The following is a 60,709-nucleotide window of genomic DNA, read 5'->3' on the forward strand; positions in this document are numbered from 1 at the left end:
CACTTGAACCTAGGAGGCAGAGTTTGCAGTGAGCTGAGATTGCGCCACTGCACTCCAGCCTGGGAGACAGAGCGAGACTCTGTCTCAAAAAAAAAAAAAAAAAAAAAGTTAATTGCCTATGACAGCCAGACATCAATGCCTCCTCACCTCCCCTCCACCTAGGTTGCAAACATCAGTATCATCATCAGAAAATTCTAGAGATGCTTCAGTTGCTTGACTGTAGTAATTATGTTAGTGACATGGTGAAATTCCCTTAAAGGCTCTCCTTTATCTTTAACCACTTGTCCCTAAGCACCCCCCTTCTCCTCATCTAAACGCCAGAGTGTTCAGAAAGCTGTAGTGATGGAAAGCTGTATGTAAATGTAACTACAATAATAGTGCCATGAATTGGAGCTCTCCACTACTCCCCAGCCCTTCTGGAAGAGAGAAGCTCTGTATGGATTCCCAGGAGACAAGGGGTTGTTTCTGGTTCTCCACTGTCCATTCCAGGACTTTGTTCCAGCACCCTCTATCTGCAAAATCTCTTCTGACATTCACGCATCCATTCATACTACCTTCTTCTCTCTCTCATCTCTGGCTAGGGAGTTCCACATAGAACATACTGCCACTCTCTGTCACAATTTCTGCAACTCCCTCACAGGTTTTTTGGTTTTATCCCTGTCGGGTCCCTATCATGCCCACAGCAACTGCTGTGGTGTAAATGTTTGTGTGCTCCCTGCCAAATTCATATGTTGAAACCTAATCCCCAGTATGGTGGTACTGGGAGGAGGGACCTTTGGGAGATGGTGGGTCATACGGGCTCCTAGAATTAGTGTCTTTATAAAGAGGACTGAGGGAGCTTGTTTGCTCCTTCCTCTGTGTGAGATGCAGTGAAAATGTTCCATCCTGAACCAGAGACTGAGCCCTCATTAGACACAAAGTCTGCTGGTGCCTTGGTCTCGCACTTCCAAGCCTCCAGAACTGTGATCAGTAAATTTCTATTGCTTATATGTTACCCCATTTAAGGTATTTTGTTATGGCATCCTGAATGGATGAAAACAACAACTTCAAAATGCATGCTAATTTCAACACCTTTCCTTCAATATCCTCAACTCCTAGATGTGTCATCATCTCCAAACCTTTGTTAGTAGGTCCACACTTTAGACCACATTTTTACGAAAAATTGGTCCACTCCTAAAATCTCAAAGCCTGAGTTCTCCTTCTCTGATTACAACCTTCTTAGTTTCTCCCTCTCCTGTCCCATCCAGACACCATCATCATGCCAGTCCTTCCCTATTCCTGGTTCATGAACCCTTCCTCACTTCGTGGACCTTCCTTCCCAGCCCGTATTCTAGAATCACCTAGCCCCTGACTCTCTCTACTTCTCAGGACAGCCTTCAATATCCAATAATCCACTGGGCACGGTGGCTCACACCTGTAATCTCAGCACTTTGGGAGGCCGAGGTGGGAGAATCACTTGAGGTCAGGAGTTGGAGACCAGCCTGACAACATGGAGAAACCCCGTCTCTACTAAAAATACAAACATTAGCCAGGTGTGGTGGCATGCGCCTGTAGTCCCAGCTACTCGGGAGGCTGAGGCAGGAGAATCGTTTGAACCCGGGAGGCAGAGGTTGCAGAGCCAAGATCAGGCCACTGCACTCCAGCCTGACAGAGCGAGACGCGTTTCAAAAAAAAAAAGCTAATACTCCCGACATGTTCCAGGTTCCTCTAACCTGCTCTGTTCATTCAGTGCTGATGGGGAGTCTTGGCTCCTTCATGTTCTCCAGCCCCAAATGGTTGCTGCTCTTATAAATTCTTATTGTATTCCTCATGCAACTGATATCAACTTCTCCCACACTCCCTAAACCCTGCTGGCTGCTCCAGCCTCTTTGTCTCAGCAGATGGTCTTCTTGGCTTATTTACTGACACTATCAAGTACAACGTCTGCACTTGAATTTTCACAGCTCTTCAACTTAACATGTCCAAAACTCATACAGTCATCCTGACTTCCTCCCTCAATCACCTCACACTCAGTCAGTCTCCAGAGCATGTTGATTCTACCTCCTGCAGCATGGATCTGAAATCCTAATGCACTCCTTCGGATTAATATTTCTTCCCATCCGTATCACTTACAATTATTCTAGTTCAGACCAACATCATCTCTTGCCTGCACCACTGCAAGAGCCTCCTAAAGGGTCTACTCTTGGCGAGGTTCAGTGGCTCATGCCTGTAATCCTAGCACTTTGAAAGGTCAAGGGAGGAGGATCGATTGAGGCCAGCAGTTCAAGACCAGCCTGGGCAATGTAACGAGACACTACCTTTACAAGATAAATATATGTGTATATTAATTAATCAGGCATGGTGCATGCCTGTAGGAAGCTGAGGCAGGAGGAACACTTGCGCTCAGGAGTTCAAGGTTACAGTAAGCCTTGATCCCACTACTACACTCCAGCCTGGGCAACACAGCCAGACCCTGGCTTTAAAAAATTAAAATAAGGCCAGGCACAGTGGCTCACTCCTGTAATCCCAGCACTTTGAGAGGCAAAGGCGGGCAGATTACCTGATGTCAGGAGTTCCAGATCAGCCTGGCCAACATGGTGAAACCCTGTCTCTACTAAAAATACAAAAGTTAGCCAGGTGTGGTGGTGAGCGCCTGTAATTCCAGCTACTCGGGAGGCTGAGGCAGGAGAATTGCTTGAACCCAAGAGGCAGAGGTTACAGTGAGCTGAGATCATGCCACTGTACTCCAGTCTAGGCAACAGAGAGAGACTCCATCTCAAAAGAAAAAAAAATTAAATTTAAAAAAAACTACCCCTGGCCGGGCACGGTGGCTCAAGCCTGTAATCCCAGCACTTTGGGAGGCCGAGACGGGCGGATCACAAGGTCAGGAGATCGAGACCATCCTGGCTAACACGGTGAAACTCCGTCTCTACTAAAAATATACAAAACTAGCCGGGCGAGGTGGCGGCGCCTGTAGTCCCAGCTACTTGGGAGGCTGAGGCAGGAGAATGGCGTGAACCCGGGAGGCGGAGCTTGCAGTGAGCTGAGATCCGGCCACTGCACTCCAGCCTGGGTGACAGAGCGAGACTCCGTCTCAAAAAAAAAAAAAAAAAAAAAAAAAAAAAAAAAAAACTACCCCTTCCATTTTGCCCACTCCAGTTTGATTATTCTACTCCACAATGGCCAAAATGATATTTTTAAAATACAAACCAGATCATCCCATTCCACTGCTTTAAACCCCTTAATGACTTCCCAATACTAAAAGGAAATTTTTCAAAATTCTTAACATAGCCTAGAAGACTTTATTAGCCAAGGTAACTGGCTCTCTCTGTAGAGTCATTTCTGGCCACTCTTTCTTTTATTCTCTACAATCTAGCTTTCCCTTTTTCCAATGCCAAACTACCATTTCATGGCCTTCTAATACGCTCTCCCTCCACATTTCCCACACCCTTTCACCCATCTCCTTTCCCATTTGGAAAATTCTATTTCCCATCTGGAAAATTCCTCTGCTCTCAGTTTTCAACCTAAATTACACTTCTTCAGGTGCTTTCCCCCTTCCCCACTCAGGGTAAATTAGATGTTATACGATCTTAGTGTAGCCTATGTTTTTTCCTCATACTGTGTGTCACAAATGCAATGACATCATAATTTGTGATTACCTGCTTAATGACCATGTTTTCCACTATTCTATAAGCTCATCAAGAGCAGGAGCCATGTCTCATTTGCTCAATACTGTGTGCCAAGACCTGGCACAGTGCCTGAGAGCAGAGTTGGGTTATAACCTCCAGAGAATGAGCCTACGGGTGGGCCCAGCAGCAAGGTGGGTGGAGGAAAGCAAGTCTGTGAAAGGGGGCACCCCTTTGATTTCATTCTTCACGAGTGTCTAAGTTCATTTTGTGCTGCTAAAATAGAATACCACAGGCCAGTTAATTTATAAACCAAGCTTATTTGGCTTATGGTTCTGGCGGCTGGGAAGTCCAAGAGTAAGGTGCTGTACCTGATGAGGGCCTTCGTGGCAGAAGGTGGAAGGGCAAGAGAACACATGCCCATGTGAGAAAGGGAAAGGGGGCCGAAGTCCTTTTATCCTTTTAGCAGGAACCCACTCTCACAATAACTAATCCACTCCTGCAGTAGTGGAATTAATCCTTTCACACAAAGGCAGGCCCCTCATGACCTAATCATCTCCTAAAGGTCCACCTCTCGACGCCTGAATTGGGAATTCAGTTTCCAGCACATGAATTTTGAGAAACACTTTCAAACCACAGCAGTGAGCTTTCCAGTCTTGCTCCCTTACTGCTTTTTCTACTGCCTTTTCGTTATCTATAACCATCATCATGTGAACACACCACCTTAAAGTTGTTGAAAATATGCCACTTTAGGAGAATGTGCTCAGAGGAGGCAACTGATCTCCATACCCATTCCTCACCCCTCACGCCCTGGTCAGCTACTTTCTGTATATTATGTGTTAAAAATGTTTGAATGAGACAAGGTCTTGCATTTCCCCAGATTCCTCGACCTCTCGTCAATATCTGTTTGGCCCCAAAGTATCCACTCACCACTCATTCCCTTAAGTCCTTCTCTCCTTCTCAAGGTTCATCAAGCGAAAGTGGTACCTTCCTTGATCCTCTAACTTCCCTCATCTAACCTCCTTAGATTCATCCTTCTTCCCCTCAACTTTCAAGTTGAAAGTTCTTGAAAGAATTGTCTCCATTTGTAGCATTCACTTCCTCCCCACCTACTCACTGTTATTTAGTGCTTTATTCACTCAATTCCTGAATAGCTAATACGTGTTCACAACATAGAATTCAAAACATTCCAGAAGGTTCACAGTTAAGCATCTTCTTTCTACTGGTCTCCCCAAGCTTCACATTTTCCTCAGCAGCAACCCCCACTACCAGCATCTTGTCTGTCTTTCCAGAAAGCATATACTTACATTTATTCTTGTTTGTGTTTCTTTATACAAACGGAAGCATTTCTATGCATTTTCTACCTTTTGCTTTTTTCACTTAAAGTATCTTAGAGAGTGTTCTATCTACATCACGATATCCAAAGCTGCCTCATTCTTTTAAAGGGCTGCCAAAGCCCCATGATGAGAATGGATCTTAAATTCTCTACTCTGGACATTGAGGATATTACTCGTGCTTTGTTCTAACAAACATGCTGCAGTGAGCATCGCTGCACATACAGGATTTTTCCACCCTTGTGAGTGCATCTGTAGGATAAATTCATAGAAACGAAACAGCACTTTGCATTTTGGAATCAAATTGCTCTCCACAGAAGCTGTACCAATTCACCCACTACAGTAGTCCATAAATTCACTGCCCCTCATATTTCTCAACAGATTGTTTTAACAAGCGTTTTTATGTTTATCCAGTCTCATAGGTGAACCAATCTACTTTTAATTTGCATTTCCTTGTATGAATGCAGTTGTCGCCGGGCGTGGTGGCTCATGCCTGTAATCCCAGAATTTTGGGAGGCCAAGGTGGGCGGATCACTTGATGTCAGGAGTTCAAGACCAGCCTGGCGAACATGGTGAAACCCCGTCTCTATTAAAAATAGAAAGATTAGGCATGATGGCTGGTGCCTGTAATACCAGCCACTTGGGAGGCTGAGGCAGGAGAACCACTTGAACCCGGGAGGTGGAGGTTGCAGTGAGCCAAGATCGCACCAGTGCACTCCAGCCTGGGTGACAGAGCAAGACTCTGTCTCAAAAAAAGAAAAGAAAAAATAGGCAAAACAATGCTGTTGTACATTCTTCTTACATTTAAGAGCCATTTGTACTTCTTGTTTCACCAACTCTCTGTTGCCATTCTTTGCCCATTTTTTCTACTACATTTTTGGTCGTTTGGTTTTCCTAGGAAAACACTATACAAGAAAACTAGTTCCTTGTCTGTGGTATAAGTTGCAAATATTTTTAATTACTCTGTAACCCTTTGCAATGTGTCTTCTGTGTCCAGGGAAGCAAATGGAACTATTGTCTCGCTGGTTCCCCATGGCATCCTGGTTGTGCCCTTCCAAGGCCTTTCTCTGTGCTCATTTTTTTTTTTTTTCAGCATTTGACAATGCTGACCTACCCTTTTTGAATGTGCCTTTAAAAATGACATGTACTACCTTATATTGCACCATGTCCCACCTCTCTGATGGTTACTTCTCTTATTCCTTCACCAAAATTCCTGTGAAGAATGCCCTTGTGAAGAGATCTTTGAACTCTGCCTCAGCAGTTCCTCAGGGATGAGCCCTGGCAGAAGATCTTGCTGGAGTTTTTCCAAGCACCTTAAGTCTAGTGTGATGCGCAGACAGCTATTTCCATAGCTGAGTCCAAGGCAGGCTCAGCATGTTTCCTTGGCTCTTTTACTTTTTATCCCCACATCAAGCTCAACATGTCTAAAACTGTTCCTTCCAACTTTTTCACTTCCCTGGGGTTCCTATCACTCTCCCAATCCTCTTAGGTCTGAATCCTCAGTTCCCACAGCCCAGGAGTTGCCAAGTCCTATCAATTCTTCTGTGACAGTCATCTCCTCCACTTCTGCCCTCCTTCCCAGCCCCAGGTCATCATGCTTGTCACCTCACTCTTTATCATGTGTCTTGGATGATTCTTCAACAGTCCTGCACATGCAATCTCCCGCTGCCCTTTGGGGAAGCCTCAATCCCTCCCATGCACCAGTGCTCCTCACTTACACCTCACCAGAGGGCTCTGCACAAAGCTAGAATCGAATGTGAATTAAGGAAGCCTGGATCCAAATGAAGTACCATGTATCCTGGAACCGGAAGATGGCATTTCCAAAAGTGAAAATTATATGTATATATACACACACACACACATATATACATATATATACACACACACATATATACATATATATACACACACACATACACATACACATATATATATATTTGTGTTATTTCTTTGGACACATCAGTTCTGTGTGTGTGTGCGTGTGTGTGCGCGCGCGCTTTGCCATTGTTGCTTTTGTTTGCACTTATTTAATTTATTCAACCAACCAGTGTGTGCTTTTATTCTGGTCTCCTCAACTCCTTCCCTCCAGCCCCGCTCTACTTAGCTCTCACTTTTGCTGCAGTTGTACCCACCCCCTAGAAAAATTGGTGGCAGGCCGGGCGCGGTGGCTCAAGCCTGTAATCCCAGCACTTTGGGAGGCCGAGACGGGCGGATCACGAGGTCAGGAGATCGAGACCATCCTGGCTATACGGCGAAACCCGTCTCTACTAAAAAATACAAAAAACTAGCCGGGCGACGAGGCGGGCGCCTGTAGTCCCAGCTACTCGGGAGGCTGAGGCAGGAGAATGGCGTGAACCCGGGAGGCGGAGCTTGCAGTGAGCTGAGAGCCGGCCACTGCACTCCAGCCTGGGCGGCAGAGCAAGACTCCGTCTCAAAAAAAAAAAAAAAAAAAAAAAAAAAAAAAAAAAAAGAAAAATTGGTGGCAAGGAGCCATCTCCAAGACCCTGCTCCGTTTTCCAGTCCCAGGGGCCATCCAGCAATGCCAGGCCAGTGAGAAGGTGGCCTAACCCTGACACTCTTAGGCCAGTGTCTCCTGTCCACCTGCGCCACTCTGCTGTCTTCTCCTTCACCTTCCATGAGCCATCTTTCCCCCACCCCCACCCCAACACACACATACAAAGACCCTGCAGGAAATGGCCTCCAGCCAGGTGTCACAGCAGAGTCCAATGACATTCTAAGACATCCTCGTTGCATGGCTACTGCCCTGGCACTTGAGTATTTCTTTGGGTCCCAGGATTCAGCATCCCGCTCTGAGGGATGCAACCACCCTCACACATTCAGAGTCACCGGGATGCTGTTTGGGGGTCAGTAGACAGGATAGAGTGAGGAGAAAAGGGGGCATCCGGGAGTGCAGGACTAGCTGCCCGCGGCAGAAGAGAGAAGGGAGGGGAGAGGTGAGGCGCTGGAAGGGGTGGGGACCGCTGGGCTGGCCCAGGCGGGACCGTGCACCTTGTGTGCGCGCGGCGTTGGAATGCCCTGCACGTCGGGGCAGCCGGACAGAGCTTAGGGCGCCCAGCGAGTCTGCGAGTGCCTCGCTCCTCCTGCCGCAACCATGACAGAGAACTCCGACAAAGTTCCTATTGCCCTGGTGGGGCCTGATGACGTGGAATTCTGCAGCCCCCCGGTGAGTACCGCCAGGGATTCCACACGCAGGGCCCGGGGTGAGTATCTGGTTCCACAGTTCGGACTCAGGGATGCATGCCACCGAATGAGTATGTTGGCGGGGGGATAAATTTGGGTTCCAAATGTGTGCGTGGGGTGTCGCCCCACGCGTATGAGTGTGCAGGGGGCACGGCATCCACAGGCGTATGAGTGTGCAGGGGGCACGGCATCCACAGGCGGGTACGGAAGGGTGTCCCGTGGCCAGTGGAGGGTGCAGGTCGTGGGGCGAAGGCCCCGCGCTGCGAGGTTTGCTCACCGCACTTCCTCGCCCGATTGCAAAGGACACTCGGGAGGGAGCGCGGCGAAAGGGGCACCCGTAGGAGCCCGGGCGAGCTGTTTCTCGCCCGACTCCCCACTCCCTGGCGGCCACCGCGTGGGCCCAGGTGCGCGCGGGGCCGCAGGTGCGGGCGGCACAAACGTGACGGTCCCTCTCCCGCCCCGGTCCGCAGGCGTACGCTACGGTGACGGTGAAGCCTTCTAGCCCAGCGCGGCTGCTCAAGGTGGGAGCCGTGGTCCTCATTTCAGGGGCGGTGCTGCTGCTCTTCGGGGCCATTGGGGCCTTCTACTTCTGGAAGGGGAGCGACAGTCACGTAAGTCCAGAGGGCGGGGCGCGGGGACACCCGTGTCGCCCACGCTGCCCCTAGGGGGGGCCCGAGCGCGGGCCGGCGAGGGACGCGCGGCTGCCGCAGGACCCCTCGGGCCCAGCGTGAGCTCCCCTCTCCAGTCCCACTCTGGCACGCAACTTTCCGCCTTAGGTCAGCTTTGTAGAAAAGCAAGTGAAGGTTTCACGGGAGAAGATTGAAGCGTAGAGTAGGGGAAAATGCAGTGGACGGTCCGAGAAAGGCCGTTTTCGGCCATCTCCCGCTAAGCAGTGGCGCGACAGTGGCGAAGGCACGTCACCTTTCGGCCTCAGTATACTCCTCCTTAAGGGAAAAAATGGAACTGGATGATCTCTAAGGCCTCTCTCCCTACTGAGAAAGGCTATGGATGTAAAATCCAGGACAAAGACAGTGGAGGAATATTCAGACCCATATTCAGACTCATTGGGAAGGAATTTTTGCCTTTCAGAAGGTTTTTTTGTGACCCAGCCATGAACATTCCCTTCTCTCTCTGGAAAACAAAAACAACAAACAAACAAACAAACAAAAAGTCTAACTTCCTTAAAGGTGGAAAATCTCTTTTAACAATTAATTCTGGCCTAGTCATCACATGTGATTTAATAGTAGGTGTTTTACTGACTGCTGCCCTACTTTCTTTGTATGCAACTATTTATTTTAAAGCTCCATGGCTCTCCAGGAGTATAAAGACTGCCTCTAAGTTGACTGGGCAGAGCTCCAGTGTGTTCTCTAAATACTCTGAATGTGTTCACCTATGTAAAAGGGGGCATTTTATCTTGATGACCACTGCCAGGTCTGGTATAAGCTTATTTCGACTAATGGAAAATAATTCCATCTCCAGGGCACACACAAAGGGTTCTTTCATAATCACTATCCTCGGAGGATTGGTGACTGCTGTTTTTTCCTCTCTCTCCTACCATGAAATGCAAAGCATGAACGAATTCCAGTACTTACAGAAAATGGTGCTGAAAGCAATTCAACCATTTTACACATCACATCTTCTGCAGTCACTGCATAATTTGTATTTTTAACTCAAATGTCTAATGTAGATAAGCATGCCATTTAGCACCGAGTCTGTTTTAGAGACTATATCAAATTTACAAGCATCGATTTGTAAGATCAGAATTGCACTGTATTTTGTGGGTATTTGAAAAGTGCCTTAATGTATCTGTATTTTAAATATAGAAGCTGGGCCAGATGCTCATGTTTGAAACAGCAAATGTGAATAAGAGAATGATTTCAGTATCTACATCTCCATTAATAGCGGGGTTTAGATTGTCATCTCTTCGGGAAATTCTGTAGTTTTAGAATGTAAACGATATCTTTTTTTTTTTTTTTTTTTATTCTTTTGAGACGGAGTCTTGCTCTATCGCCCAGGCTGGAGTGCAGTGGCGCCATCTCGGCTCACTACAAGCAAGCTCCGCCTCCCGGGTTCACTCCATTCTCCTGCCTCAGCCTCTCGAGTAGCTGGAACCACAGGCGCCCGCCATTGAGCCCGGCTAATTTTTTGTATTTTTAGTAGAGAAGGGGTTTCACCGTGTTAGCCAGGATGGTCTCGATCTCCTGACCTCGTGATCCGCCCACCTCGGCCTCCCAAAGTGCTGGGATTACAGGCGTGAGCCACAGCCTGTAGATAGCATTTAAAATGCTATCTTTTAAATAACAAAGCCTCAGTGGTATAGGTCAATGGGGGATAAAAATAGCTATGCTTTTTTTGGGTAAAGATTCTGGACATGATATATATTTTAAAATGAATACCACTTGGCATTTAATTATTCAAGGTAAACTTCACTAACTGACAAGCTTCTAAAAAGAGAGATTAAACAATCATACTGAATAAGCACAACTCCCTTTTTTCATATCTTTTACTTTACTGCAAGATGATTGGTTGTCTGGTTCAGGAGAGCAGTATTAAATTCTAAGAATTCAGAGGAACAGTGAATCACATTTTATTGCCAACAATCAAAGTTATTACTATATCCTACACAGACAGAATGAAGAAAACCACGATAGTTTTTTTCTCCCTGATCCATATGACTTAAGTATGAAAAACAAATCACAAAATACTAAATAGAGTAACTTTGGCACCATCTACACATAGCACACGCACAGGTCTCTGCCTGAATACAAATCTAGGTAGCTCAGACAAAATGTAATCAAAAGAGGTAAGTCTCTGTCAAACAGAAAGACTTGTCATACCAGATGGATTATCCACTCTTTGGGGATTATCTGTGTCTCGGCTCCTCTGTATTGGTTTATAGAGGAGAACCAGCTGTAATTCACCACCTATCCCTTTCATGTGGGTAAATCCCCTTAGGACAGGTTTACGGAAATTTAGTTGGAGGACTATGAAGCACCGGAGTACTAATAATCAGGGTACAACTGAACTGGGCTCCAATATTGAGGCCATTTTTCATCCACATTATTGTAAATGGAACAAGGCATTGAAATATGGGAAATTTCCACCAGTATGAGATAACTGACAACCCCACCCTGTGGGATGAGGGAAAGAGATCATTGCTTGGGGCCTTTCCTCTCAGACTAATTTTTCTAGACATTTTCCCAAACATGTAATTAATCTTATAGAACGTAGGCCTTGTTAAAAACTCATTAGCAAATATCCTTGGCTGTAAAAGGCACCATATTGAGCAGAATTTTGGGAAATAATAAATTTCATCTTATTTGGATAAAAATATCCTTGGGTGTCCACAGTTCCATGGACTTAGAGCAGATAAGGTAAATGCTGCTCCAACAGCCCAGCCTCGTCCCCAGCTCAGAGTCTAGTATGTTAGAAACTGGACTGCCTCCTCCCCCCCGCAACCTCCCCCAGTAGCTTCAGGAGGGCATGAGCTTTTCATTGCTGTCCCGATGCAGATGGCACGGTGCACATAAAAGGTGGGCAGCAGGCTGGGCATGGTGGCTCAGGTCTGTAATCCCAGCACTCTGGGAGGCCGAGGCAGGAGGATCACTTGAGGTCAGGAGTTCAAGACCAGCCTGGCCAGCATGGTGAAATCCCATCTCTACTAAAAATACAAAAAAATTAGCCAGGCGTGGTGGCGCATGCCTGTAGTCCCAGCTCCCTGGGAGGCTGAGGCAGGAGAATGGCTTAAACCTGGGAGGCAGAGGTTGCAGTGAGCCGAGATGGTGCTACTGCACCCCAGCTTGGGTGACAGAGTAAGACTCCATCTCAAAAAAAAAAAAAAAAGGTGGGCTGCAGCTGCACAACCAAGATGCCCTATGTCAAGCTTGTCCTGCATGCGGCCCAGGGCGGTTTTGAATGCAACCCAACACAAATTCGTACTTTCTTAAAACATTATGAGATTCTTTTTTTTAGATTTTTTTAAAAAACTCATCAGCTATCGTTAGTGTTAGTGTATTTTATGTGTGGTCCAAAACAATTCCTCTTCTTCAATTGTGGCCCAGGGGAGCCAAAAGATTGGACAGCCCTGCACTAGTTAGGGAGGCTTTGTTGGGGAGAAGACAGCCAGAGGTAGTGGTGGAGGAATGTGAAATTCAGACCACAGACCACTCTTCTAGTGTGACAACCTTGTCTCCTTAAGAACTGCTAAGAATTTAGAAATGGTTATGTTCTTAAATATTGCATTGTTTCACTAGTAAAAGCTTATGTGCAATGTTCTTAAAAAAAAAAAACAAAAAAAAAAACCGAACCTCTTGTCACATGAGTGGAAGACACTCACATGGGTGTTGCCTGCCAGGCTCCTTCTGACAGTTGTTGCTGACCCATATGAACACTGGCTGCTCAGAGAGCACCGGACAGAACAGAGCCTGCTTTCCAAATATCACCTGCAGGAGTCTCACAGCCAAAGAAAACAGGTTTCCAAAACCTGGCTGATCATAAGGGCCACCTGAGGGGCAAGGGGAAAAGAGACTGGTGGGCTGTGCTCTAGCTCCACTAATTCAGAACCCCTAGGAGTGGTTCTTGTGATCAGGGAAGCCTAGGAGACAGTAAATTGCAGACATCTAAGTTCCTCAGAAAGAGACAGGGAAAGAGGGGCGATGAGGGATGGTTGAGCTGAAACAGGACACTGGTATTTTCTGTGCTGCTGAATGAATGCTGTTCCTAAAAGGGTGCTGGATAGCAAAGCCATTTCTGTATCTCCGCTGATAATAAAGTAGTGCACCATGGGTCTTGTAATAATGAGTTTTCTGCAAGAAATAGATCCAACAGTAACAGATCCTTTCTCCAGTGTTTGTGCATGTAGCAGTCACTTTTCATAATGAGGAAGAAAAATCAGACTTGAATTGGATCTGAGCTATTTGCAGTTTTGACTGGCTGACCTGACATTAAGTAGCAACAGTTTTTCATCAGTTCTCACTCCTCCCCTTTAAAGATTTATATATATGTGTACGTATACATCTACAATTTATATATAAGATATGTAATATATCATATGTAAGATATATAGCTATACATCCATATGCATCTAAATCCAAAAGACAAACCCACCTCCTAGCCCTGACACACGGAAAGGTCTACCAGGACAGCGCACACTGAGCAGGAGCAGCATCTGAGTTATTTTGAAACCAGTGCAGTAATCAGGTGTCTGAGCCCTTGGGGTCGGCTAATTAGTGGCAAACTTAAAAAAAAAAAATGTTTTAAGTGTTGAAATTTGTCTTTCTAACAAAATGTTACTCAGAAATGCAACACATAAGACAGAAAAAGCAGAGCCACTCTGGTTAGACTGTGGATGGACAGGAGAGAACAGAGTGCTACAGTGCCATCCTCACCTCTAGGCCATGCCCATGAGATCCCAATAGTTCTAAGTACACTGATGAAAGCCACCTATGAGGTCCAACTTCATTCTACACTCATGGCAACTCACAAGATCCAGAGATGAGTGGTGTGGCCACCTGTTTTCCTGATTCCTGGACCGGAATCTCTTCTGCAGTGCCAGGTCCCTTCCCCTCTTCCACACACCCCACACATCTCATAACAAAATGCCCTACAGCACCATGGAGTCGTTCAGGGAGTACTACCGTTTTGAACGGAAACAAACGTGCACATTGACCTTCCTCTCCACACATGCTGCTCTGTATCAAGCGTACCCTGGTCCTGTCTGCAGTCCTTTTCATATACCTAATACCATATACCATATGCCTAAGGCACTCCATGCCTAATCTTGACCAAAGGATGAAAACAACTTGTGAAATTGAGGTGCCACTGCAGACATGTTCAGCTGGGAGCCCAATTAACCTTCTGCCTCCTCAATTTCGATTTATCCATCAATAGTTTTCAACCCAGATGCATAATAGTGTTGAGCTTTAGAATAAGAAAGACCTATGCCCACGCGTCCTCCCCACAGCTTCTGATTTGATTTGTCCAGGGTGAAACCCAGGCATGGTACCCAGAGAGTCTACCCAGATGCTTCTAAAGTACAGCCAGCGTTGCAAATTACTGAGCTATTGGAATAAGTGTCAGAGACAACCAAAGGTTTTACTCATAAGGTGTTTTTAAGGAAATCATTGCATTAACTAATTGCTGTATGAATGAAGTCTTCGTATATAAATGTATTAAGGACTATCCCAAGTATCTCTGAAACATATGGACGCTACCTCATAGACTGCCATTCTAAAGATAAGCCCTGAATTGCTCAAAAAAGAAAGCATCACTAACTCTTATGCTCACTTTCAGATTTACAATGTCCATTACACCATGAGTATCAATGGGAAATTACAAGATGGGTCAATGGAAATAGATGCTGGGAACAACATGGAGACCTTTAAAATGGGAAGTGGAGCTGAAGAAGCAATTGAAGTTAATGATTTCCAGAATGTAAGTATATTTCATGCATTTACAGAGTTTAACCAGGCAAGCCTGGGGGGCTTTTCCAATTCATGGAGAAGCAGCATTTCTCACACACATCCAAACGGTAACTGTTCTTTATAGCAGCTGTAGTGCCACTAATCCACATATGTCATATAGCATATTCTCTTTGAGAAAGGACCAAACTTTGTCCTTCATATTTGCAAAAGAAAAAAACAACACTTCAGTTGTAAAATACCAAAAACAAAAAGAACCACCTTCATTGAATTCATATACACAAGGATTTAGCTGTTTTGAAAAAATTTTTTTACTTCTAGGAAATTAAAGGTATTTCCTAGAAATCAAAATAAAACTTGATTTTTAAATGTGGGGAAAAAAAAAAAACCCCACAGTACCATAGCACTGAAAAGAGCAAGTTCTTCTTAGAATTATATAAAGTCTTGGCAGAAAGACTTGAAGGAGCTACTTCTTTTCAAGCGGATTTCTGTAACACGATGAATGAAATGCTCAAAACTATCCAAGAATGTTGTGAGATTTGAAATTTAAATTTCTGAAGTACAGGGAAATTTTAATGACCTAATAATCTCATCAGCAACAAGTGGGATCTACTTACATACTTTTCTCAATTCTGATTTCCTATGTAATCCGGAAAATTACCATGAGCAAATTCTATTATAGCATATGTTTTCTGACCATAGCATATTAGAGATAAAACATTCACATCTCCTTTGAAGAGGAGAGACTGTTTTGTTTTGATTTTTTAACAAAAATTTCATTTACAGGCAATTTGAGACATTAAGCTGTGCAGCAATGTTTCAGTGTACATCTGCAAACCAAAGTGTCACTCCAGGCCGAATTTCCTGTTGGTCAACATAAATTTTGTTTTTTGTTTTTTGTTTTTGAGATGGAGTCTCACTGTGTCGCCCAGGCTGGAGTGCAGTGGCGGAATCTCGGCTCACTGCAAGCTCTGCCTCCTGGGTTCACGGCATTCTCCTGCCTCAGCCTCCAGAGTAGCTGGGACTACAGGTGCCCCCACCACGCCCTGCTAATTTTTTTGTATATTTAGTAGAGATGGGGTTTCACCGTGTTAGCCAGAATGGTCTCGATCTCCTGACCTCGTGATCTGCCCACCTTGAACTCCCAAAGTGCTGGGATTACAGGCGTGAGCCACCGCCCCTGGCCTGGCCTGGCCAACATAAATATTTTATGCCCTTTCATGTTTCACGATGAGGAAGAGGCATCACTATTTGTGTTCTCCTGTTAAATCTGCAGATGGAGTAGGTGAAACTTCATAATGAAAAAAGGCTCTTGAAAATAATGTCTCTTCTGATAGTTTATTGGTCCACAAACACCTCATCGACCCATCTTCCTCTGATTGATGAGAAAAGCTAAAGATGCTTTTCATTTGAGTGAAAGCACTCCTCTTGTTGGTACCAAAATATACCTCATAAGTCCATTTGAATACCCAACAGATGCCAACATTAGAGCTGCTGTGATGTTGGATATTATTTGATCATGACAAGGACTGACTGACTATGTTCAGAATGATCTCTGCCCTGGGGACAGCCTCTGCAGCTCTGTATGTGCCCAGCTGCACTTTGTTTAGTCATAGCTTTGCAAATGATTCTGGTCAATGCACAAGTATAATTTCTCTACACTTATTAAAGGCTTTTACTGCAAGACCCAGGACAGGGTAAAATCATTTTTTCTTTGTACTACTCAATATAAACTAATAAAATGTGACTCCCCAACACACATTATTCAATCCAGAAATTGAATACCTGTGGTGTGCCACAATATTAAGATATGCAAAGGGAGCTACAGAGATGAATAAGAAAAGATTCATCTTTATTGAGATGTTCATATATCAAAAATATTCTTTTAACATATTTTAATCCCAAACCTGTATTTCTGTTTTATAATCCTTTGGTTCTTTTCTAATAGTGGTATCGATTGTGTTTTGTTCTCGTAGACCAACAGGGCCACAGATATTTTATAAACTGATCAATTCTCTTTGATAGCTTCCACATTTCTCTAAGTCAGAACTGGTGAGTAGAACTTTTTTTGATGGATAGAACCTGTTGTGGGTTTAAACAAGCCTGAACTTTTGAAAACACATGAATCAGTCACTATGGTGCCTACGCTATTACTTTCTCTTGTATTTTGAATCAACAGTCAAATTCAAGAAGCATTTATTGAGACATACTGTGTGCAAGGGATGGTGCTAAGCAGGAGGAATGCAAAAATGATTGACCCCTCCCTCAAGGACCCTTCAGTTCGGTCCAGGAGGCAGACACACTCACAGAAATAGCTTCAAGTTCGCCTGGAAAATGTGTTCCAATGAGCTATGAACAGAGAGGAAACATCCTTGCTGAACAGGGGATTGGAGCAGGTCTTAGAGGTGGTGATGACCAAATCAGGTCCTGAAGAATGATTAGGATTTCAACTGTCAGACAGGTAGGGGAAGGCTCTCCAGGCCCAGGGAAAAATAGCGAACACGAATGTGCAGGCTTGCTCCAGGGTTCTTATTCTAAGTAGCCCAGTTCAGCCCAACTTGGGGAAGGAAAGAAGATGGGGATACAGGTGGGGCTAGATCATAAAAGGTTTTGAATTGTAAATGAACAGTCTCCCCGGTTCATCCAGGACCCCACCAAGATTTTAGTAGAACCCAGTGGGAAAAAACAACCCCCAAGGAAGGACAGCACTGAAAAAAGTGCTCCAGGATCTCCACCCTGAGAGATAGAAAAACCAAGTTCATTCAAGCTGTGTGAGTTACATTCCAGTTATACTCTCACAAACACCAGCGCTGTGCTTTAAGCCAACCCCCTTAGACTGAATGCCCCATTTATATAACAAAAAGCCTTAGAAATTGAAACAATAAACTGATGGGTATATGGGTGTTCACTGTATAATCCTTTTAATTTTGTGAATATTTGAAATTTTTTATTTAAAAAGCTAGAGAAAGTAAAGACAGCATAACCTATCAATTCAGCCTCCAACTACAAGGTAAAGGAAAAAGAAAATGAAACTAATTTATATTAAAAATATGGACTTCGTGTGTAAATGTTCAGCCAGATGCACTAAAAGACATAAAGTTAAACACTTATAGTATAGTAGTAGTTGAATGACTGTCAATGCCACAGCCCAAAATGCAGACAGACACAAGTGTGTGTTGGCAATTGAAATGCTATGTAATTTTCTCAAACAGTGAAGAAAAGCACTGTTTTCTCTCCATTTCACAGTAATTGCATTCCTGGGAAATTTGTTGTACATTAAGACTATGCCAAAAATTACTTTGTGTTTACATATAAAACAACATTGAGTGCTAGGCACTGATATTTGCAAACAGGTTTTTTTCCTCCAACCCAGGACAATTAGTTCTTCAGGACTGTCCCAGGCTCTGCAGGACCTGACATCCCTGGGCCCTGTGCAATAAAGGTCAGGAGTGCCCCCAATCTTTGTGACAACAAAAAACTCCTCAAAGGATTTCTAAAGTGCTGTCTTGGGGACAGGAACTCCTACCATCCTTGGGAACCTCTGGTTTAAGCCATAGAAACAGATAGATGAGATACCTTAGAAAGAAAAAAATGTGCAGCCAAGGTAAGATGACCTCACTCTTTTGAAAAAAGAATGTTAGATTCTTGGACTCTTCACTCATCACCGTTGCTGGCAAATTTCTTCATTACCACTAGCTTCTAAAGCCTGTTTGTTTGCAAAAACAGGTTTGCTTGGCTTTCTTGTGCTTCTTTCAGTTCCCTCTATTTAATCTCTTAATATAGCTGGCTGCTTGATGTGGAGTTTTAGCTAGACATGGTGGTTAATATGTGTGAATTCTTTCCCACACTTCCCACCCCATGGGGGATTCAGTTCTCACTGCGGTGTGTCGACTGTCAGAACCAACTTAATACTAGATTCCCATTCAGGGCTGTGAATCCTTCAGTAGAATCAGCTCTCCCCTTCGGGGATATCGTGACGGTTGTATAGCGTTCCCTCCACACATCTCACATTCAGGGGATGTGTTTGAAGTTAAGAGAAAATGTCACATAAGGAGCATCATCTCCCTCCCTGCCTTCTGTTTTTCAAACTATGAGTCCTAAATTTACATGCCAAATAACAGCAGCGGCCCTACAGGAGGTAGCATAAGAGAAAGCAGTTATTCTCCACGTGTATTCCTCAGGCTGCCAGTGGAGCATCACTGGAAGGCTTGTTAGAAATGCAGATTTTAGGCCCCACCCCAGACCTACTGAATGGGAAACTGGGGGTGGGGTACAACACTGTTTAATTTAACAAGTCCTCCAAGTGATTTTTTTTTTTTTTGAGATGGAGTCTCGTTCTGTTGCCAGGCTGGAGTGCAGTGGTGCGATCTTGGCTTACTGCAACCTCCGCCTCCTGGGTTTAAGTGATTCTCCTGCCTCAGCCTCCCGAGTAGCTGGGACTACAGATGCACGCCACCATGCCCAACTAATTTTTGTATTTTTAGTAGTGACGGGGTTTCACCTTGTTGGCCAGGATGGTCTCCATCTCTTGACCTCACGATCCTCCCGCCTCGGCCTCCCAAAGTGCTGGGATTACAGGCATGAGCCACCGCACCCCGCCCAGGTGACTTTTTAATTTGCCTTTTTAAAATTGTTACATAATATTTTATATATTTATGGGTTATATGTGATATTTTGTTACATGAATAGAATGTGTAATGATAGGATATTTGGTTTTCATTTCTACGAGTTGGGAACTATAGTCATCCCACTCTGCTATTGAACATTAGAACTTACTTCTTCTATCTAACTGCATGTTTGTACCACCCATTAACCAACCTGTCTTCATTTCCCCAGCTCCACCCATATACCCTTCTCAGCCTCTGGTATCTATCATTTTCTGCTTCCATGGGATCAACTTTTTTAGCTCTCACATAGGAGTAAGAACATATGACATTTGTCTTTCTGTACCATTTGTTTTTCATTTAACATAGTGACCTCTGGTTCCATCCATGTTACTGCAAATGACATGATTTCATTGTTTTCTATGACCAAATAGTATTCCATTATGGATATATAGATATATATACCAGTGATCCTTCTCCCTTCCAAGTAGCTGGGACTACAGGCACACACCACCACACTTAGCTAATTTTTAAATTTGTTTTGTAGAAATGGGGTCTCACCATGTTGCTGAGGTTGGTCACAAACTCCTGGGCTCAAGCAATCCTCCTGCCTCAGCCTCCCAAAGTGTTGGGATTAGAGGCATAAGACACTATGATTGGCCCTTTTAAAATCTTTTTTCTTTATTTTTGTCTGACTGGGTTATTTCAAAAGACTTGTCTTCAAGTTCTGAGATGCTTGAAATAGTCTATTGTTGAATCTTTTTTTTTTTTTTGAGACAGAGTCTGGCTCTGTTGCCCAGGCTAAAGTGCAGTGGCGCCGTTTCAACTCACTGCAACCTCCACCTCCTGAGTTCAAGCAATTCTCCTGCCTCAGCTTCTCGAGTAACTGGGATAATAGGCGTGCACCACCATGGCCAGTTATTTTTTGTTTTTTGTGTTTTTTTTGTATTTTCAGTAGAGACAGGGTTTTGCCGTGTTGGCCAGGCTGGTCTTGAACTCCTGACCTCAGGTGATCCACCCACCTTGGCCTGCTGGGATTACAGGCGTGAGCCACTGTGCCTGGCCTCTATTGTTGAATCTTTTAAGTGTATATTGTATTTAATTCAATGAATTCTTTAGTTCCATAATTTCTATTTGGTTCTTTTTTATAATATACATCTCCTTATTAAATTTCTCATTCATATTCATATTAAATTTCTCAGTCCTAAATTTTCTGATTTGTCATGTTTTTCAGTATTCTCTGTATCTCATGGAGCTTCTTTAATATCAATATTTAAATTTTTTCTGGGGTTTAATAAATTTGTTTTTGATTGTGATCTGTTGCTGGAGAATTATTGTATTCCTCTGGAAGTGTCATATTTTATGGCTTTTCCATGCTTCCTGTGTCCTTGCGTTGATATCTGTGCATCTGATGTAATAGTTGCTTATTACAGTTTTTTAAATTTGCTTTCATGGGGTGGACTTTTGGTGTTGGGTAGGTAGGGCACTTAGGCTTTGATTCTGGGTGCATGCAGTAGTACAGTCTCTGTATGATTTTTTTTTTTTTTTTTTTTTTAGCTGTAAACAGCATCAGTGGTGTCTGTGATTTTCCTTGGTGGCTTAAGGTGTGGTTGTTAATGAAGACTTTTCTGAAGTTTTGCTGGGGACCCAGGGGATTTTTGATACAAGGGAAGGTTTGTGAACCACTGATAAAAAGAAACTTGGGTCCAAAGGTTATTACAATCATTTTAAAAGCTTTGTTACCTTGAACACCTTTCTCTTTCATATGGTAGTCTTCAACCCTGGCATCAACCCTTTAAATTATAAACACCTGGGGAGTTTTTAAGACTACCTGGGCCCCAAAGCAAACCAATCAAATGGGAATCTCTGGGAAGGGGCACAGACATCTGTGTTCTTAAACCCTCTCCAGTGAATTCAGGTGCAGTGAGAGCCAAGCCTCAGCAGTAAGCCTCAGAGTTCGTCCTCTTCTGTAAAGTGGGGATAATGCCCCTGTCTCTCTTTGAGTGAGCAGTAGTGCTGGGAGAAATAGGTGAAACGAGTTACATATGTATACATGATAAATTAAGCCACAAGAAAAATAATAAAGAGCTTGAGGAAGAATGAGCCTTTTCTTCTGTGTTCTGCAGTCCTTTACTCACCAGCTTCTGTAGGACTCCTGGCTCTGTGACTGCATAAGGTAGAGCTATCCATGAATCCCCTCCAGCATGACTTACATTTAATTTTCTTCTTCATTGTAAAGGGCTGAATCTTGAGCCAGGATCCCTAGATTTTAAGTGTTTTCTTCCCCCATTCCTTGTCACTGGCCCTGGTACCATTTCTATATCATCCCAACACTTGCCTCAACTCAACAGAGGACTGATAAGGTTCAGATTTGTGCTAGTATCTCCATTATTACATCATAAAAATTGTAGGCCTTTAATATTATTTTAGGTTCACTACTCCTGAAACTAACAGCAGCAGGGGAAGAGTAAACATTCTTGGGACAGAACATCCTGTTACCCATCATGTCCTCTGTGGGTAGAACCCGGGCTGTGCTGTCAGCCAAGACTGGAGCTTTGATGTTGATGTTTCCCTTGAGGCAGGTCTTAGGCAGACCAAGAGAAGATATTGTTTATATCTCTCAGGAGACAAAAAAAAAAAAAAAAAAAAAAAACCAAGTCCTTGGGTAAGGTATAGAAGGAAAGTTCAGGACCAGGTGCTGTAAAAAGTTTTACTGTTTACTCTGGGCTCAGTAACTTAGGAAAATTCTGAATTCATAGAATTAATTAATTTGACCAACATCTTTCGAGAACCTTTGTGGGGTCACCAAAAAAGAAAACAAAAAAGATTCAAATACTGATCTCAAGAAGCTTATAACTAAGTAGGCTATGTATAGTTGAGTAATTATCCCAGTTGAGGAATGAAGAGGGGAGGACTTATGGGAAAGCAGAGGAAAGATAGCTGCTTAGGCTGAGATGTTTGGAGAAGGCTGCATGGAGAAGGTGGCATTTCATCTGAGCTTGTGAATATAGATGGAATAACTAACATACTCTGTCCCAGCTCAAATATCATCCCCTCACTGAGTCACCTCCCCTGAATGTGCTGTCTAAATTACCACCTCATTATTCCTGTCTTATTTTTCTTCATAACAGTTATTACCTGACTTTATCTCTGTTTTTGTTTGTTTGTTTGTTTGTTTGTTTTTTGAGACAGAGACTTGTTCTGTCACCCAGGCTGGAGTGCAGTGGCTATCTTGGCTCTCTGCAATTTCTGCCTCCCAGGTTCAAGAGATTCTCCTGCCTCAGTCTCCCAAATAGCTGGGGTTACAGGAGCTCGCTACCACACCCGCCTAATTTTTGTATTTTTACAGGGTTTCACCATGGTGACCAGGCTGGTCTCAAACTCCTGACCTCAGGTGATCTGCCCGCCTCGGCCTCCCAAAGTTCTGGTGGCATGAGCCACCGTGCCCGGCTGTTTTTGTTTTTTTGTTTTTGTTTTGAGACGGAGTCTGGCTCTGTCGCCTAGGCTGGAGCACAGTGGCACGATCTTGGCTCACTGCAAGCTCTGCCTCCCAGGTTCATGCGCCATTCTCCTGCCTCAGCCTCCTGAGTAGCTGGGACTACAGGCACCCACCACCTCGCCCAGCTAATCTTTTTTTTTTTTTTTTTTTTGCATTTTTAGTAGAGACGGGGTTTCACCGTGTTAGCCAGGATGGTCTTGATCTCCTGACCTCGTGATCCACTCGCCTCGGCCTCCCAAAGTGCTGAGATTACAGGCGTGAGCCACCACGCCTGGCTGCTCGGCTGTTTTTATTATTGGTAAATAATGCTAAAAGGTAAGTTCCATCAGGGCAGTTCCATCTCTTTTGTTCATCCCTATCCCCAGCACCCAGAACAGCATCTGGAACACAGTAGACACTCAATAAATGGAATAAATGAACAAATGGATAGATGGATACACTTTTGTTTCATAGGGCATCACAGGAATTCGTTTTGCTGGAGGAGAGAAGTGCTACATTAAAGCGCAAGTGAAGGCTCGTATTCCTGAGGTGGGCGCCGTGACCAAACAGAGCATCTCCTCCGAACTGGTGGGTACCAACATGCCTGAGACAGTGAGACTGCTTGGCAAACATTGCTTGAAGGCACAACCCTTTCGGTTTTTATTTTTTGTTTTTATTTTTATTTTTATTGAGACAGAGTCTCACTCTGGAATGCAGTGGCGCTTTTGGCTCACTGCATCCGATTCTCCTGTCTCAGCTTTCCAAGTAGCTGGGACTACAGGCACGCCACCACATCCAACTAACTTGTATTTTTAGTAGATACGGGCTTTCACCATGTTGGCCAGGCTCTTCTTGAACTCCTGGCCTCAAGTGATCTGCCCGCCTCAGCCTCCCAAAGTGCTGGGATTACAGGAGTGAGCCACCACGCCCAGCCTAAAGGCACAACCCTTTTGGTTTCTAGTATCTGGATAGGTTCATGACTAGATTGTAAATTCTATTTCTTCTCTGCCAAAGGAATTTAAACTGTTTTGGTCCTACTGGGGTCAAGGGATTCTTCTCACGTGATATAGCATATTTAAACGTTTTGGGAAGCCACATTTTAAAGTGCATAAAGGGGCTGGGTGCTCATATGGCCTTATTTGCCTGCGGTTAGGGAACTATCTGGTCTGTGGTTAAGACTCCACAATAGAGGCAGGCATGGTGGCTTACACTGGTAATCCCAGCACTTTGGGAGGTCGAGGTGGGCAGTTCATCTGAGGCCAGGAATTCGAGACAAGCCTTGACAACACAGCAAAACCGTCTCTACTAAAAACACAAAAAATTAGCTGGCCATGGTGGTGCGTGCCTGTAGTCCCAGCTACTCAGGAGGCAGAGGTGGGAGGATCACTTGAGCCCAGGAGATTGAGGCTGCAGGGAGCTAAGATTGCACCACTGTACTCCTGGCTGGGTGTCAGAATGAGACCCTATCTCCCAAAAAAAACAACACAAAAACCAAAAAACAAAAAATAAACAAAAGAGACTCCACAATAAAGACAAAGGACTCCACAAGATAGAGCCTTCATTAAAGAGACCCACGATAGCAGATCACACAGCCTCCACTGGAAAGCAGCCACAGGGCACTCATCCCCCACCCCAACGCCAGCCAGCTTCACTGAGGGTCGTTCTAATTGTTTTGCCCTACATTAAGCTGAGATACCTCCTCCTACAACTTCTTCCCACTGGTTCAGTTTCAGCCCATTGTAGCTACACAACGTATATCCAATTCCTTTTCTATGTGTCAAACCTGTGAGTTTTTAAAACATGTTTCTTTCATTTATTATTAATAACTTGCCTTTGAGCTTGATTTTTTTAAAAATTTACTTTAGGAATTGCATACAGTGTTCTAAAGACACATTTAACAATAATACCTTACTTTTAATGGTGGTTTAGGGCTTACAAAGTGGTCTCATTGATTATTGTCTTTTATTTGAGTTGTGGCAGGAGAAGGTGGAGAGAAAATGGGCTTTGAAGTCAGAAAAACGTAGATTTACATCCCAGCTCGCATACCCCCTATGGATATTGTCATCTGCAAGCTGGGGTATGCATACAGTACCCATGGCCCTGAATCTACTTGATGGTTGACAGATGGCTGCTGCTTATTGTTAATTTTATTATGATCATCTTTGATCCTCCCAGTATCCCTGAGAGGGAGGTAAAGCAAGTATCAGCTCCCTCAAGGCAAAAGAGGAGAACTATGGGTAAGCAAAGGTGCCTGGAAACTGCCTGATTGTTTGCCCCCATAGGAGCAGCTGCAGGCGGTGTCTCAAAACAGAACAAAACAAAAGCTAAAAAACAAACCTGTGAGTTTGTAAAGCTGGCTACCATTCCTCTGTTTTCTCTTTTCTACTCTGTTTCCCATCCATCTTGTGAGATGTATTCCAGACCTTCCTTGCTCTGGTCATTCTCTCCTGATGGTGTTCCAGCTGGTTCCTTATGAGCTGCGCTGTTCAGAATCAAAGGCCATCTTCTCGGTGCAAATACGTTATACCAAGTATAAAAATGGGACCAAGACCTCCTTTGTTCTGACCCTTGAGCTTCTCTTATTGCATTACCATGTTTTATAGTCATATCCCTCAGTTTCTGTCATGAAGACTTCAGTGAACTATAATCCTTGCCATTTTCCCTATAAATGGACCCAGAACTTGTTCTCTCCTGCCTTCTACAAGGACCAATTCCCCAACAATGGCTGACCCAGATTTAATCATAAGTTTGCAGTATATTTTCTGGGTTTTTAAATATAGTTTTCCCTGATTTTTTAAAAATTTACTTTAGGAATTGCATACAGTGTTCTAAAGACACATTTAACAATAATACCTTACTTTTAATGGTGGTTTAGGGCTTACAAAGTGGTCTCATTGATTATTGTCTTTTATTTGAGTTGTGGCAGGAGAAGGTGGAGAGAAAATGGGCTTTGAAGTCAGAAAAACGTAGATTTACATCCCAGCTCGCATACCCCCTATGGATATTGTCATCTGCAAGCTGGGGTATGCATACAGTACCCATGGCCCTGAATCTACTTGATGGTTGACAGATGGCTGCTGCTTATTGTTAATTTTATTATGATCATCTTTGATCCTCCCAGTATCCCTGAGAGGGAGGTAAAGCAAGTATCAGCTCCCTCAAGGCAAAAGAGGAGAACTATGGGTAAGCAAAGGTGCCTGGAAACTGCCTGATTGTTTGCCCCCATAGGAGCAGCTGCAGGCGGTGTCTCAAAACAGAACAAAACAAAAGCTAAAAAACAAACCTGTGAGTTTGTAAAGCTGGCTACCATTCCTCTGTTTTCTCTTTTCTACTCTGTTTCCCATCCATCTTGTGAGATGTATTCCAGACCTTCCTTGCTCTGGTCATTCTCTCCTGATGGTGTTCCAGCTGGTTCCTTATGAGCTGCGCTGTTCAGAATCAAAGGCCATCTTCTCGGTGCAAATACGTTATACCAAGTATAAAAATGGGACCAAGACCTCCTTTGTTCTGACCCTTGAGCTTCTCTTATTGCATTACCATGTTTTATAGTCATATCCCTCAGTTTCTGTCATGAAGACTTCAGTGAACTATAATCCTTGCCATTTTCCCTATAAATGGACCCAGAACTTGTTCTCTCCTGCCTTCTACAAGGACCAATTCCCCAACAATGGCTGACCCAGATTTAATCATAAGTTTGCAGTATATTTTCTGGGTTTTTAAATATAGTTTTCCCTGATTTTTTAAAAAAATACTTTGTTACTGTAGGAAATTTGAGAGAGACATAAAAGTATATATAGAGATGGCCAAATAGGAACAGCTCCAGTCTGCAGCTTCTAGCATGATCAACACAGAAGGTGGGTGATTTCTGCATTTCCAACTGAGGTACCTGGCTCATCTCACTGGGAGTGGCTAGACAGTGGGTGCAGCCCACAGAGGGCAAGCCAAAGCAGGGCGGGGCATTACCTCACCCAGGAAGCTCAAGAGGTTGGGGAACTAACTCCCTCCCCTAGCCAAGGGAAGTTGTGAGGGACCATGCCATGAGGAACAGTGCCTTCCAGCCCAGATACTATGCTTTTCCCATGGTCTTTGCAACCTGCAGACCAGGAGATTCCCTTGGGTGCCTACACCACCAGGGCCCTGGGTTTCAACTGGGTGGCCATTTGGAAAGACACCGAGCTAGCTGCACGAGTTTTTCTTCATACCCCTGTGGGGCCAGGAACGCCAGCACGACAGAGCCATTCACTCCCCTGGAAAGGGGGCTGAAGCCAGGGAGCCAAGTGGTCTACCTCAGCAGATCCCACCCCCATGGAGCCCAGCAAGCTTAGATCCACTGGCTTGAAATTCTTGCTGCCAGCACAGCAGTCTGAAGTCGACCTGGGACACTTGAGCTTGGTGCGGGGAGGGGCATCCACCATTACTGAGGCTTGAGTAGACGGTTTTCCCCTCACAGTGTAAACAAAGTCGCCAGGAAGTTCAAACTGGGCGGAGCCCACAGCAGCTTTTCAAAGCCGCTGTAGCCAGACTGCCTCTCTAGATTCCTCCTCTCCCAGCGGTGCATCTCTGAAAGAAAGGCAGCAGGCCCAGTCAGGGGCTTATAGATAAAACTCGTATCTCCCTAGGACAAAGCACCTGGGGGAAGGGGCAGCTATGGGCACAGCTTCAGCAGACTTAAACGTTCCTGCCTGCTGGCTCTGAAGAGAGCAGTGGATCTCCGAGCACAGCACTCAAGCTTGGCTAAGGGACAGACTACCTCCTCAAGTGGGTCCCTGATCCCCCATGCCTCCTGACTGGGAGACACCTCCCGGCAGGGAATGACAGACACCTCATACAGGAGAGCTCTGGCTGGCATCTGGTGGGTGCCCCTCTGGGACAAAGCTTTCAGAGGAAGGAACAGGCAGGAATTTTTGCTGTTCTGCAGCTCTGCTGGTGATACCCAGGCATACAGTGTCTGGAGTGGACCTCAGCAAACTCCAGCAGACCTGCAGCAGAGGGGCTTGACTATTAGAAGGAAAACTAACAAACAGAAAGGAATAGCATCAACATCACCAAAAAGGTTATCAAAACAGAAATCCCATCCGAAGGTCACCAACATCAAGGAAAAACCAGTGCAAAAAGGCTGAAAATTCCAAAAACCAGAACGCCTCTTCTCCTCCAAAGGATCACAACTCCTTGCCAGCAAGGGAACAAATCTGGACAGAGAACGAGTTTGACGAATTGACAGAAGTAGACTTCAGAAGGTAGGTAATAACAAACTCCTCTAAGCTAAAGAAGCATGCTCTAACCCAATGCAAGGAAGCCAAGAACCTTGAAAAAAGGTTAGAGGAATTGCTAACTAGAATAACCAGTTTAGAGAAGAAATTAAATGATCTGATGGAGCTGAAAAACACAGCACAAGAACTTCGTGAACCATACACAAGTATCAATAGCCAAATCCATTAAGTGGAAGAAAGGATATCCAAGATTGAAGATCAACTTAATGAAATACAGCATGAAGATGAGATTAGAGAAAAAGAATGAAAAGGAATGAACAAAGCCTCCAAGAAATATGGGACTATGTGAAAAGACCAAACCTACGTTTCATTGGTGTACCTGAATGTGACAGGAAGAATGGAACCAAGTTGGAAAACACTCTTCAGGATATTATCCAGGAGAACTTCCCCAACCTAGCAAGACAGGCCAACATTCAAATTCAGGAAATACAGAGAACACCACAAAGATACTCCTTGAGAAAAGCAACCCCAAGACACATAATCGTCAGATTCACCAAGGTTGAAATGAAGGAAAAAATGTTAAGAGCAGTCAGAGAGAAAGGTCAAGTTACCCACAAAGGGAGGCCCATCAAATTAACAGTGGATCTATCGGCAGAAACCCTACAAGCCAGAAGAGAGTGGGGGTCAATATTCAACCTCTTAAAGAAAAGAATTTTCAACCCAGAATTTCATATCCAGCCAAACTAAGCCTCATAAGCAAAGGAGAAATAAAATCCTTTACAGACAAGCTAATGCTGAGAGATTTTGTCACCACCAGGCCTGCCCTACAAGAGCTCCTGGAAGAAGCACTAAATGTGGAAAAGAAAAACTGGTACCAGCCACTGCAAAAACATACCAAATTGTAAAGACCATCAACACTACGAAGAAACTGCATCAACTAATGGGCAAAATAACCAGCTAGCATCAGAATGATAGGATCAAATTCACACACAACAATATTAACTTTAAATGTAAATGTGCTAAATTCCACAATTAAAAGACACAGACAGGCAAATTGGATAGAGTCCAGACCCATCGGTGTGCTGTATTCAGGAGACCCATCTCACATGCAAAGACACACATAGGCTCAAAATAAAGGGATGGGCCGGGCGCGGTGGCTCAAGCCTGTAATCCCAGCACTTTGGGAGGCCGAGGCGGGTGGATCACGAGGTCAGGAGATCGAGACCATCCTGGCTAACACGGTGAAACCCCGTCTCTACTAAAAAATACAAAAAACTAGCCGGGCGAGGTGGCGGGCGCCTGTAGTCCCAGCTACTCGGAGGCTGAGGCAGGAGAATGGCGTGAACCCGGGAGGCGGAGCTTGCAGTGAGCTGAGATCCGGCCACTGCACTCCAGCCTGGGCGACAGAGCGAGACTCCGTCTCAAAAAAAAATAAATAAAAAAAAAATAAATAAAGGGATGGAGGAATATTTACCAAGCAAATGGAAAGCAAAAAAAAGCAGGGGTTGCAATCCTAGTCTCTGATAAAACAGACTTTAAACCAACAAAGATCAAAAAAGACAAAGAAGGGCATTACATAATGGTAAAAGGATCAGTGCAATGAGAAGAGCTAAATATCCTAAATATATATGCACCCAATATAGGAGCACCCAGATCCATAAAGCAAGTTTCTTAGAGACCTACAAAGAGACTTAGACTCCCACATAATAATAGTGGGAGACTTTAACACCCCACTTTCAATATTAGACAGATCAATGAGACAGAAAATTAACAAGGATATTCAGGACTTGAACTCAGCTCTGGACCAAGCAGACCTAATAGACATCCTACAGAACTCTCCACCCCAAATCAACAGAATATACATTCTTCTCAGCACCACATCGCAATTATTCTAAAATTGAACACATAATTGGAAGAAAAGTACTCCTCAGCAAATGCAAAAGAACAGAAATCATAACAGTCTCTCAGACCACAGTACAATCAAATTAGAACTCAGGATTAAGAAGCTCACTCAAAACTGCACAACTACATGGAAATTGAACAACCTGCTTTTGAATGACTACTGGGTAAATAACGAAATGAAGGCAGAAAGAAAGATGTTCTTTGAAATCAATGAGAACAAAAACACAAAAATTCTGGTACCAGAATCTCTGGGACACACCTCAAGCAGTGTTGAGAGGGAAATTTATAGCACTAAATGCCCACAGGAGAAAGTAGGAAAGACCTAAAATCAACACCCTAACATCACAATTAAAAAGAACTAGAGAAGCAAGAGCGAACAAATTCAAGAGCTAGCAGAAGACAAGAAATAACTAAGATCAGAGCAGAACTGAAGGAGATAGAGATATGAAAAACCCTTCCAAAAATCATTGAATCCAGGAGCTGGTTTTTTGAAAAGATTAACAAAATAGAGAGACCATTAGCCAGAATAATAAAGAATAAAAGAGAGAAGAATCAAATAGATACAATAAAAAATGATAAAAGGGATATCACCACTGATCCCACAGAAATACAAACTACCATACTATAAACACCTCTACACAAATAAACTAGAAAATTTAGAAGAAATGGGTAAATTCCTGGACACATACACCCTCCCAAGACTAAACCAGGAAGAAGTTGAATAACAAGGTCTGAAACTGAGGCAGTAATTAATAGCCTACCAACCAAAAAAAGTCCAGGACCAGACATATTCACAGCCAAATTCTACCAGAGGTACAAAGAGGAGCTGGTACCATTCCTTCTGAAACTATTCCAAATAGTAGAAAAAGAGGGAATCCTCCCTAACTCATTTTATGAGACCAGCATCATTCTGATACTAAAACCTGGCAGAGACACAACAAAAAAAGAAAATTTCAGGCCAATATCCCTGATGAACATCAATGCAAAAATCCTCAATAAAATACTGGCAAACTGAATCCAGCAGCATATCAAAAAGCTTATCCACAACGATCAAGTCGGCTTCCTCCCTGGAATGCAAGCCTGGTTCAACATACACAAATCAATCAACATAATCCATCACCTAAACAGTACCAATGACAAAAACCACATGATTATCTCAACAGATGCAGAAAAGGTCTTCAATAAAATTTAACACCGCTTCATGCTAAAAACCTTCAATAAACTAGGTATTGATGGTATCTCAAAATAATAAGAGCTATTTATGACAAACCCACAGCCAATATCATAGTGAATGGGCAAAAACTGGAAGCATTCACTTTGAAAACCGGCACAAGACAAGGATGCCCTCTCTCACCACTCCTATTCACCATAGTGTTGGAAGTTCTGGCCAGGGCAATCAGACAAGAGAAAGAAATAAAGGGTATTCTAGGAGGAGAGGAAGTCAAATTGTCTCGTTGTGCAGATTACATGATTGTATATTTAGAAAACTCCATCGCCTCAGCACAAAATCTCTTTAAGCTGATAAGCAACTTCAGCAAAGTCTCAGGATACAAAATCAATGTGCAAAAATCACAAGCATTCCTATACACCAATAATAGCCAAATCATGAGTGAACTCTCATTCACAGTTGCTACAAAGAGAATAAAATGCCTAGGAATACAACTCACAACAGATGTGAAGGACCTCTTCAAGGAGAACTACAAACCACTGCTCAAGGAAATAAGAGAGAACACAAACAAATGGAAAAACATTCCACGCTCATGGATAGGAAGAATCAATGTTGTGAAAATGGCCATATTGCCCAAAATAATTTATAGATTCAATGCTATCCCCATCAAGCTACTACTGACTTTCTTCACAGAATTAGAAAAAACTACTTTAAATTTCATATGGAACTGAAAAAGAGCCCGTATAGCCAAGACAATCATAAGCAAAAAGAACAAAGCTGGAGGCATCATGCTACCTGACTTCAAACTATACTACAAGGCTATAGTAACCAAAACAGCATGGTACTGGTACCAAAACAGATATATGGACCAATGGAACAGAGCAGAGGCCTCAGAAATACTGCCACACATCTACAACCATCAGATCTTTGACAAAACTGACAAAAACAAGCAATGGGGAAAGGATTCCCTATTTAATAAATGGTGTTGGGAAAACTGGCTAGCCATATGCAGAAAACTGAAACTGGACCCCTTCCTTACACCTTGTACAAAAATTAACTCAAGATGGATTAAAGACTTAAATGTAAGTCCTAAAATCATAAAAACCCTAGAAGAAAACCTAGGCAATACCATTCAGGACATAGGCATGGGCAAAGACTTCATGACTAAAATACCAAAAGCAATAGCAACAAAAGCCAAAATTGGCAAATGGGATCTAATTAAATTAAAGAACTTCTGCATAGCAAAAGAAACTATCATCAAAGTCAACAGCCAACCTACAGAATAGGAGAACAAATTTTTGCTATCTATCCATCTGACAAAGGGCTAATATCCAGAATCTACAAGGAACTTAAACAAATTCACAAGAAAGAAACAACCCCATCAAAAAGTGGGTGAAGGATATGAACAGACACTTCTCAAAAGAAGACATTTATGTGGCCAACAAACATATGAAAACAAGTTCATAATCACTGGTTATTACAGAAATGCAAATCAAAACCACAATGAGATACCATCTCATGCCAGTTAGAATGGCAACCATTAAAAAATCAGGAAACAACAGATGCTGGAGAGGATGTGGAGGAATAGGAATGCTTTTACACTGCTGATGGGACTGTAAATTAGTTTAACCATTGTGGAAGACAGTCTGGTGATTCCTCAAAGATCTAGAACCAGAAATACCATTTGACCCAGCAATCCCACTACTAGGTATATACCCAAAGGATTATAAATCATTCTACTATAAAGACACATGCATATGTATGCTTACTGCAGCATACATATTCACAATAGCAAAGACTTGGAACCAACCCAAATGCCCATCAGTGATAGACTGGATAAAGAAAATGTGGCACATGTATACCATGGAATACTATGCAGCCATAAAAACGATGAGTTCATGTCCTTTGCAGGGACACGGATGAAGCTGGAAACCATCATTCTCAGCAAAGTAACACAGGAACAGAAAACCAAACGCCACATGTTCTCACTCATAAGTAGGAGTTGAATAATGAGAACACATGGACACAGGGCAGGGAACATCACACACCGGGGCCTGTCAGGGAGTGGGGTGCTAGGGGAAAAATAGCATTAGGAGAAATATCTAATGTAGATGACGAGTTGATGGGTGCAGCAAACCACCATGGCATGTGTATACCTATGTAACAAACCTGCATGTTCTGCGTATGTATCCCAGAATTTAAAGTATAATTTAAAAAAATTAAAACCGTTGAACTCATGGAGATAGAGAGTAGAAGGATGATCACCAGAGGCTGGAATGGTTGGGGGAAGGGAGGATGGTAATGGGCACAAAAAATAGTTATAAAGAACAAAAAATAGAAAAACTAAATAAGACCTAGTATTTGCTAGCACAGCAGGGAGACTGTAGTAAAAAATAGTTGTACATTAAAAAAAAAACTAAGAGTATAACTGAATTGTTTGAAACAAAGAATAAATGCTTGCAGTAACTACCCTCATGTGGTAATTATGCATTGCATGCTGGTATCAAAATATCTGAGGTAACCCATAAGTATATATCTACTGCAGATCCACAAAAATTAAAAAGAAAAAAAGAAAATAGGTGTAAGAATCTTAACTAAAATATTAGTCAAAGGAATATAGCAATATGTTGAATACGTAACATGTCATGACAAGGTAAGGTTTATTTCAGGGCTGTACAAATGGTTCATACTGGGACATCTTAGGGAAAAAAGTATAGATAATAAAATTACATACAATTATATAATTCACAAAAAGCTAATGCTAATGTTTTGGTGAATTTTCTCCGTTGTGTGTGTGTGTGTGTGTGTGTGAGAGAGAGAGAGTGATAGTCTTTCCATAAGTAAAATTATACTGTTGTATGGCTTATTATTGTCATAACTTTAGTTCTTCTAAAATGTAGATTATAATGGACATAATGCTTTATCATATGATTATACTTTTAAAAGTCTGTTATTCTTAAATACTTCAGGTATCTTCAATTTTTCATTACTTCAAATAATAACAATTAAAAATAACTATTTTTAAATACCATTATTTACCATGGTAAATAAATTCACCATGATAGTGAATGCTTTTATATTTAAATCTTTGTCTGCATCTGATTCTTAGGCCAAAGAGGTAGATTATTTGTCGTGTGTTTCAGTTGTTTATGTCATGCATAATGGATGCTCTAGTGGACAGAAACAAATTCAGACAATACATTTGTGTGAATTAGGAATATGTTTGGCTGTCAGTAGCAGAAAACTACCCTTAGAGTAACTTACACAAATTGGGATCTGTTTTTCTCCACAGTAAGCAATGCGGAGGCAGGTGGCTGCAGGCATTGGCTCGGTGGCCAGCATTTCTGTGATTTTTAAAAATCTTGCCTTCCAGCTACAATCATGGTTGCCACTGCTCAACCTCTTCCTGACTTCCTTAGTTGGCATTCAAGTAAAAATGTCAGGAAAAAAGAGGTTGAGCAATGCCAACCACGACTTCCCTTTAATCAGGAAAAGCAGAAGGCCTCCCAGGCCCTCAGCATACTCTGGATCTCACTGGCTAGCCCTGGTCACCCGGGCACCCCGGATTGCTGGAGAACTAGAGAAAGCAAGTGTCTCTCCTGGGGCTGGGCTCATTACTGCGTCCAGTAAAAGGACTATGTTACAAGGCAGGTGAGGGAGGAAGGAGATTGGGTAGGCAACCGAAAGTACATACTTCAAGATTTATTTAACATTCTTAGCGTGGAGGATGCATCTATATGCATTATCCCAATCACCCCACTCTTCCCCACACACTTTAGACTAAGATGGGGTAGATTTATGTACCACTTGCTTTCATAAATGTTTCATCAGTTTTGTATAACTTTAAAAAGCTACAGTACTCAAAGAGCATTCATTTCCTGGATGGAGCCATTTAATTTAAGGTAAATAACTGGATTACCTGACTGTTAGCTTCCTCCAATAACTTTAAGTTGTTTTAATGCAGCCATAAGCCTGAGGGAGAAAGCATAAATGAAGTACTGCTTTTAGCTAAAAATTAGGAGAAAACATTTTAATTTCTCCAAGCTATTGCAAACTAATAAATACATGAAAGGAACAACCTGGCAAGATAAATTTGTCTCCTGGGTTATCAAACCATTCTCAGCATCTCACTGTGGAAGAAAATCCAAGGTTTAACTTTGAAATCTCAGTGGTGTGCTTGATGCAAGGAACATCTGAAATATGTGTTGTTACAGCTGGGAAATGGAGAAATGATTTATGTTAAATAATACTTTGAACCGAAGACATTAAAGAGGCAATCACTTGCTTTTTCCATTGTTGTTCAGAAGCTGCAGAACCAAACCCCACAAGATTTTCACTTCAAATGAAGGCTTCCTCTATCCTTTGTAGGATTCCAGGGTCCATTCAATTGCTTTTCCTAAAAAACATCTTTGATCAAAAACATCAGATTAACCTAAATCTCAAAGTTGGTATCAAGTAATTTTCACTTCAACTCAGGGTACTTATGTTCACATGGTACAGCTATCCAGAGGCAGGGCAACAGGAGGAGGCGTGCTGAATATTGTGAAAAGAGCTACAAAGAGAAGAGATTAGAACCGTAAAGTGCACGACTGTACACACGCACGCTCGGAATTCTCATTAATTTTTTATAAGGCAAAATAACCTTTTAGCAACACGTGACTCTTAATATGCAGCATGTTTCACTGTCCTCTTTGCTCAAATGCAATCGTTTTTACTTTCAGGAAGGCAAGATCATGCCAGTCAAATATGAAGAAAATTCTCTTATCTGGGTGGCTATAGATCAGCCTGTGAAGGACAACAGCTTCTTGAGTTCTAAGGTGTTAGAACTCTGCGGCGACCTTCCTATTTTCTGGCTTAAACCAACCTATCCAAAAGGTAACATTTTAAATTATCTTAATGCTGTTTACAACTCTCCCTGTTCATGCATGTGAGGTTCCTCCAAGCCCCTCCACAGGCCTGAGCATGTAACAAGGAGGATAAATCAGGATGCATGTGGCAGTGTCTCAGTAATTAGCATGAGAGATGAAAGCAGGAAAATAGCCCATGACTATTGTAGGGAAGGGAGGGAGCAGTAGGGTTAACAGGAGGCAGATCGGGAAGACAACGCCAAGGCATTACCTGCAGCTTTTGTTTATGACACTCACTTCTTTCTGCTCTGCCCCTTAATCTCAGTTGTTTGCACCTTCCAATTTTACATTTTTTTATTTCTAAGGCATAGAATCAAGGGACTAAGAAACTGTCGCACTGCCGAGTCTTTATTGTGTTCGAATCTAGAATTATGGGACAGCCAAAAGCTGCTGCGGGTATTGGCTGAGATTCCTCAAATTCAGAGCTTGAATATTAGCTTCCAAGCCCAGTGAAAATAAATGCAGACCCCCTGGAGTTCACAGCTAGGCTGGAGTCTATCTTTGAGCTATTTCTGGGTGATGTAGCGCAGGTGAGCCCAGTGGACCTTGCTCTGCCTCCTGAGTTTCTCCTGTCCCCCAAGTTCTCTCACTATTTCTACTGCAGTCACCACACTGGCCTCCCAAAGGCCTATTTTGTAGCTCTGGTTCAAGTGTGGGAAAAAAAGGCCTTTCTCCTAGCACAGCTGAGATAGGCTAATGTTTTCTGAAAGATTTTATGGAAGACTAGCAGCGAGCAGCATGGAAATAAAGAAAATATAGGCCTTTAAAACCACTAAGCTTGGTGGGCACGCAGGGAAAAGACAGGGCAGTTAGTGTTTAATAGGTAGTTTCATGTTTTGCAAGATGAAGCATGTTCTAGACGGTGGTGATGATTGCACAGCAGTGTGAATGTACTTCATGCCACTGAACTGTACACTTAAAAATGGTTAACGTGGTAAATTTCATTGTGTATATTTTACAATTTTTAAAAATACCCACCAGGCTTAGGAAGTACAGGTTTCTGATTCTGCCATGACTAACTTATTCTTATGGTTCACAAGTCCCATTCTGTCCCAAAGCTGGAGAAGATGGCTCCTCTCTAGCCTGGGTGAGGCAAATTGGATTCAGTGACAAGCCACTGGCAGTAACTGCCCGGCACAGTGGGCTGGGAAGGAGCTCGAGACCATATGCAGGCTCAGGAAGAAAGAATTCCAAACTCAGTCAGCACGGGCTGGCTGGCTGAAGCGGGCAGGAGAGGGGCTGCCAAATGGGCTGTGCTGTTGCCATTCCTGCTCTTGCTCCTGTGGGTGGTCACAACTCACAGTTCTATGATGGCTTGCCAAGTTCTGACTTTCTGTTCCACACCTGCCGCCACCTGGGTGGGCCTTCTTACTTTCCATCGCCCAGGAACTCCCACCTTTTCCAGTTGAGGACGAGAGTCTGCAGTGCGCTACCAGTTAAGGCTCTCCCTAATCACACTGAGGACAAGCCTCTTACCCAGAGAGTTCGTTCACTCATTTGACAGACATTCATGAGGGCCTAGTATGTGCCATATACTTGTCGTAGGTACTTGAGGTGCATCCATGAATAGAATAGACAAGAACCCATGCCCTCAAGTTTTGCATTGTAGCAAGGGGAGACAGCAAATAAACACTAAATTAAAATAAGAAAATTGTGTAATATGATACAAGGTGCTACGGAAAATGCCAGCGCAGGGCCATGGGGTGGGCACTGGTGATCAGAACACAGCATTATCGGCAATGCTAAGACAACTGACATGATGAGTAATTTCTCACTTGGGGAAAGAGCTTCTTCCCTACACATTCAAGATGTGGTTTGGTCCCTCCTAGCCCAATAGCATGAACACATTTTAAGTATTCAATCACCACAACATCCAGACAAGAATCACACATATTATGTACACAAGAAAAGTGGAAAATACCTCAATGCCCCCAGATTAGAAAGGTAAATGTTCATATATCCATAAAATGGAATATCATAGATAGGAAAAATGGACCCCCCCCCATCTCTCATAAGTACAGTTATATTTTACAATACAATCAAGAGGCCGGGTGCGGTGGCTCAAGCCTGTAATCCCAGCACTTTGGGAGGCGGAGACGGGCGGATCACGAGGTCAGGAGATCGAGACCATCCTGGCTAACACGGTGAAACCCCGTCTCTACTGAAAAAAAAAAATACAAAAAACTAGCCAGGCGAGGTGGCGGGCGCCTGTAGTCCCAGCTACTCGGGAGGCTGAGGCAGGAGAATGGCGTAAACCCGGGAGGCGGAGCTTGCAGTGAGCCGAGATCCGGCCACTGCACTCCAGCCTGGGCGACAGAGCGAGACTCCGTCTCAAAAAAAAAAAAAAAAAAAAAAAATACAATCAAGAAACTAAGTCCCCCTCTGATGACGCCAGGCTTCCTACCACCTAATTCTAATAAAAGCACCACACTCCAGGGTCCAGTGGCCCATGTCCTTGGATCTTAAAGCCAGCAGGTCATCAGTGTCACACAGCTGTATTATCAGAGACACTGGGAATGACAGCTGGACACAGGCCAGAAGGGAAGGGGGAGAGTTGACGCCTGCTGAGCTCTATGTGTCAGGCATGGCACTAGAGCATTACGCTTTGTCCTCATTTAATCTTCGCCAACAACTGTTGGGGTAACTACTCGTTCCCATTTTATAGATGAAGAAACTAAGGTTCACAGAGGTTAAGTAATTTGCCTAAGGTCATTTAGTTAGTTAAATGAACCAGAATTGTGATCAAATCGAGGTCTCACTTGTGCCTCTCCAACCACGCTATCTGTGGAAGCTGCCAATGGCTTTAAAGCACATCTGAGTTCTCCTAAATAACAAAGCATGATATAATCCTCATCACCTAATAGTTCAGTGCTTATTATATGCAACACACTGTGCTTAAACCTTTAGACAGATTCTCATTAACCCTATCACTACCCTATGAATTAGATACTATTATTATCCCCATTTTACAGATAACGAAACTGGGTCTCAGATCAAAATCCAAGCTGTGTGGTACTTTCTACTTTTTTTTGAGACGGAGTGTCACTCTTGTCACCCAGGCTTGAGAGCAATGGCACAATCTTGGCTTACTGCAGCCTCTGCCACCCAGGTTCAAGTGATTCTCCTGTCTCAGCCTCCCGAGTAGCTGGGATTACAGGTGCCTGCCACTGCGCCCAGCTAATTACTGTATTTTTAGTAGAGATGGAGTTTCACTATGTTGACCAGGCTGGTCTCGAACTCCTGACCTCAGGTGATCCGCCCACCTCAGCCTCCCAAAGTGGTGGGATTACAGGTGTGAGCTACCGCTCCTGGCCTGTATTTTTGTTAATTGGCAGCCATCAGCCCCACTGCAGGACCCATGAGGCTGTGTGGTAAGCTAGACCCAGGGTGTTCACGCTGGGCACCTAGCTATGCCAACCATTCTGTGATCTTGGTCAAGTCACTTGGCCTTTCTGAGGCTTGATACCCTCATATATAAAAGCATTTGCTTTTTCTATCCCAAATACCTAGAATAAACCAAGATATTTCCCTTGCAAACTGTAAAGCTTTATACTGATATAGTCAATCCATTAGGAATACTTAGGGCTACAATTAACAGAATATTTGATCAACAGTGGTTTCAACAAACACAGGTTTATTTTTTTCATATAGTCAGAAGTCTAGAGAGAGGAGGTTTTTGACACTATCTGCTACTCAATGATACCATCAAGTCTCTTTCCAGTTACCATTTTACTACCTGTAGCATGCTGGCTTATGGTGCCTATCACTTCATAGTCACAAGTTGACTCTTACAACTCCAGATATCACATCTGTGTTCAAGAAAGGAAAAACAAGACAGACAAGCCTGTCTGTCCCCTTTTACCGAGAAAGCAAAAGGCTTCCCAGAAACTGCACTAGCATATTCTGCTGATGTCTCCCTGGTCAGGTATGTCTCACCTGGCCACTTCTAATTGCAAAGGAAGCTGGGGAAATGTGTGGTGTTTTACTTTCTTAGACCCAGTAGTGAAGGCAGACCAAAAGAAAGCAGGGAGGTGGTGTTGAGGTTTGCCAGGCCATCTTACCATGTCGTCCTCAATTAGTATTACAAAACCAAATTCAGATTATCTGTATGTTTAACTATTAGCCCAAGACTCTAAAACACGCTTTATTATTACAAACATCAGTATAAAAATTTAAAACCATCTGGTTATGCACAAACTTTGATATCCTTTTCTTATGTTTTTCACCCTGATAAACACAGATCTAATTTCCTTAATTATTCAAATAAAGAGATTAACGTACGGAAATTTTTGCAGAAATCCAGAGGGAAAGAAGAGAAGTGGTAAGAAAAATTGTTCCAACTACTACTAAAAGACCACGCAGTGGACCACAGGGCAATCCAGGCGCTGAAAGACTGAATAATGAAACCAGACCCAGCGTTCAAGAGGACTCACAAGCCTTCAATCCTGATAATCCTTATCACGTGCGTTCCGGTGCTTTATGACATGATTAGACAAATGCATTAAATATAGTGCCAAGGCCTGGTGCGGTGGCTTACGCCTGTAATCCTAGCACTTTGGGAGGCAGAGGTGGGCGGATCACGAGGTCAGGAGTTCGAGGCCAGCCTGGCCAACATGGTGACACCCTGTCTCTACTAAAAATACAAAAAATTAGCCAGGTGTGGTGGCACATGCCTGTCATCCCAGCTACTCCGGAGGCTGAGGCAGGAGAATCACTTGAATCCAGGAGGCGGAGGTTGCAGTGAGCCAAAATCGGGCCACTGCACTCAAGCCTGGGTGACAGGGCGAGACTCCATCTAAAAAAAAATAGTGCCGAAATGGTGTTTGTACGTGAGGTTTCAAACGAGCATTTAGGTATTCAACTTAGACTTTTATTCAATTATTTTAAAAATACATTTTCATTTGTTGCAAAGTTTTGTTGTTGTTGTTGTTTCACTGCAACCTCCGCCTCCCAGGTTCAAGCGATTCTCCTGCCTCAGACTCCCAAGTAGCTGGGATTACAGGTGCCCGCCACCATGCCTAGCTAATTTTTTGTATTTTTCTTTTTTGGTAGAGACAGGGTTTCACCATGTTGGGCATGCTGTTCTCGAACTCCTGACCTCAGGTGATCCACCTGCCTCAGCCTCCCAAGGTGTTGTTGGGATTACAGGCGTGAGCCACCGCGCCCAGCCTGTTGTAAGGCTTATAATTAAGGGTAAGAACACTTAAGCATTACCTCTGTAGTGTAAAATCCTGATTGGCTGGTAACCCTTATTCAGTTGTTTTCTGTGCTCTCTTTTTTGAGTCACAGGCAAATTCATGAAAACAAATTCATATCAGAAATTTGATTATTTGAAAATGTTTCCTAGAGTGCTCCCTGGAGGAAACATATGGAAGTATTCTTCCCCCTTTATATCCACTTTATTCATTCATTCAACAGACAGTCATTTAGGCACCTGCTCTTTCCCAGGCTCTGTGCACAGTCAGTCAGGAGAACCTTCTGCCCCCAGGGGCTCTCAGTCCAGTTAGAGGATAGACCCACAGTTAGATGTCAAACGCTTTAGGCTGAAACACTAAAAAGTGATGTTTGTGAGGATGACACGAAGGTGCTAAAAACTCTAATCTTCCACAAAGTATTTACCATTATACTTTTCAGGGAGTGAAAAAGTAGAATAAGTATTTATTTGTAGCTAGCTTTTAAAATAAAAAATACGGGCTGGGCGTGGTGGCTCACACCTGTAATCCCAGCACTTTGGGAGGCCGAGGTGGGCAGTTCATCTGAGGTGAGGAGTCCAAGACCAGCCTGGCCAACATGGTGAAACCCCATCTCTACTAAAAATACAAAAAATTAGCCAGCACAGTGACGCGCACCTGTAGTCCCAGCTACTCGGGAGGTTAAAGTAGGAGAATTGCTTGAACCCAGGAGACTGAGGTTGCAGTGAGCCAAGATTGTGCCACTGCACTCCAGTGTGGGTGACAGAGCGACTTCAACTAAAAAATAAATAAAATTCAAAAATACATGCAGAAATTTTTAAAAAAACAGTACAAAAGTTTTATTATGAAGTGTTTTCCTTCCACCCAAAACACCCTCCCCAAAGCAACCTATTAACAATGACTATTTGTCCAGTGTCTTTGCTTAAGTATACACAGACACAAGCACACACACTTTTAACACAAAAAGTTTTAACACAAAACTTTTATACCTTGCTCTCTTTCCAGTTACAATATTTTGGAGACTGTTTTCCTACATAGTACCTCATTCATTTAATGACTACTATTCATTTAATAGTAATTCATTGTATACATAAATGTACAGAAATTTAGTTATGCTTTCATGACTATAAATTATTTCTCTGTCTTTTGCTGTTTGCAAATACTGCTACAGGATACAATCTTGTACATGACTTACAGGATTTGTACAGGATTATCAACAGTAAATCAAGGTAATGCAGGTGGAGCTCTTAGCACAGGGCTTGGGACACACAGGTGAGCAGTAACTTTCTCAATGTTAGCTATTAGTATTGTGCCGCTAACACACGGAAGTCTATGTTTAGCATAAATGCTGAAGCATGAGTCTGCTGCATTGAAGTAGATTTACATTTTAATGGAGGATACCAAATTGCCTTTCAAGAAATTACATCAGCTATATGTCTGCAAACAGTAATGGAAGGACCCACTTATTATCAAACTTAAAAAAAAAACTTTCACCAATCTCTTGGGTGTAAATTTTATCTCCTGGTTGTTTATCCTGCTTGTCTTTAATTATGCGTAAGGGTGAGCATCTTTTCATATACTAAGTCATTTGCACGTTTTTCTATGTAGCCTATTCAGTCCAATACTATTTCAGGTGTTGCCAATATATTTCCTAGTTTATCATTTTAAAAATATTTTAGAAAACCTTGGAGCAAAAAGTATTTTCTACATAACCAAAGGCTTATCATAAAATTCAGGACACCATAATACTACCTTACCTTGAAGAAGAAGAAAAAGAATCTGAATAGGGCCGGGCGTGGTGGCTCAAGCCTGTAATCCCAGCACTTTGGGAGGCCGAGACGGGCGGATCATGAGGTCAGGAGATCGAGACCATCTCTGGCTAATATGGTGAAACCCCGTCTCTACTAAAAAATACAAAAAACTAGCCGGGCGTGGTGGCGGGCGCCTGTAGTCCCAGCTACTCAGGAGGCTGAGACAGGAGAATGGCGTGAACCCGGGAGGCGGAGCTTGCAGTGAGCTGAGATCCGGCCACTGCACTCCAGCCTGGGTGACAGAGCAAGACTCCGTCTCAAAAAAAAAAAAAAAAGAATCTGAATAGATGAACAAAATTTAATATTGTTTATTCCCTGGAGAGCTGGGCTGGCTGAATCTGGCTCAAGGGGTGAGGGCATCAGTCCCTTCACAGATGGGCAGGATGTGACTTTGCCTTGGATCCAGTCTTGAGTGACCTGTATCCCTTGAAAAACTCCAATTATATCAAATTTTTCCTTTTTTATATGTTGGACTTTAAGCAGAAATGTTTTCAAAGTATTTATCTCCATGATCTCAGTCCTTCAGTTATTCCTTTAAAAAAAATGTATCTTACGGTAACAGCATGAGATTTCCTCCCAACCTTTCAATCCTAAAACTTTGTCAGACCTTCAGATAAGGAAGTGCCTCAACCGACAGGCCTTTTAACTCTCCCTGCCCCATAATAAATAAATGAGGTTGTTGTCTTTTTGCTGTCCCAGATTAACCTCTTCAAGATATAAGGCAAAGAACAGAGACAGTCTGATGAATTAAAAAACGAATGCTTTAAGAGTAAGATAATAAATATTTTGACGACATAATTTGAATATAGGTTGTATCAGATCATGTTAATTTTGTGATAATGGCAATCTGGTTGTAAATTTAGGAAAACATCCTTATTTTGGGGGGCACATTCTAATTATTCATGGATGAAATGTTACAATTCCTCCAATTCTCTTTAAACTCACTTCAGAATTCACTTTAAAATACTAGTTTTGTTTTGATGGACATTTCCCTATCTTTTGCTGTTGCAGGAAGGGGAAAAGCAAATTTGACAATAGGTTAGCAATTGTCCAATCTAGATGAGTCTACTGGTGTTCAACATATAATTTCCTCTACTCTCCAGTATGTTTGAAATTTTTTTTCAAGACAGTTTCACTCGTTACCCAGGCTGGAGTGCAATGGCACAATCTCACTTCAACCTCCGCCTCCTGGTTCAGAAGATTCTCCTACCTCAGCCTCCCAAGTAGCTGGAATTACAGGTGTCCACCAACCATGCCTGGCTAATTTTTTTGTATTTTTTAGTAGAGATGGGGTTGGTTTCACCATGTTGGCCAGGCTGGTCTCAAACTCCTGACCTCAGGTGATCCACCTGCCTCAGCCTCCCAAAGGGCTGGGATTGCAGGCGTGAGCCACTGTGCCTGGCTGAAATTTTTAATAACTTCCTCCCCATCCCAAATTATGATTAAAGACTTTTTGTTTCAACATCAGAATCAGCTAACTTTAGGAAAGAGGCTTAAACTGAATCAAGAATTTAAAGATAAGGGCTTCTTGGGAATGTACTTCAATACCATATTAAAAATAATGCAGAATCTCTACCCTTAGAAGTCCCCCTAAAGGAAAACCAGATACGTAAACTGGGCAGGGTTGGAGGGATGGGAGTTCCTTCCAGTTCTGTAATCTCACCAGCAGTGAAGATGGAGATTTTTACTTCAATATAATCTTGTGTTTATCTAACTATACTTACATAAAAAACTAGAAGGTAAAGTTTAAGATCTTGAATTTTACATGTTTTTGTGGAGTCTTTTCCTGAGACCCCTTTGTCCCTACAGGGATAACATCCCCATTCTGTTACTGAAATGAAAGCAGGAGAAACTAAATGACTTGACAGTGTTCTCAGAGCCAGTGTAACTGGAACTGAAATCTGTCTTTAGCCTAGATTGATGAGTTTCAAAATGTGCTTCTAAAGAGCCTGGAAGCCATTACTGCAAGAAGTCACAAGCATTCCACTGACTTAGAATTAGCAGTGGCAGAAATGCTACTTTTTATCATAATGCTTCCTTTCTTGCTTTCCTACTTAAAACAAGCTGAGCTACTCAGTGGTAACCATGGTTCATTAAAGGCATGGAGAAACTTCAGGATATCGTTTTAAAAGACAAAACAACTTTCTAGTCAGTGACAGGTGAGATAACTGTAGATTCCTTGGTGTCAAAAGGAATTATGAATGACAGCAGGTAAACAAGATCAGAACTCTTTACAGCAGATTACAGTATCTTGTAGCAGTGAAAAATTCAGAATCTTATTTAAAAATAACATGCATGCTATGACCTCATTATGCAGTTATCACAAATAATTATCTTTTCTTTCACAGCAGCAGGAAGGGGAAAGTATGACATTCGACCCTAGACTGGATCACGAAGGAATCTGTTGTATAGAATGTAGGCGAAGCTACACCCACTGCCAGAAGATCTGTGAACCCCTGGGGGGCTATTACCCATGGCCTTATAATTATCAAGGTTGCCGTCTGGCCTGCAGAGTCATCATGCCATGTAGCTGGTGGGTGGCCCGCATCTTGGGCATGGTGTGAAATCACTTCATGTATCATGTGCTGTAAAGTAAGAATTAGCTGAAGAGACAACCAAAGAAGCATAAGGCATGCTGATGCTGATGGGACCACAAAATATTTTACACTCTGAGCGGTTATTCTTGACACTCTTAACAGAATTTTTTTCCAGAACATTAGTATGTGCAAATGTACTGAAAGGGTAGTTCAAGTCTAAAATGCCATAACCCCTTTATTATTTGTTATTTTTTGCTTTGCTTTGCCGTAAGTCTTCCCTTGCTTGTATCTTCCAAAGCTATTTTAAAATAAACATGAAAATTTACAATTTGTCAAAAATCTCAATCGTACACTTGAGCTCCTTTAAGTCATGATGAAAATAAGTCATTGTTATTTGTACAGAATTCAATTGTTCTTAATCTTTTTTGCTCTTCCTCTTGTAAATGTGCCCCCAGAATTCCCAGATAAAAACACATAAAAAGGAAAGGATATATAATGGAATCTATCTAAAAGTGAACATTTTTAGCCTCAATGTAGAAGCTCATGGGGAATTATTTGAGTGCACTGGCATGTGACCTGTGTTAAGAGTCACCTCCAGGAAAAGAGCTCTAGGATAAAGAAAAATGCAGTCAACGATAAATCAGACTTGTGGGGAGGAAGGACTTTACTGACATTCTGAAAAGCAGGTCTTCACACCTTTCTCAATCTGTTTTCAATAAGTGGTCACTGGGCATGAAGAAGCATAATGATTTTTACCTTTGTAGTACAAATCAGGCTGCGGCTGTAGTCCAATTACCAATAAGTTACTCTCCTAGTAACAGGGCTGACAGTGTTGCTTGGCAGATACAGCTGAGGAGGAATAGCTTATTTATGTATAATGACATAAAGAAAGTCTCTCAGGAACAAGGACTGTCTTTAGAAATTGAAATATTAGGCCGGGCGCGGTGGCTCAAGCCTGTAATCCCAGTACTTTGGGAGGCCGAGGCGGGCGGATCACGAGGTCAGGAGATCGAGACCATCCTGGCTAACACGGTGAAATCCCGTCTCTACTAAAAAAATACAAAAAGCTAGCCGGGCGAGGTGGCGGGCGCCTGTAGTCCCAGCTACTCAGGAGGCTGAGGCAGGAGAATGGCATGAACCCGGGAGGCGGAGCTTGCAGTGAGCTGAGATCCGGCCACTGCACTCCAGCCCGGGCGACAGAGCGAGACTCCGTCTCAAAAAAAAAAAAAAAGAAATTGAAATATTAGATCAAGAAGATGAGCAGGTATTTTATATTTTTGACATTTCAGTTTTGCATCCCACAGTTTTTGAGAGAGAAACAAATTTCCTAAGGAAAATAAAAGTTTTCCAAAACACAGGATCCTGAGATGATAGAAAGGTCTTGATGCCATGATCTCACTACACTCTCATATTCAGAATACACCTTATTACTGTGTATTCCACAGTAAATCCCTCATACTGGTATTTTCCAATTAAAGTCTATAATGATACAATTTTAAAAACCTGGTTTTCAGGTGAACACTCAGATCCCTCCATTTAATGAAATACCCAGCAAGCCTAGGTCTCTGGAGAAAAGAGATGAAGGAAAGACACCGTAATGACATGTAATGGTCACACTGTTCTCAGGAAGCAGCTACTTCCTACAGCTACGAATTTAACATGTTTAGTCTTTAAAACTGTTGTTAACACTATTAACTAAAGAAATATGCACCAATGGGTATGCATATCATCTCCCACCCCCATGGCTCAGCAACCTGTACTGGGTTCTAAAAATAAAGAGAATGAGGCCGGGCGTGGTGGCTCAAGCCTGTAATCCCAGCACTTTGGGAGGCCGAGACGGGTGGATCACGAGGTCAGGAGATCGAGACCATCCTGGCTAACACGGTGAAACCCCGTCTCTACTAAAAAAATACAAAAAACTAGCCGGGCGAGGTGGCCGGCGCCTGTAGTCCCAGCTACTCGGAAGGCTGAGGCAGGAGAATGGCGTGAACCCGGGAGGCGGAGCTTGCAGTGAGCTGAGATCCGGCCACTGCACTCCAGCCTGGGCGACAGAGCGAGACTCCGTCTCAAAAAAAAATAAATAAATAAATAAATAAATAAAGAGAATGATTTAGTGACCCCAGCCCAGAAGAGCACATGGTCTCATGAGAGACACAGATAATAAGGGTTCAGCACACCAGACAAAGCCTTGATAAAGATGGAGGCAATGGGCTTCTTGGAGAATGCCTACTCTCTAGATTTTCAAGGATGAGCAGGAGTTAGCCAAGTGAAGGTGAGAGATTTGCATTTCAGGCAGAGGGAGTTTTGAGTAAGACCAGAGGTGTGAAGCTGCATGGTACAAGCAGGAAAACAGCATTCAGGTCAGGGTAGGAAATATCAAGATGGAAACGTAGGCAGAAGCTTTAAGTGGCATGTTAATTTGTGGATATCGTAATTTGGGGATATCGTGTGTGTGTGTGTGTGTTTAGGAAATAGGGAACCAATGAAAAGTTGCAGGCAAGGAGGGAGCTGGTTTTCACCTTAGATGAATCCCCTTTGGTGGCTTCCCATGTGAAAACTGAGCAGGTGCCATACAGTCCAAAGAGGCATCTTAATAAGGACAGCAGGTCATAAGGAAAGGTTGCCTTTTGAAAAGATGCTCCCTTTCAAAGCTTCATAATTAGATGAAAATATAGGAGATGGATATTTACTTCTAACAGGTAAAGGGATTATGTTATGTTATGAAATGTTACTAAATACCCAAGGACATCAGTTTAACAGGAAAAAAAATCAGGATGATTTAAAAACAAAGGAAAAATTCAAGGTTGGATTAAGGACAGGAATGACAAAGGAGACTTAAATTGTATTCAAGGATGAAAATAAGGGTCTACTTTGAAAGAGAAGTGGACAGATGAGCATTCAATAAAGGAAGAGACTGCAACAGGGAAGAATTACAAACTTCTTCACAACTTGGTACTAATTTCCCAAATTACTTTTAACCAGGCCAGTCTAAAAGTTACAAATACAGCCCAGTTTGCTGTGCTGAATCTTGACTGAAAAGTTAGCATGTGTGTATAGACATATGACTTACTGGTACTTTATTACAGGTACTCACTTAATTCTCAGTAGTGGTACAAGCCAATCCTGATGGAACATCTCAAATTAGATTTCAAGGTCCTAGTTTGACTTGGAATGGAAGGAAAAATGTGATAACTGCCATTTAGTCAGCATATGGAAAATGTTTTCTTTTTGTTTTCTGGCTGCAAAAACTTATGTTTTTACACTTCCCCTTCCACCAACACCTCAAATAACTGTGACACTAAAAAAGTAGATATACTAAGAATAACCACTTAACCCACTCAACAGTTTCTTACATCAGATTTTATTATACTGAAATACAAGCTACATTTTTACAAAATAGAAATTCTTTGTGAGAGTGGATTGACTTAATTTTATTTCTGTATAAGCTAAATATGTTAATCTGTTTTAAGAACATGTATTTTATAAAAATGGTCACAATATATTTTTTAAGTTAACTGATTTACTGAGGGAGGAGGAAGGAGTTGACCAAAGTCTACATGCACAGACAGTCCTAAAAGTATATCTCAAACATGAAGATGTAAATTTGAGAGTTAATGATACAAATTTCAGCAAAAACATTTACAGGCAGAGAGTGTTTTGGTGTTTATAAAAGCTGAACTCCTTTTGAAGGGCTTCTGTACATATATGCATGCTCATATACTATATGCATATATAGGTGTGCTTCATTTTGAGAAAGTCCAGTATAATACTAGCATCAAATTTACAAAACAAGTTTAGTGTTGACTGACTGAAGAACTCACTACAGGTTTTACTTCAACTGCTTACATTCAAAAGTATTCAATTTACAATTTTTAGGTACTTACTGTGTAAGGTAAGTACATCTATACATAAATACTTTTATGCATGTATAATCTAAACATAGCAAATAGCTGAGGCTATTTTCTAAGGTGTTTGGCTTAGTGAACCTTTTTTACATCTTAATAGTTTTAAAATCAAATACATAGCAGTCTTTATTTGGGTGTATGTTATCACAGAGGGATAAAAATCAGTAATGGGACTGGAAACAGTATACCCACTAAGTTAAATTAAGTCACTGGTTAAAACACCAAACTATTCAAAACCATTTAAGAGATATACCCCCACTAAATTCCCTCTGAATTTAGTAATTTACAGATGTTGTGTTTCATATTCCTATTCTCCCCTTTGTGCCTGCTCCTTTGTAAACATTCTTTTCACACCAAATTCTTACAACTGAATCAGAACCGCAGAAAATCCAACACCTTTTCTCTCCTCTGCACATGGCTACAAAAATTCTAATAGTAACAAGATAGTTTGAAAGACATACCTCCATATACTTTTTACTAGCATTGCATTTGCAAATTTACTTGAAATTACTTTTTAAAAAATGTCCTTCAGGGTTCCTTCTAAGGTATGAATGCTAAGAATTTTCTTTTTAGCTGCCTATATTTCACCAGCCTAGATAATTAACTATCTTTTATACTAAATTTGCCATATACTGACAAAGTCAAAGACCTGTAATAAACTAGACAGACAAACAACTTTCTCTTAGTGGGACTAACGCTGTTAAAGGCAAGTGGTTTTGTTTCCATTAAAACTATATTCCTGCCTGTTGTTACTGAGGTAACTCTAAAAAATTAAGTAGTAAAAAAGATCTCCATGGGATGTGCCCTAACACAAGTTCTACTCTGCCTATTCAACCAGCACCGTAATTTTTAACATTCACTTAGCACCTATGGGTAATTAAACAGGCATCATCTGAGAATATTCCAGTCGCTGAATAGTACCTCATTATTAATTAGTACTATGTCATGGCTCTCTATGACTATTTCTCTGCTCAGTTCTAGTAATATCTTAACAGTGATAAAGTAGTGTTTTGCCCAAGTAGTTATTCCCATTTTGTTTCACTCTGACTGAAACAAACATTTGATCTTCTTTCATCACGTGCTGTCATACGGTGATATGGATTCAATAACTTAATCATAATGACCCCCAAGGTTAAGAAGAAAAAAAGAATCATTCAGCATCTCTCTTCTACCTTTTACTTTCTATGTTAAGAGGGAAACAAAACCTTCAAAGGAGCAAGCCAGGTAGCTTTTCCCCTTCTCTAAAAGTTACTGGAAATAAGGCATTAGAGGTGATTAGTGCTAATCTCACTTCTGTTCTCTCCTTTACTCCTTGACATCACTGTGTTCTACATGCAGTCCTCCAAGTCACCTGCTTCAACACCATCAGTTCATTCACAACAAAGATTTACTGGACCCTCTCTCAAAGGTACTGATTCAAAATCTCAGGAGGAAAGTAATGAAGGTCTACATTTTTAAACATAAGCTTCCCAAGTGAGGGTTACTCACCAATAAGCTTAAGAACCACTACCCTATATATTATACAAAATAGCTGCCCAATGTTATAATTTTAGTTGTCTGATTATCAGAAGATCAGCAGAGGATTAGGGTAAATCAGCTAAGCATGGTGGCTCATGCTTGTAATCCCAGCACTTTGAGAAGCCAAGGCGAAAAAGATTACTTGAGGCCAGGAGTTGAGAAAGCAGCCTGGGCAACACAGCAAGACCCTGTCTCTACAAAAAAAAAATTTTTAAATTAGCTTAGTGCACTAGTAGTGTAGTCCCAGCTACTTGGGAGGCTGAGGCGGGAGGATCACTTTACTCCTGGAGTTGGAGGTTACAGTGAGCTATGATTGAGCTATTGTGTGCCTGGAGAGCAGAGCAAAACCCTGTCTCTTAAAAAAAAAAGATTAGGATAAATAAGTTTTAAGAGAGAGTCTATCACCAACTATCTGAGTGAGTTACATTAAAAACCTGTTACAAATAAAAAAGTATATGAGATGACAGCACTCTGGAAAAAGTGCATCTGTAAAACCAAAGGTTTGGACTACATAGTATTTAAGATCCATTCCAGCTCTAAAATCCTGACTTTGTTTTTGTCTCCTCATATTGACAGTGGATGGAATGCAAATACATGTTTGCATTCCAGAGAATAAGAGGTTCCAAAGCTACCTCTAGTCTTGGTAGATGGCCCATAAAAACATGCTCTGATGATCTGATTTTAACAACTCTAAAACAAAATCCTATGCTACACATATTCCTAATTCCCTGTTCACAACTGGTCATTCTTCAATCTTGCCTTGGTACTTATTCTGTTGTAACTGTACTTACATTCCAGAACAAGAAATAGCTTTGCTAAACAAAGATTAGACTCACATATGCTATTACCTGTAGTTTAATGTGTTAAGGGCAGACATAAGTTGAGTATTCAGGCTGAGGGCTTCTTTCCACCACCACAAGCTAAGTTCCATGAAGGCAGGGAATTTTGTTTACCTAGTACCTAGCACCTAGCTCAGTGTCTGACGCATATTTGGCAGTCAATGAATATCTGCCAAGTGAATAAATGAATGAGTGGATGTCATGAACTAATTTCTTTTTCAGTTACCTATATTATTCTATTACATACCTTAAAGCAAAAGCCCAAAGAAAAAGTACATGGTTTTTGACAGCAAAGACTTCAAGGGCCTCAAGGGTGTTAATACTGTTTAAAAATAAAGTATACAACCCTCATCAAAGAGGGCTTTCTAGTATTTAACCTCTCAAAATTTCTTCGAGGATTCCAGGAAAAAAATGGACTGGGGAGCAATTCAGACTTTTGTCTCCAAAGACTGGTATGCTTATAAATTGACTCACTCTCTGTTTCCAGATTGCTATATATGCTCAAACCTAATTCCATGCCTGGCTTTTAAGATCTGGCCTCCCCTGTACTCTACCCAAGACATTTGGGCTCATAATTTTTTTATGAATGGACGGCTAACCTAGTTAAAAAGTAAACTTCAGTCTGTTCCATTGAAAAACAAAACAAAACAAAACAAAAATCAGCCAGGCACGGTGGCTTACACCTATAATCCCAACACTTTGGGAGGTCAAGGTGGGAGGACTGCTTGAGCCCAGGAGTTTGAGAGACCAACCTGGGCAATGCAGGGAGACCCCATCTCTACACAAAATTTAAAAATTAGCTGGGAGTGGTGGCACATACCTGTGGTCCCAACTACTCAGGAGGCTGAGGAAGGATTGCGTGAGCCCAGGAGATGGAGGCTGCAGTGAGTTGTGACTATGCCATTACATTCCAGCCTGGGCAAAGAGCAAGACCTTACCTTAATAAATAAATAAATAAATTAATTAATTAATTAATTAATTAATTTAAACACTCAGGACACCCCTCCAAAAAATGGTATCTCAACTCCAGCCTGAGCAACAAAGCAAGACCTCATCTTTTTTAAAACAAATCACTGTTCCATTTACATTGACAAATATCATTTATTTGTTGATCATTTCAACTTTAAGGGGGTGATTTAAAAAAAAAAAAGTTTTAAACACTACAATTTGGAATGAATCACTTCCAATATTTGAGTATATACTATGTGAAAGGCACCATGCTATGTATCAAAGATCCAAAGCTTAAGTAAGTAACACTAACTGACCAAGACACACAAGGTAAAAAAGACACAGCCGCAACTAACCCTAAAATATGTGACACCATGAGGTGTCATAATAGAGGCATAAACAAGGCACCTCCACATCCACAACTAGAGTGGCAATGCATTTCAGCAGAGGGCTTGGAGCAGGGAATTCCACAAGAGTACTGATATTTTAATTGAGGTCTCATAGAATGAATGTAAGAAAATAAGGGCATTCTGTGCAGTGATAAGACCATGAGCAAATCCATCCAATTCTGAGAGCCTGTTCTGTATGCACCAGGTGCTACACATACAAAGATGGAAGCCAGCCCCCACCCTCAAGAAGCTCAGTCACACGGGGGAAGAAATAATTAATGTACTGATCTGACAAACAAGGAATAGATCAGCACTCTCAAGCATGCTCATGATACACTGTAGTTTTGGTATGACTCCATCAAAGGATCCAATGATGACTCAACCATAAGCAAATAACCCAATCCAATGCCACAAAAGTCAGTAACAGAGTAGCAAAAGATTAGGTTGCTTTCCTGGAGGTAGCATACAAACTCAGTTTTGACACATCAGTATGAAACTGGAGATGCCCAGGAGGGGCAGAAAAAGTAATGAAAATACATGACATATTCAGATATAGCAGATGTCTGAACACTAAAAACAAAGAATACGCAATAGAGACTGTAAGTGTCCTTTAAAGAAAAGGTTTGACTACGCCTAAAAGATTCTTGTGTGTCTGGGAGCTTTAGTACACAGCAAAGCAGTGACAAGAGATGTGGCTAAAAATTTTGGCTGGGGTTGAATTCTGAAAACTCTTGAATAGCAGGTAAATGCCAGACTCACCCTCCTTTGAAGAATTTCAACAATAAACAGGACTGAGAGGAAAAAAATAAATCAAAGACTTTACACTTAAGTAGCATTTATTGATCACATAATTTGAGTCAGGACTTAGTTATTAAATCCTCACAATCCTGAGGGTTATCATCTAGTGTTATAAATAAGAAAAAAGTTCAGATAAGTCACTTGCCCTCAAAACACACAATTATTAAAGTATCAGAACTGGGATTCTAAGAGTCTAGATTCGTAAGTTACTACTCCTTCCATTACAAAACAACAACTCTGAGGTGAAGTATAATTTTTTAAAGTCAACTGTTTTGAAATAGCAAACTAGTAATAATAATAATAATGTCAAGGAAATGCACTCATTTTCTTAAGCATGTTTCATTCCCCACTGGATATACCTCAGCCTAAGCTCATTACTTATGAATGTCTTCACTTTTAGTCAATTCAAGTCACAGAAAAAGTTTAGAAAACAAATAATCAGTAAAAAATGATAGTTGTGAGAACTCCCAGCTGAGAGTGAGCCCATATTAATGTCTATACACTTGTATCTGCTGCACACTGATTCATTTGGGGCAAGAATAAGATTGATGAACTCATAAAAACATCTATCAGCTTCTTTTCACTGATGGGAATAACAAGATAATCTGTGTTTATAAACAGTGTGATTCTGTACCTTGCATTTTTTACAAATCCTAATAGTTTTACCTTCTGTTTTGAGCTTTGAAATTGAAATGAAAACCAGAGAACTTCGGAAGGAAAGTCCCTTAACATTCTACAAACAGTTGATATTTTCTGCCACCATTTTATTTTACGACTCTTTATAAAGTGCTGCTGACAAGACTTACATAACTAAGCTCTCTGTAAGTAAAATTATTAAAATTTATTAAAACCTTTTCATGAACTCTTATGCTCTCCAAAGTAGAAATTTTATAAATTACAGTAACAATTGTTAACTAGCTGATATACTTTCCTCAGAGAGAATTCCAAATCTTGCAAGACTGAACTTACAACACAAAAAAAGCTTCTCTAGGATTTACACCTTCCAGCCTAGGATCTCAGATCGTGTTATCTATTACACGAAACACTGCTCTTTGCACTTCACACACATAGATACATAATTCCAAAACCCTCAGACGAGTTTTTGAAGTCAGAACTTTGGATTTTAAAAGATAATGCAATATAGATAGACCATTAATAGTAATTTCCCTTTATCCAGTTTTGCTTTCCACAATTTCAGTGACCCATAGTCAACTATTGTCCAAAAATAACTGTTCACATGTTTTATTGCAGTATATTGTATATTCTATTTTATTATTAATATCTTACTGTGTCTAATTTATAAACTTTATCATACGTATATGTGTATAGAAAAAAATGTAGTATATACAGCATTCAGTACTGGGGGTCTTGGAATGTATCTGCCACAGATAAGGGGCAACTGCTGTATTTTGTAACAATTTCAGCAGGATCGGTGCTAGCATTCTATAATTAAACATTTAATATTTCTGCAGCAAAATCTGACTATGCATATTACAAATTCAGGTTGGGTTTTATATCACTTGTCATACAAATGCGCGCACGCGCGCACACACACACTCACACACAAAACCTTAGTATTTTGAGCCTTTTGGATTAACATAACTGTGGAGTTACATGAATTCATTCAACTCAGACCATGAGGCATGAGGTGGATCCTATTATCTCCTTTATAAAGACACAAAAACTGAGGCACAGAGACATTAAGCGCCTATCCACTGTCACACAGCTAGTAAGCAATGTAGCCAGGATGATCCCAACAGGATGGCTTCAGAGTCCATGCATTTAACCACTATGCAGTACTGTCTTTTCATGTACTTAACAAAAGCATTAAATATATATTAATAGTATGCACAACTGTTTATTATTTAGAGCTTTTGTGGCTGTATTGTAGGGTACGGTTTTTAAGAAAACCCCATATGGGTATTAAGGACCATTTTCCTAACTCCTTCTAAAGAAACTGAAAATTACCTTTAGGTAAATAGTAGTGTTTCTGAAACATCTTTTTGTATAACTGAATCCTTTAATCATAGGAAAAAATAAAGTCAATGATATAGGCAGAAGTCTCAATGTAAAAATAAAACCAAAAATTCATATGTGAAGGCATACCAAATATCTAAGACTCCAGACAAGCCAAAATTAAAAAAAAAAAAAGAAAAAAATATATATATACACACACACAAAATGCTAACTAACATAAGTTAGAAAAAAGGAACTAATCTGAATTATTCTAATTTTATTGGAGAAATCAGTGATACACAAATCCTAACGTATCTGTAGGAATAAAACCTTGAAACAATCTCAGCATTTGTACAACGGAACTGGTATGAGAGCTCTCAAGTTAAAGGAAAAAAGGAATTTCACTGACATCATGTGCCAGTCTTCTTACACATCTTCTTACACATGCAACAGTTGTTAAAGGTATACTGTTTCTCTGTAATGATCTGGATTTGAGAAAAACATTACCCTCTCAAAAATCAGACTACTTCTTTGCATTACTTTCTGTATGAGGCAAGAGATTTGGATACCTAATAAGCTTTCCTACTTAAGAAAGTGAGGATGTCTAGGAATGTCTCTTCCCAGCTCATATATAAGAATTAGTTCTTGGCTGGGCACAGTGGCTCACACCTGTAATCCCAGCATTTTGGGAGGCCAAGGTGGGCGGATCATGAGGTCAGGAGTTCAAGACCAGCCTGACCAACATGGTGAAACCTCGTCTCTATCAAAAATACAAAAATTAGCTGGGCGTGGCAGTGTGGCAGCGCACACCTGTAACCCCAGCTACTCAGGAGGCTGAGGTAGAAGAATCGCTTGAACCCAGGAGGTGGAGGCTTCAGTGAGCCAAGATTGCACCACTGCATTCCAGGCTGAGGAACAGAGTGAGACTCCGTCTCAAAAAAAAAAAAAAATTTAGTTCTTTAACTTGCATATTCTCTGCTTCATTTCCAGTCAGCTGATTTGGTAATAAAAATCATTCATTCCACATCTAGCTTACTAACCTGATGAGAAGACTGCAGTTGTCAAAAGTATGGGTAATAGAGTCTGACCGGTCTGGGTTCAAATCCCAGCTACTGCAATTACTTACTAGTAGAGTGACTTAGGCAAAGAGCTTTACTTTGGCCCCATTATCTTTCTGATTTGCAGTAATAGGATGTTATTGAAGGGCTATTAAAAACGAGATAGTGTCACCCAGTCCATAAGAAATGCTAGTACACAGTAACTACCACTATTTGCAGTAATGGGTTAGCATTGTATATGATTCTAGCTGACTTGGAGAAGCAACTTTACTAAGGTAGGAAGTGAGGCTAAGAGTTAAATTAATCTCAGAAACAAAACACAAGGATGGCTCCAAATAGTAACATTTGTAGGTAAATCAATCTTTTCCCCACAAGTTCCGAAAATAAAATCTCTTGGTGTGTGTAAAATGATCTTATGATTTAAAAAATGCATAGATGGAGAATGGGAAACCACATCAAAAGAGATGATCCCTTTTATTTAAAACTACAGATGACCCTTCCCTGCACAGAAAGCAGCATTTTGTCCTTCTAGCTTTTATCATCTCTCTAGTTCCTCTAGGCAGAAATAACTTACATCCATACTCTCATATGGTTACAGTAGCAGCTATGAGCAAAAGACGTACTTCGTTAGAGCTAGTAACAAAGGGTAAGTGGCTCTAGGAACCAACAAAAACAAACACACCACCTAGAAACTTTCTACCTGTTTTTGGAAATGTCAGTAAAGCTACAAGTTCAGAGAGATGCACACCAATCTGAAAAGGAAAGATTCCAAAGGAATTTAAGTGCATTAGGCTGATTAGATGGTAAAATAATATGCAGTTTTGCTCTGGGTCAGTGATATATCTCAGAAATCAATAATCTAATGCAATATGTAGGTAACTGAGGAGGGAGCAGAGAAAGGTAAAATGGGAAAGCATAGCCAAAAAATATTTAAGTACTGAACTAAATTAACATTTCTATCTAAATAACTCATAATAGCATTGTGATATATCTCCATTTTAAACATTTACTTGAAGTTCATGACTGGGCCACTGTAGTGGCTCACTCCTGTAATCCCAGCACTTTGGGGAGGCTGAGGCAGGAAGATAACCTGAGCCCAGAAGTTCGAGACGAGCCTGGGCACACAGTGAAACCTGGTTCTACAAAAAAAAAAAAAAAATACAGAAATTAGCCAGTCGTGGTGGTGCATGCCTGTGGTCCCAGCTACTTGGGAGGCTGAGATGGGAGAATCATTGGAGCCTGAAAGATCAAGGCTACAGTGAGCCAAGAAAGAAAAGGTGGGCCAGACACAGTGGCTCACACCTGTAATCCCAGCACTTTGGGAAGCTGAGGCAAGAGGATTACTTAAGCCTAGGAGTTGGAGGCTACAGTGAGGTGATTGTGCCACTGCACTCCAGCCTGGGTGATACAGCAAGACCGTGTCTCTAAAGACTTTTTTAAAAAAGGAATAAAAATGTTCTTAAAAACTAGAGTTATTAATGCAAGCTATCCTCTTTCTCCATTCCATTTCATTCCCTACAGAGAGAAAACAGATTGGCCAGTAAGTGCCAGAGCTAAAGAATGAGTTTGTTAGTTGGCAATCAACTCTGAATGGGTATCAAGATGTAAGACACGAAATTATCAAAATTGACCTTGATGTTCCAAACTTGTGGTATAGATATCTAAAGAGATTACTAGATAGCAGAGTTCAAAGAAGCAGATAATTCTCTTTGAAGACAGTGGCAGAATTCTGGAGTCATCAAGGCGCAAATTATTACGGAAATCAGAAGAGATGAAGTCTGTAAGACCAAGAAAGATATGTGTTCCAGAGCTAACCTTAAAAGGGAAAGGAAACACTTAAGAGGAAAAATATATACATTCTGAAGAAACAAAAGGCTACTAAGAGCACTAAAAGAACCAAAATTTGAGAAATGAAAACTGGAGTCCAGAAACAAAGAGGTAACAATTAATAGCTACAATGAGATAGCAGAGGATAAGGATAGAGTTAAGAGGCTCTCAATCAGAATGAAGTTTTCTGTTTTAACGTTCTGGAGGCTTACGAGCTTCCATTATCTAGAATGATTAAACAAAGCAGTACTTTAGAGTGGGATTCTTGAGCAGCAATCTAGCCTACTTTTCAAAATTCCCTGGACCTATAAATCTAATGTATTTGACAAGGTGCGTTTTATAATGCTTTCAGTCATGTGTTTTACAAACTCCCTTTAGACCAGCAAAATCCCAAATCCCACAACACTTAGCAAATCTAGCCAATAGGTAAGCATATTCTAGATAATATGTCCTTTAAAAACAACCAAAGATAGTACTAGATTTTTTTTTTAAAAAGCAGCTATTTTATTTTTTTTGAGATGGAGTCACCCAGGCTGGAGTGCAGTGGCATGATCTTGGCTCACTGCACCCTCTGCCTCCCCGTTCAAGCAATTCTACAGGTTAATGCCACTACGTCTGGCTAATTTTTGCATTTTTAGTAGAGACAGGGCTTCACTATGTTGGCCAGGCTGCTCTTGAATTCCTTACTTCAGGTGATCTGCCCGTCTCTGCCTCCCAAAATGCTGGGATTATAAGCATGAGCTAAAGCACCTGTTCAAAACAGCTATTTTAGTAGTGTCATTTTTAAGAAAGAAAAAGTTAAGTGGCAAAAATACGCTTCTGTATTTAGAATCATGGACCTTTAATTATAACTCTTAAGACTCTATGGATTATTTACAAAGGAACTAAGAAAGGCCTAAACCTGCTGACGATTATGAAGGCAGTAATGACAGAAGATCTGCTAGAGCTAAGCATTCCTGTCTCTGGTGTAGTGCTGTACGTCCTCAACTATGCCTCTGCAGCAATAGCTTTCCTCCTCATCTTAGGATTATTGATACTGAGAAAATTTAATACACAGAATACAAAAGTCACTATCCTATTTCCCTAAGGAGAAAACTTTAGAAATTCATCCAACCAAAAACTTAATTTTTGCCTTTTCCTTCAGTGTTCAAGAACAAAAAATGTATCTAGCAGCTCTAAGTGGACAAAAGGACAAATGAAAACTCTAGAATGCTTAACCAAGCTATAACAAGTTTGGGCACTATCTGGTATCATCCTACTGAAACTTTCCTTAGTAATTCCCCTACACCCCACAACAAAGGACTAGAAGGAAGGAGCTGAATTCCTACTGTTTTGGAGGCTGAAATGATGACCTGTTTGCCTCCCACTCACCCTGCTGTGATGGTACAGGGTAGTGCTTTGCCATAAAAATGTTAGTGACACCTAACAGAGCTGAGACCAACCTCTGGGGTATTACAGTTGAGAAAATTATGGTGAGAAAACAAAGTCAGATCTACAGGTCATCCATAGCCTATACTTTATAACAGCTCAGACTGTAAACAATTTTAATCACAGAACACTCTCCTGTCCCCAAAGTGTATTTATGCTGAGTTCAGCATTCAGTCTTTACACAGTTCCTTCATGAATGTTATTTTTTCCCTGCTACATTTATAAGCTCTTTGAAGTTAATAATCATGTCTTTTAGTTTTTGTATTTTCATGATATCTATATATTCTAGGCACAGAGTAAATAATAAACATATACACATTAATTTACTCACAGCAGTTACCATAAACCAATGAAACCAAAGTAAACATGGGGATGTGACAACAGAGATTTTCTAATAAAGAAGAAAAAAACATACCAAAAAAACCCACCAATGCTGTAATTTCAGGAATCCTGCTGTGATAAAAGAAGCAAGCGGAGTTGGGCTTTCCTAGAACCTTCTTTGCCCCACCTTCACAGATTATCCTTAGTATAAACTTGCAGTGTGTTAAAACTCAGGTATCTATGTTTTATACGGAAATTTGCAAGGTAAGGACCAAAATATCTCAGTGCAATTAAAATTACAAATTCTTCCCATTAAATGAACTAAATGGGAACTCCTTGTGATAATTTCTCAAA

General features: G+C 41.7%; 1 protein-coding gene across 2 annotated transcripts; it reads left to right on the forward strand.

Annotated features, from left to right (window-relative positions):
* Positions 1 to 7,932: 7,932 nt before the first annotated feature.
* Positions 7,933 to 45,707, forward strand: CNMD (chondromodulin). Of its 2 annotated transcripts, none has more exons than XM_033177610.1 (7): positions 7,933 to 8,123; positions 8,611 to 8,751; positions 14,432 to 14,572; positions 23,116 to 23,229; positions 35,643 to 35,796; positions 40,124 to 40,290; positions 45,180 to 45,707. In XM_033177610.1, exons 1-7 carry the CDS (start codon positions 8,052 to 8,054, stop codon positions 45,393 to 45,395), a joined length of 1,005 nt encoding a protein of 334 aa, XP_033033501.1. In that variant the 5' UTR covers positions 7,933 to 8,051; the 3' UTR covers positions 45,396 to 45,707. The 2 variants fall into 2 exon arrangements, with proteins under 2 accessions (XP_033033501.1, XP_033033502.1); XM_033177611.1 differs by having other exon boundaries at positions 45,183 to 45,700.
* Positions 45,708 to 60,709: the final 15,002 nt, after the last annotated feature.

This window comes from Trachypithecus francoisi, unplaced genomic scaffold, assembly GCF_009764315.1.
Source record: "Trachypithecus francoisi isolate TF-2019V2 unplaced genomic scaffold, Tfra_2.0 Lachesis_group18, whole genome shotgun sequence".
In the NCBI taxonomy this organism is placed as follows: domain Eukaryota; kingdom Metazoa; phylum Chordata; class Mammalia; order Primates; family Cercopithecidae; genus Trachypithecus; species Trachypithecus francoisi.

Coding starts and splice junctions, on each gene's coding strand:
- CNMD (XM_033177610.1), top strand. CDS start 8,052: ATGACAGAGAACTCCGACAAAGTTCCTATTGCCCTGGTGGGGCCTGAT. Junction 35,797..40,123: donor TAAACCAACCTATCCAAAAG/GTAACATTTTAA, acceptor AAATTTTTGCAG/AAATCCAGAGGGAAAGAAGA. Junction 40,291..45,179: donor ATCCTGATAATCCTTATCAC/GTGCGTTCCGGT, acceptor TTTCTTTCACAG/CAGCAGGAAGGGGAAAGTAT.